This window comes from Apodemus sylvaticus, chromosome 11 (genome assembly GCF_947179515.1).
Source record: "Apodemus sylvaticus chromosome 11, mApoSyl1.1, whole genome shotgun sequence".
Taxonomy (NCBI): Eukaryota; Metazoa; Chordata; class Mammalia; order Rodentia; family Muridae; genus Apodemus; species Apodemus sylvaticus.
In genome coordinates, this window is record NC_067482.1 from 69,025,273 (window position 1) to 69,097,361 (window position 72,089).

The 72,089-nt window shown below is 41.4% G+C and overlaps 1 protein-coding gene across 9 annotated transcripts; it reads left to right on the top strand.

Annotated features, from left to right (window-relative positions):
* The first annotated feature begins 3,882 nt into the window (after nt 1–3,882).
* Bod1l1 (biorientation of chromosomes in cell division 1 like 1) lies at nt 3,883–59,917 on the top strand. Of its 9 annotated transcripts, none has more exons than XM_052199664.1 (28): nt 3,883–4,241; nt 10,028–10,152; nt 14,346–14,536; nt 15,026–15,640; nt 16,264–16,413; nt 19,182–19,348; nt 21,212–21,323; nt 21,835–21,973; nt 24,272–24,344; nt 26,021–31,193; nt 31,749–31,985; nt 33,899–33,966; nt 34,899–34,983; nt 37,828–37,871; nt 39,114–39,174; nt 40,669–40,760; nt 41,856–41,919; nt 43,339–43,418; nt 47,358–47,436; nt 47,756–47,832; nt 48,608–48,683; nt 48,768–48,802; nt 50,070–50,142; nt 52,578–52,627; nt 52,764–52,845; nt 53,361–53,526; nt 55,714–55,854; nt 58,694–59,917. In XM_052199664.1, the coding sequence occupies exons 1-28, from the start codon at nt 4,005–4,007 to the stop codon at nt 58,809–58,811; spliced, it is 8,610 nt and encodes a 2,869-aa protein (XP_052055624.1). In that variant the 5' UTR covers nt 3,883–4,004; the 3' UTR covers nt 58,812–59,917. The 9 variants fall into 9 exon arrangements, with proteins under 9 accessions (XP_052055624.1, XP_052055625.1, XP_052055617.1 ...); XM_052199665.1 differs by having other exon boundaries at nt 31,782–31,985; XM_052199657.1 differs by having other exon boundaries at nt 26,021–31,985.
* The last annotated feature ends 12,172 nt before the right edge of the window (nt 59,918–72,089 follow it).

The window sequence follows — 72,089 nt, forward strand, 5'->3', positions numbered from 1 at the left end:
TTATTCATAATAGCCAGAAACTGGAAACAACCGAAATGTCCCTCAACTGAAGAATGGATAGAGAAAATGTGGTAAATCTACACATTATTCAACTATTAAAAGCAAAACAAATGGATAGAACTTGAGAATATCATTCTCAGTGAGGTAACCCAGTTCCAAAAGGACATACATGGTAAGTACTCATTTAAAAGTAGATATTATCCATAAAACACAGGTACCATGTTACACTCCACAGACCCAAAGAAGCTAAATAAGAAGGAAGGTCCAAGCAAGGACGCTTGACTGTCACTTAGAAGGGGAAATAAAATAGTCATTAGAGGCAGATGGAATGAGGGAACTGGATGGAGAGGGAGGTGGGGAACATGGGATTCAGGATCAGGTGTGGGAAAGGACAGGAGAGATGACTAGATGGCCACGAAAATAAAAATGGTCAGATCTGCAGCTGACAGGAGTGAGGAGGTGGGGAGCATCTCCAGGACAAGACACTGCTGTGACCAGGAAGAATCAATGGAGGTGAACTTTGCTATGATTCACTACACTGGGGATATGGAACCTGAACAGGCCACTTCCTGTATCCAGACAAGAACCCCAATGGATAGTGATAGAGACAACAGCCCACCCACAAAACCTTCAACCCAAAATTTATTCTGTCTGCAAGTGATGCAGGCACATGAGAGGGAACAGAAACTGAGGGAACGGCCAATCAATAACCAGTCCAACTTGAGACCCATCTGATGGCCAAGCACCAATCCCTGACACTATTAGTGATTCTCTGATATACTTGCAGACAAGAGTACGTTGTCCTGTGAGAGGCTCCACTCAGCAGCTAACTTAGACAAATAGAGATACCCAGAGCCAAACAGTAGATAGAGCTTGGGGATTCTTATGGAAGAACAGGGGGAGAGATTGCAGGCCTGAAGGACGTAACTGCACAGGAAGACCAACAGAGTCAACTAACTTGGACCCTTAGGGATCTTAGAGTCTGAAACACCAACCAAAGAACATACACAGGCTGGGCCTAGGCCTCCCCTCTCACATGCAGCAGAAGTTCAGCTTGACCTTCCTTCATGTGGGTCCTGAACAACTGGAATGGGGGCTATCCCAAGAGCTGTTGCCTGTACCTGGGATATGTTCTACTAGCCAGGCTGCCTTGCCCAGCATAAGTGGAAGAAGTGTCTGGCCTCAGAGAGACTTAAAGCGCCAAGGTGGGAGTATGGGGAGGGGGGCGGGCACCTGCTCAGAGGAGAAGGGGAAGGGGGAAGGGGAAGAACTGTGGGATAGGGTGACTGGGAGAAGGGCAGTGAGGGGGATGCAAAGTGAGTAAGTAAAAAAAAAAAAATAAGTTTTATATATATATATGTGTGTGTATATATATATATATATATGTATATATATATAATTATTTCTAAAGAAACAGTCTAGAGCACACAAAGGAAACAGGGTCATTGGCAAGAAACACTCCTTAAACAGCTTTCTAAAAATACAAATTGTAATGTGCTCCCCCTTCCCTTTTCTTCAGGTAACTGCAATATTCAGCCCTAGAATCTGTCCTCAAACAAAAAGAAAAGTGCCTTTGCAACAGATTCTTTTCAATGTGTCCAGGATGTTTTTCAAGGCTATAACATTGCTCAAGATACAGAGTGTTTAGTGTGTGTGGTATAACTGGAACTCCTATACACAAGCATGCTACTTCTAAGATTTCAATAAATCAACCCTCACACACATCATCATCTGGGAATATCATCTGGGAACTATTTAATTTATAATCAGTTTATACCTTCATATATTTTGGAAATGATTTAGGACCTTTTGTATATTATATGTAGCTAATATTATTTTAAAATTCTTTTCTAAAGGTTTTTCATTTAATTTATGTATATTTATTTTAAGTATATCAGTATGCTGTCTTCATGCACACCAAAAGAGGGGATCAGATCCCATTACAGATTTTTGTGAGCCACCATGTAGTTTCTGGGAATTAAACTCAGGACCTCTGGAAGAGTAGCCAGTTCTCTTAGCCTGGAGCCATCTGCCCAGCCCCTTAAACAAATTCTTTTTAGCAACAAATACCGTTTATTAATTTTAAAAATTTAGTTGTTGTGCCTAATTAAATTTGTGACGTTTTTCAGTTTTGTGGATAATTCTTAGCTATTTTAGAAAAGTTTAATTAGATAAATACTCATATACCAAATAAACACTGTCTTTTTATATTTATATTATATACACGCTGACAACATGCTCATATTATATTTATTTCCTGTTAGTACACTAAGGAAAAAAAAGTTATAAACTGATCTTGTTGTGAAAACTTACTTCGAAAATTAATTACAAAAAAAGAATTATACTAGGCAGGTGTGGTGGTACATGCCTTTAATCCCCAGCACTCTGGAGACAGAGCCAGGTGAATCTAAATAGTGAATTCAAAGCCATGAAAATCTACATGGCTACACCTTGTCTCAAAACAAAACAAAACAAACAAAACAAAAACTGGAAGGAAGGAAGGAAGGAAGGAAGGAAGGAAGGAAGGAAGGAAGGAAGGAAGGAAAGAAGGAAGGAATTAAATTATACTTTAGACCACTTTAAACTTGACTGATTTTTAATGTTTTCTTTTTTCTTGTTGTTTGTTTATCTCTTTTTAATTTTTCGTTTCGTATTGTTTTGTTTTTGTGACAGTCTGAGTAGCTCTGGCTGTCCAGGAACTCTGTAGACCTGTGGACCCGAGGGGCCTTGAACTCAAGAGATTTGCCTGCCTCTGTTTGGGAATTAAAAACAGCATCACCCAGCTTTAAGAATGGATTTTAAAGACAACGCCGTCCCAGGTCAGGTGATTTCCCCCGCTGTGCAACTCTGTATGATTTATGTGATTTTCTGATGTGCAAATTGCAATTAGTAGAGTGTCAGAGTGTTACTATTGCTATGATGAGACACCATGGCCAAAAGCAACTGGGGTGCGGGGTGCTGGTACTTATACTTCCCTCATCACTGTTCATCATCATCAGAGGAAGTCAGGACAGGAACTCAAACAGGGCAGGAACCAGGAGGCAGGAGCTAAGGAGGAGCTTGCTCCCTCTGGCTAACTCAGCATACTTTCTTATAGAACCCAAAACCACCACCCTCCTATATCAATTAATTAATTAATTAATCCTGCATTAATTAAGAAAATGTCCCACAGGCTTGCCTATAGCCAGATCCCAGGGAGGCATTTTTTTTTAACTAAGGTGCTCTCCTCATAGATGACTCTAGCTTGTGTCAAGTTGACATAAAACTAGCTCGAACACACAGGGACTCAGTCTTAGGTGTCATCCAAGGACTAAACGCCTTAAAGCGTGTACGTGCCATGCCTGAGACACAACCCTATACAGATTTCACTCACCATTACCGTAATGTGCAGCAAAACCCTCAGAGCTAAAACCCCACCTTAAGAGGCAGTAATGGGAGGTTGGTAGGATGGAGCAAGAGAGACACACCAGAAGAATGGGATGGGTGGGTGGAACGGAAAAGCGAAAACCCTGAAGTACCATTCTGGAAAGAAAACAGATCGAACCCTAGACTTCGGAGAGTTCGCCAGCAGTTCCACGGCTGCTTCGCAGTGCGGCGGGCTTGGCAGCCGCAACAGTAAAACTAGACCAGTGCCTCATTCCTGTCTGCTCTGGGCTGAAACTACAGGTGGAGAGCTCACGGGAACACGCTCCAACCCAACCCTTAACGGTTCCGCTTCCCAGCCGCCACCGCAACTGTTCCCGCCCATCTCAGCCTCGTGAGGGCGCTCACGCCTCAAGGCGGCTGGAATTGGCCCTTCGCGGCCCCTGTAGCCAGACTTTGGTTGCCGCTGTCACCGCCTTTTCCTCCTTTCCCTCAGTTCCCTTTCACTTCCGGGGTTGCTCTAAATCCGCTGGTTCCGTAACAACATCCCGTTGGCTTCCGTCAGGCGGCGGGACCTGTGTAGCCGCCTTCGCCGGAGCGCTTGCCCGCCTGGGCTCGCGCGCTTCCCGGTCCGAGCCGCCATGGCCACCAACCCGCAGCCGCAGCCCCCGCCGCCCGCGCCTCCGCCGCCGCCACCGCAGCCACAGCCTCCGCCGCCGCCGCCGGGCCCTGGGACTGGCCCCGGAGCGAGCGGGCCGGGAGGCGCGGGTGCGGGCTCCGGGGACCCGCAGCTCGTTGCCATGATCGTAAACCACCTCAAAAGCCAGGGGCTCTTCGACCAGTTCCGCAGGGACTGCCTGGCGGATGTGGACACCAAGGTACGGGGCTGGAGCGGCGGGCGGCGCGGGAAGTGGGGTCCCGCGTGCTCGGAGAGGCGGCTTCCCCGAGCCGGACCCTCGGGACTGTCTTGCATTCAGGGCTCCGGTTGCAGCCGCTTCGTTTGGTTTGTTTGTTTGTTTGTTGCTGCAGCGGTGTGCCATGCACTCTGCAAGGCTTGCAGTGTTCATTCATTCCTCTGCCCTTGTTTTCCTTTCTCAGGCTAGTGTTTCTTGAATACCTACGCTGTGCCATGCACAGCAGTTATACCGCTGTGGTAAGCAAGACCAAGTCGTTGTTCTTAGGGAGACTGGTTTGGAAGCACTGGTTCGCAAAGAGACTCCGTTTAGTGTTCATTCTTATTTTCCGTGGTCTATTTACTTTTTTCGCCTAAGTTGTTTTTTGCCTACCAAAAGTTTCTTCGGCTTGTAAACGCCACAAATTTAGCGTTTGCAGATATCGTAAAATGGTAAAGGAATGGTTTGCAATAAGTTTTGCTGGATGTTGAGGGGCAGGTGGGCTTGCAAAGGCAAGAGAAAAACAGTGGGTTGGCAGACGGACTGTCGTTTGATCTTTTGCAATGGCTGCCTGGTTTAGTAGTTAGGTCAACTCAGTTTGCTAAGATGAGAAGACGCAGAGAAAGAGATATGAAGGTATAGTCCATAGTGCCAGCCGTGGAAATCTATGGAGAAGAAATGACAGCAACTTAGGCGACTGAGGACGGTGAGGCAAGGGTCAGCAGAAAGGTTCCCTAACCAAAAAGAAGGAGAGGGAGGCAGGCACCCGGCACCGACGTGGAAGGGTGCTTTAGCAGGTCGAGCTAAGGATGCAGAACCAAGCAGCCAGAGAGGTTGGTGAAAAGCGAGGAGAATGTGTCTGGAAGCGGGCGAAGGGAGAGGTGTTGGTTCCTCTTGTGGGGTTTTCATTTGGTTTCATTTGGGGGTTTGCGTATGTGTTTATTTTTGCTTTAATGTGCGTTGGTCCTTTGAATTGGAGTTGTGATGGTGGAAGGATTTTTTTTCAGACTGGCAGGTCTGAATGAAGAGTCTAGTATCTTTAAAAGGGGGTGGTGGTGGTTGCAGCATCTGCATATCCTTGGGCTTTAAGGTCACCTGCACACAGCTCTGCCATCTCTATAATAATTCCTCCGAAGAACCTGAGGATATCGTCTACAAGGACTCTGGTGCTGGGCCCATTCCCTTAGCCTTTCCATAATGTTGTAGATTTTATTCACAGGGTCTTCAATTAATTGGGTGGGTATAGGAAATATAATCTTACTTTGCGTAGGGACTATCATAGCCATATTATAAAATCATTGCTGTTGCCTTTTGAAAAATATTCTAATAGGAAAATATTAGGCATGGTCAGGTAAATATTTCCCCATATAAAGCTAGTTGCTTGCAAGCAAAAAGTGGATATTACACACTTTGATGTTCTTAGAAATCTGTGTATTTGTGTTGTCACTCTGTGTATTGTGTATAATACATTTAATGTTTTAATATTTTGATGACAGGTACAGTTTTTACAGTTCAACCTTTCATTTGTCCCATCTCCATTAAATATTATTGTTGCCTATGGTATCCCTGCACAAACTTCCAAAAGTAGATTTTTTAAAAATGTTTTTTGGGGGAAAAGAAAAGTTGGTATGACAGATGTGCACATTAAAGTGCTGTTTTCAGTAGTTGACAGTGACTGGCTAGAAGCAGTTTCATGTGGTTCAACCTTGTGCTGTGTATAGAAGGGGACCACAAAATGTCCTTCTGTAGATAAGAAAGCTTGAAACTAGATAAGAGTGGAACAGAGAAGACACTCTCTTCCCAGAGAGCAGCACAGGGAGGCATACTTGCTGAATCTTCCCCATAATCATTCCTTCTTTCTTCCCTCCCTACCACTGTCCCTACCCCCCCACACACACACATTCCTCTCCTTTAGATAACAGCTGTGTTCGTTTTAACTTAAAATATTTATAATTAAGTCACATTTCTATTTTTTCTAATATGTTAAAGCCAAAAGAATATGACTTAGGAATATCGCATCTATAACAACACAATGAGTAGACCAAAATGGAGGCAATATTCCCTATTCATATAAAGGACTGTCACTTTAATGGAACTCTTGAGTCTCATCTGCCACTGGTAGGAAGTATGGTATTCTTCACAATTGAACGTGAAAGCCTGCCCTGCTTTCTACCTGGCAGTCAGTGGATTATATCAGTCACATATATGTGTAACAGTCCCAGGTGCTGTCTAAGAAGAGTCTTCCATCCAGTGTATCTACATCAGGGTGAGATGTACCAGTGCCTACTTCCATTCCTGGAGCTATAAAATATAACTTTCCTGGTAGGCCTGCAGTCATCAGTGGTCCTGAAGCAAGATTAATACTATGGCAGACAGATTGACTATCATTCTTGAAAGAGCTGTAGCCTTGGATAGCTCCAAAATCCGGCTACTCCACTAAAGCTGCTCCTTCTAGACAACTAGTCATCAGGAGTCTGACTCAAGCTGTGTGACTTGAAAGCCATTCTGTTCCCTTTTTATTGATTAGCAACTAGAGCATGAATAGGGACGATCAGGAGGCCCAGCATTCTGTCCTATACAAGAATCTGATGGACCAAGAAAATTCAATCTCTCAATGACTGGTAAATGGTAGTTTTGGATACTTTCTCAATTATGAATGGCTTCTGATCAATTGGTTCATAGATCAAATAAGTATTCACTGTTCAAATCTGATGTACCAGACATATTTTAGAAAGCTGGAAGTACAACAGTAAACCAGAGTCTGCTTCACAGTTTATCCTAACAGAGGGAAAAAAAGTAAGTAGTGTATAATCAGCTCTGTAGAAAAGAATAGAGCAAGAAAAGCAGGAGAAGGCTGACTGCTTTGTTCTGGGTAAGGTTTCAAGTAAAATAATATTTGAACTATCCTTGAAAGAATTTAAAAAAAAAAAAAAAAGGATGCCTTCCAATCCTGGAGCAGAAGAAGTGCCAAAGACCTGAGGCAGACCTGTGGAGAGGGGAAAGTGTGACACACACACACACACACACTCATGCACACACGCATACGCACACGCATACGCACACGCATACGCACGCACACACATATTCTAGTACATTGTGAATGAACTGTTTAGGGTTTTTCCTGTAGTGAGAAGTTAATGCGTTTTAAGGAAAAGTTAATGGTCTGACTTGTATTTTAAATGAGATGATAATTCTTGATCTACTTTGGACTACAAATATTTTGTAACCCTAATTTTTAGAAGATTTACTGTACTCTATTGAAAGATGGATGTGAGTTAGGCATGGGCAGGCAGGAATGTCAGGATGTGAGAAGCCTTGGGGCCTGGGTGGAAAAGATAGAAATGGGTCTGAATGTCCTCTGATGTGTCTGCTAGGACCTGCAGACTTTGCTGACCAGAAGAACTTGTTGAATTTAAATTTAAGTCAGGATCTTGCTATATAGCACAAGCTGTCCTTGAACTTACCATGTAGCCCGAGTGGACTTTTGACATTGCTGTCCTCCTGCCACAGCCTTGCAAATGCTGATTACAGGCATGGACCATCATGCCCTGCTAGTGAAAAACCACATAAACAAGAAGCATTTTCTTTGGAGGGAATTGAAATTTGAATTTATTTTGAGGGGACTAAAAAGCTAAGTGTATTTAAGTCTAATAAATGCTTGTTAAAAGAAGAAATATGTATTATAAATGTTAGAAAGAAAAAAATTTTCACGTCGATTTAGAATTGGAAGAGGGGCAGGAATAATTGGATGATTTTCCTAGGGAAGAGAAAGAAGCAGAAGTTGAAAATTGGTAGTGATGGAAGAACAACTCATAACCTTCAGTTCTGTGCGAGGTAGTTACCCAGTTATCAAAGGACAGTGTGTTAATCACTGACCTGCCAAGCCGTGTGGACAAGAGCATGCAAACATACAGTGCCCTGCAAGAATGGCCGAGTGGTGGTGTATAGAAGATGGCGGGAGCGGGAAAGGATGGTGTGTAGTAAGCTCACTTTGGTGCCAGAATGGTCTGGTTAGAATGAGAGCTCTAAGGTGAGAACTTTGTTAGGTGGGCAGCTAGAGGGAATGGTTACATGAAAATTGGTTACTGGGATAGCCGCTTTTACAGGAGGGAGGGCAAGGACAGCTTCTGCTCTACGGCAAGATCCTGACTTAAATTTAAATTCAACAAGTTCTTCTGGTCAGCAGAGAGAAGTGGCACAGGGTGATACTGCTCTATTTTCCTTAAAATCCTTCCAGGTCGCCAGGCAGTGGTGGCACACGCCTTTGATCCCAGCACTTAGGAGGCAGAGGCAGGTGGATTTCTGAGTTCAAGGACAGCCAGGGCTACACAGAAATCCTGTCTTGAAAAAACCACCACCAAAAAAAAAAATCCTTCCAGGTCACTTACCCTCTTTGAAGGGGGAAAAAGACAGATAAGCAGAGATAACCCTGAATGAGTAGATGAGGGAAGTGATTAGGTAAGGACCCTTTTTGTTTTGTTTTGTTTATTGTGTTTTGGTTTTGAGACCTGATTTCTCTGTGTTGCCCTGACTGTCCTAGAACGCAGAGATCCACCTGCCTCTGCCTCCTTAGTGCTGAGGATTAATGGTACATCACTGCAGCCCAGCTAAATAATCCAATTTTTTTTGTTTGTTTGCTTGCTTTTGTTTTGTTTTTCAAGATAGTATAGCTCTAGTTGTCCTGTGATTCATTCTGTAGAGCAGGCTGGCCTTGAACTCTGATCCACCTGCCTCCCAAGTGCTGGGACTAAAGTTTGTGCCCTTACCACCATTTCTTAAATAGAGAAGATTTTATCTCTGTTTCATCTTCTTCTGCTTCTTGTTGTTGTTGTTGTTGTTTGGTGGGATGGGTGGCAATAACTGGGGAGGTAGGCTTTCTAAGCCTTAAATGTGGACCTTTTAGGCTGGTTACTTGTAGGGTCTGCCCTGAGCTGTGTGCAGTATTCAGTAGCATTCCTGTCCTCTTTCCTCAATAATAATCTAAAGTACATTAGACATTGCCAAATTCCCCCTTGAGGGAAGAGAGATTAAAGTCACTCCTACTTGAGAACTACTTTTACCTCAGATTTAGTATATAGTTCAGTGGTTTGTCCCCGAGTAATTTTTTGAGTCTGTAACTTTTACCTCTTATCTTACCACTACAGACCTTCATTATTTTAGTTATTGCATACTTTTCCAGGTGAGTTTTGTGTCTACTTACACACAGCTGTTGAACCACTATGTTCATGTGTAATGAATTCTCATTCTCAAACCTCCTCGTGCAAGCACCAAGGTCCCATCTGTTTCTATTGTCTTTGGACTCTCTTCTCTGACAACATTAGACTGCCAATATATGGGTTTTCTGAATACTTCTGGCATTATATTTTTTCCTAGTCCAATAATTCTTTTTTTGTTGGCTCTGTCTACAAAGGTTATTCTCATTTCTAGTTACTTCCTGCAACACTGAAACTAATTTTCCCTGTAGGTCATATGCCACATTCTTTTTCCAGACTACTTTCCTCCCTCTCTTTGTTTCCAGGCCTCCAACATTAACGATTGTGTGTTTTGTTTCTAGTTTGTCTACAAAAAGGATTGTCTTCTTTACCTTAACTCTGTTTACAAACAACTTGTCCTAGACAAAACAGGCAGCATTTGTGAGTTATAACTATGAAACTTTCCATCAACTATGAGAAACCTTAGGACTATTAAATATGTTAAAATTATTGAACTGAAGTTCAATATTGTATGAATTAAAGGTTTCTAGCATTTACTGGTTTTGTTTTTCTTTCTAGCCTGCCTATCAGAATCTGAGGCAGAGAGTTGACAACTTCGTTGCAAACCACTTGGCAACTCATACATGGAGTCCCCATCTTAACAAGAACCAACTGAGAAACAATATCCGACAGCAAGTTCTGAAGTAAGTATGAGTTAGGGGCACAGGCTAGGTTTAAAATGCTGTTGTTTACTTTGTCTGAAAGCAAACAGAAATACATTCTCATGGCAGCAGTTTTGGAAGTTTAATGTGACTTAGTCCAGTAAATTTTGGAGTATGACCTCATCATTTCATATTTCTTTTATAAATTTTTATTCTTTTCCTATAGACTTAGAGTGGTATTTAAGTACTTGAGAAAAGAAATAGTGCGACTTAAAGAAAAACTATCTGAGGAATCTCTTTGTAAATATTGATGGATATAAATGCTATAATGTCCTATCCAATTACATTAATGACGATTTTCTTGTCTAACAAGTAGAACGCACATGACACAGCTCTGAAATTTAAAAAAGAAAATCCCTTGGTTGTAGGTGTTGCCTTCTAATATATAGTATGTAGCTAAATGAAAGTATTTTGATGTGTTCAGTCATTTTTGCATCAGCATAAGACACAAAGAATAAAAGCTGAAATATTTAGAAAGTCTGAAGTATTTACTTTAAAAAGAGTATGAACTTGATTTAAAGTCGTCTTCTTGTTTTTGAATATAAATATTTGCTAAGACAAAAAAGTCTTTCTATCCCAGTTGTTTAAAGAGTGCCTATTCTTCCTGCTTTGACAAATATTTATACTCAAGAACATTTATACAGTGTGGCTTTAAACAGGTGAGCATCTAATTCAAGCCTATGTAATGTGACAGTGCCAAGCCACAGGAAGCCCCAGAAATAAAAATGTGCTAAAAAGTTCATTTAGCACCAGGTAATGCTAGAATCCCAGAGCTTAGACTGTGTCTCCCTGTCCATAAGAAAAGGAAATAACACTGGGTTTCTTGTCTGTGTTTTAAAAGCTGTTTGAGAGCCTATGAAAGAGCCTAGGTGAAATCAAAAGATGCCATCGGAAAGCTGCTTAACAGTACCTCTTGGTAAAAAGTCAAAGCTGTTTCCTGAAAAGAAGATACTAGAAGGAGTCTATTGAGTGACAGGCCAAGAAGGCTCCTTATTTCCACAAAGGCCTTCAGTAGAACAGCAAGCAAAGTAGCACAGGAATGGGAGCTGGGGTGTGGCTTCCGTTTATAGGCAATGCTGCTGATAATCCAGGGCTCTCTTCAATACTTCCTTGCTACCAACCTTCTATAGATGATTGCACTGCTTCATTACCATCCTGTTTAGAAGGCTGTTGCATCCTTCTCAGGAGAAGGGTATCTTTTTCTTTACAGTGCTGATCCAGTCCACAGGATCCAACAAATCTTGTACTATTTTATTATCCAATGTTGAGAGTCTCAAAAAGAACAGTTTTCTGGAGTTTTGTTTATTCTTTAGTATACAAAATCTCTAAGACAAGGAAACTGTCATTTTATTTTAGTTGAGGGAAATGTAAAAAAAATCTATCACTTACAACCCTAGTACAGTAAAAGACATCTTGACTATAGTTTCATACCTGATAAAAGGTAAGGAAGCCAAAGACTGTGGCAGCAGTGAGTGAATGAACACTGAGAGACTAGAGACTGGGAAGGGGAACAGCCACTCTTCTGAGTCCTCTGTGCATTGTCCCCTTCTTACCTTGTGGGTATGGAGGTCAAAGAAAATCTCCTTCAGTGGAATCCAGGTATTCACCTCAGGTCCACTGAGACATCTTGCTTACCCATTTGCAAAGCTTTATGTTAGAAATAGTAGCATATTGAAGTTTTTCCTTAGAGAAGGATTTTGTTGCAGTTGTTTGTTTGTTTGTTTTGAGACAGGGTATCTATTTTTTTTTGTTTTATTTTTGTTTTATTGATACAGGGTGTCTCACTACATAGCTCTGGCAGTTCTAAAAGCCACTCTGTAGACCAGGCTAGAAACTCACAGATCCACCTGCCTTTGCCGTATGAGTGAGTAGGTATGCACTACTCTGCCCAGCTAGTTGTATGCAGACTAGGACTGTATGCACCCGCCCTATAAATAATTGTAATCTGAAGCAGGTTTTCAAGCCCACCTAAGAAAGTACTCAGCTGACTTAAGCCATTGCAGTTGCCATTTCTATAGAACAAATGGCCTGCTATCAGCAACTTAAAGTGGGTGAACTTTAGTAGATTATCTTTTTATTCAAGAGGAAGGAAATTTTTATTCTGTTTATTTATTCAAGCTGCGAAATCTGAAAATGCTGGATAGCTTTCAGTAATGATTTGGACAAATTTTTAAAAGAGAAAGAAGTAGCTTAGTTTTGCTTATGCATTTAGTTTTTCCCCCTAGTATTAGGGATGAAATTCAGGTGGTCATACATGCAAAAAATAAGCACTCTATCACTGAGGTACTTTTTAAAAAATAATAAGGTCTCAGTATGTAGTCATGGCTCTCATATTCTCTATGTAGCCTAAGATGGCCTTGAACTAGAATGCTGGAATTACAGGCATCTACCACTTTGCCTGGATTCAGCCCTTTTTAATTTTTATTTTGAGAAAAAGTCTCCAAATTTGTGCAGGATGGCCTTGAACTCTACCCTGAAATTTCCCTGTTGCTCAGGACAGTCATTGAGATTATCCTGCCTCAGCCTCCTAAGTGGGTGGTGTTAGACGTGCACTAACCAGGCCTGCAGGTAAGCAACTCTAACAGTGAATGTATCTGTGGTCAGCATTTGACTTTATCTATGGACCTCAGGCTGCAACTTTTCTCTCTGACAGTGAGTCTACAGAGCAGTGGACCAGTAGTTGTGGACCCTATTTTTACATAAGATCTTCCTCCATGGGAAGGAAGACTACATTTAAGAGTATTTTTGTTTACCGGACAAAAAGCCAAAATATTGGCAAACAGAACACAACTGAAGCAGTATTTTTGGGTTCACTGGGTTTTCGTCTTTAATTTTATGCCTTTGTACATATGCCTTACAGCAAACTTTTTAATGATTCTTTCTGCTACATTGCAACTCATCTTTAAAGGGGACAAAAAAGAATTTTAAGATACAGCAGTGTTTTCAGGATTTGCATTCTGTTCTTTAACTTTGTAACTTGAAAAAGCAGGTAACCTACTTTGTTGCATGTCAGCTCATTTTTCTTTGTGTCCCACATAAATAGAACTTTGTTATCACAGGGCTTCAGAGTGCCTTGGGAATTGAAAATCCAGTCCACCCTCACTGCAGACAGTTACACTCAGACATAGCATTTGACAGTGTAAAGATCAACACCACCTCACCCATTCTCTCCAGCAAGATGGGGGCCAAGAAGCAGGAGGCGACTAGTGTCTTGGTCTCCCAACACTGTCCTGAGCACTGTGACGATTCCTGGTGCATTCTAGGAAGAAATCTGCTCTTAAATCTGTTTTACTCAGATGTCATTTTACACAAGTGCTACTTAAAACATGTTCTTGTCCCTCTTCTGTGTGCCCGCTGATGTTTCTTAGATTGTGGACCCTTTTCTCCCCCCATCCCCTCTTCTATACACATTAAGACTCAGCTCCATGTCTTCTCTTGTGGAGTGTTCCCAACTTACTGTGAACATAGCCAAAACTCTCTTCCTCTTCTCTTTCCTCACAGCACATGTGTATGTTCACTTCTAGCCTCTTGTGTCTTAATGGTGTCTGTATCTTTAACCAGCACAGGGTCCAGGTCTTGTTTGCAGTTGCCTGGTTGCCAGCATGGTGCATTTTATGTAGAAGACATTCATAACCTACCTCTTTAAAAGACTAAATCATCCTACTTTATAGCAGGAAGGTAATAAAAAGAAAGCCAGACATCTTGAGTTTTATTTTTGTTTTCCTTGTTTATCAATTTGATGAAATTATACTTTGTGTATGTTCTTCACCTTAACTAGAAACTCCAAGACTTACAAAAAGTTTATATTTTCTATTTTCTAAGAAGAAAACATTTCAGAATCAAGAGATTTACTAGACCTGGAACTCCTCTCTCGTGAGGTCCTCTTATGTTCCAGGGATGGAGGTTGAGAGAGGCACCACCTCCCTCGTGCTCTGTAGTACTGCAGCTACTACACAGGCCTTTTTGTGTTTTAGCCTTTCTACCAGCAATGCATTGGGGACAGTTTACAAATGTCTTTGTAGTAGAGCATACCTAAAACCACCACTGTATTAACTTTCCCAAATAGAGTATTGAAGGTTGAACACATATATAATAGATTCTATTTTCTTTAAAATAATTTGTGCAAATTATATAAAAGTATTTCTTTACCTTTCTATAAATTGATTGTATTTCAGATCGGGAATGCTGGAGTCTGGTATTGACCGAATTATTTCTCAGGTCGTGGATCCAAAGATCAACCACACATTCAGGCCTCAAGTCGAAAAAGCTGTGCATGAGTTTCTGGCCACATTGAATCACAAAGAAGAAGCAGCTGGCAGCACAGCTCCTGATGATGAGAAGCCAGAGTCTTCTGTCATTACCCAAGGTGCTTTGCTTTTACTCTTGTCAGTTCCCAGACTCTTCCTGTTCTGATTGCCTGGATAGAGATGTTTGGTTTTTAATATATAGCTCCATCTGGCTACTCTAGTGAAATTATATATATTTTCAGTATTGCTCAAGTTCCCCAACTAGCATGACATTTGTATTTTGAAATTAATTTCAAAAAACATTATAATAATGATGAGTTTGTGTGTGTGCACACTTGCTATAAGAGAGAATATAACTGAAATAGTAAAGACATTCTTCTCACAACTGGGATGTTCTCAGATGTGTTGGCACCCTTCCTGTAAGACACTATGTACTTAGGAGATAGAAATGTTTGAGTATGTGTTCTAGTATTGTACCTGAAAAGCCTAAGGGAACATGCATTTCTGCTCAGCTTATAACGGTAGTGTGTAGTGTCAATGAAGCAGTGGGCTGTTCTATTTCATACATTTATTCCCATCTTCCAATTTATTCTTATCTTTCCTTGAAGGTGCTCCTGCTCCTGGGCCCACTGCTAATGTAGCCAGTGATGCCATGTCAATCTTGGAAACCATAACATCTCTTAACCAAGAAGCCAGTGCTGCCAGAGCTTCAACAGAAATGTCAAATGCCAAGGCCAGTGAAAGAATCTCCAGAAAACTCTCATCTCAGCCAAGCACTGACCTTAGCACAGACAAGGAGAGAGGCTCGGAGGATGCGGCTGAAAGAGAAAAGGCTACCCCTGATTCTGGAGGAGACGGCCTAGATGCTGCTCCCAAGTCAGAAGAACCTAGTGATCTCCCTTGTCCAGTGGAAGAAACCAAAAATCATATGAAAGAGAGTAATAGCTTACTATTGCTGAATAAGGATGCTCAGCAGGAAAACAGTGACCCAAAAATTAAATCAGCGGACAAAGGAGAAAAGAAACCTGATGGTAATGAGAAAGGAGAAAGAAAGAGAGAAAAGAAGGACAAGACTGAAAAAAAAATTGATCACTCTAAAAGAAGTGAAGATACACAGAAAGCGAAAGATGAGAGACAAGCAAGGGACAGAGAAGTGGAGAGCACCAAGCTTCCTTCTGAGAAGAGCCACAGCAGAGCCAGGGCTGCCGAGGGCACGAAGGAAGGTAGGTGCACAGGGCCGCGTGGCATCGAGAGCACTGTCCTGTAAGGACAGGAAGAGGCAGCAGCACATTTGGCTTTTGATTGTAATGATTTATTTTGGTGTTTTCATGCGAAAACTTGCAAAACAATAAAAGTAATAAGCTGTGCATGGTAGCACCCAGCAGTAATCTCAGCCCTGGATATGCCTATTGCAGGGTCCAGGCTAGCCTGAGCCAAATGATTCTGCCCTGTTTGGGCTGGTTGGAAGACAGGAAATAAATAGTTATAATTTCTTTACTATACTGAGATGTCTGTTCACAAAGAAAATTTACAGCAAAGCTGTAAACTTTGTAATTTGTATTATCATTTTTCATACTATTCAAAGTAATTTTAAATTGTATATGCTAATCTTCAAAATACTAGGTAGTAATAATAGATACTTAAAATCTACATTTATAGATAGCCTTACACTGAAAATTAACTGATTGTTGCAAGTGACTGTTTTACCTATGTATTTTATTGATATAGCTGCTTTTCTGATAGCTAAATTTCCTGTTTAAACCAGGAAATTTTTAATATTGAGGGCTTAGGCTTTAAATTCATTCTTGTGATCAGTTGTTTATTTTGTTTCATTTTTTTCTTAAAGATTGTGCTTTGGTAGATTCTGATGTGGATGGTCTCACTGATATCACAGTTAGCTCTGTCCACACCAGTGACCTTTCATCTTTTGAAGAAGACACAGAGGAGGAAGTTGTCATGTCTGAGAGCATGGAAGAAGGAGAGATTACATCAGAGGGTAAGGGTAATACATTTTTCCTCAATGTCTCTGACTTTTTCTTTAAAAAAAAAAAAAAGATTTTCGTTTATTTTATATATATGAGTACACTGTACCTGTCTTCAGACACACCAGAAGAGGGTGTCAGGTCCCATTACAGATGGTTGTGATCCCACCATGTGGTTGCTGGGAATTGAACTCAGGACCCCTGGAAGAACAGTCAGAGCTCTTAACCGCTGAGCTATCTCTCCAGGCCTCTCTGTGACATTTTTGTTAAACATTATTTGTGTTCTGTTCTAATGGCTGTTTCCTTACTGTGTGGCATACCTAGAGCCTGCTACCTTGTGATTGCAAGATTGGCTTCTGATTGAGCTGCAGGGTTGTCTGTCTAATTATCCTTGTCCATATTGCCAGCCTTCAACAAGCCTACTTTTCCATGACTAATCCCATCATTTGATGTTATTGACAATTGAGAGGAGACAGTGCACATAAAGATGATTTTGTTTCTGTGTGAATGATACTTGGTGGAATGCAAGCTAGGAGGCTGCCCTCACTTTACCAGTTAGAGATTTGAGGCTCATAAAGAGCACCCTTGGAAAAACGGATTTCCTGAAAGGTGTAACAGAGTACACCAAAAGCGGGTATACTATACTAGTCAGGTATGTTGGCTTGTGCTTAGAATCCCAGTACTTGGGAGACTAAGGCAAGAGAATAACTGTTAACTGGGTCAATATAGGGAGTTCTAGGCTATCCTGCTAGTGAAGTACCCTGCCTCAAATAACAATAAATACTGGTCTACTCAATATAGTTGATCCATCTAAGGAGCACAGTCAAATCAGAGAAGGGGTGGTGTACTCAAGCTCAAGTTTAGAAACATTCCAAATAGGAGCCCTCTGTATGTCCTCTCTGGAATTGTGGGCAACTTGACATCCATTTCTATAATCAGGATAGACTATGATAACCCAGAGAAGTTCACTAGAACTTTGGGCTGAAATTCTTATTTGGGTTAGAGGATATAGTTATAATGAACTGCCTGCCCCTGTACCTCTAGCTCTAAGAGGTCTTGCTGTAGGACCGAATCCCATTCCTCCATCTTAACAATAGTAGACTTTGACTTGACCATAAGAGAACCAGGAAAGCATAAACACATCAGTCAAGTACCAGTATTATAAGAGCCCAGAGATGACCTCTCAGAAGCATAGGGCAAATGTCAGACCTCTCTGGGCAAAGCTGAAATTGTTATTATACAGTTTGTTTGTCATCCAACCCTTCCAAAGTGCCTACTAGATTCTAGAGTTTGCTAATGTCTTTCTGTGTCTTAAATTCTGCAGCCCTACAAAGGAGGCACAACAAAGGGAGCAAAGGCTTGAAGAATATCCAATCCAAAGTCACATAGCCGCTGAGTTCCAGGGCAGAATTCAAAGCCCAGTCAACATGTAGCCATGGCATGATGCTGCTCTTTGCCCTCGCATATTCTTGCCAGTAGGCAGCATCCTTTACATGTTCTTGCTAGCTTTGGATAGGATGTCTAGGAAGAAACTCAGAGTGGAAAGGAGAGCCTTTTAACTCCACAGATACTTTTCTTAGCCTTTCATGTCTTTAAATGTTATGTGTATGTCCAGGAGAAGCAAAGTCACACATTCCGAATGGGAGCAGCAGTGCACACTAGCTATGATGGCAGTCCTGACTGTCCAGCCCACATGGGAGGCTAGTCCCCATCCTGTGATTCCTGGTTTTTTTCTATTCCTCTGATGCTTTCTGGTCTGCCGGGGTGCTTTCTTGGTTGGGCTAGATTTTATGTGTACATGCTCTAAATATAAGAAGTTCATTAACAATAAATTTTAAGAAATGAAAACATTCCTTTTTTTCTGCCTTTCTACTGTGACAAATGCAATGATTGCCTTCCTAATGTAGAGGTGTTAATGTAAAGTGTGTGTGATTGATTCCATCTTTTTCCCTAAACACATAAGTAGGCTTTAAGATCTCAGGTGTGAGCTGGGTGTGGTGGTGTACACCTTTAATCCTAACACTTGGGAGACAGAGGCAAGTGGATATCTGTAAGTTGGAGACCAGCCTTGTCCACATAGTGAGGTCCAGGATAGCCAGAGAAAATAGTGAGACTCCCAGAAAACTTAAAAAAATAAGGAAGATTTCAAGTGTGCTTTAAAGTATAATTTCAAGTGGATTTTTTTCAACTTAATAATAATAAAAGCATTCATGTCAAGTCCAAGAATTATTTGTCAAAATATATTATTTAAAATAACTGATGGGAGGAATAGTAGGTTAAGATGGTTTCAGCAGCTTCAACTAAGGGGACTTCTCAGTTAATAAGCCAAACAGTAAACAGTGAAAGGAGACCTAGGCCTAGCCTGGCAGAAACCATCTATCGTCCTCTAAGTGTGTGCTCTCATCAGGTCATACTCAGGTAAAGGCCTAGCAGAAGTACAGCCATTGTATGCTTGCCTTCCGTGTTGAGCCTATAAAACCCACCCAGCTCCAGGGGCAGAGTGGAGCCTCTGCCTCTTCAGTTCTGAGCCTGTCCTGCTTCTGTCCTGCTCTGTGCTACTGTCCTCTATGCTTCTGTTTTCTTTAATAACACACACATCAAACTTGGTCTGCTTGTCTCTCTGTTGAGGTGAACTATAGTTTTTTAAATGTCAGTTTCTTTCTCATACAGACAACCCCTTTGGACCTTTAAATACATTTGAAGTATATTAGTATCTTTTGCTGCATATATGACATGTTGTTGCTTGTTGACAGAAGCACTTTTTATATTGGCTTCTTTTCAGATGAAGAGAAAAACAAGCAGAATAAAACAAAAGCTCAACCCACTGATTCTAGTGATGGAAAAGCGAGAAGTGTACGGCAGGCTTATGTTCACAAACCTTATCTTTACTCAAAGTACTACAGTGATTCTGACGACGAACTCACAGTGGAGCAACGGCGGCAGTCCATCGTAAGTCAGTTGATCCCTTGTTGGTTTAGCAGCTTCAAAACTTTCCTAATGCCACAAACCTTTAAATACTCCTCATGCTGTAGTGACCTGCTCACCATAAAATTATTTTCTTGCTACTTCATAACTGTAATTTTGCTACTGTTCTGAATTATAATATCTGATATGTAGGATATCTGATATGCGACCTCTGAAAATGTTGGTCATCCTCAAAGAGGTCACAACCCACAGGTTGAGAACAACTGTGAGTTAGCCTGCTACAACAGATTGACAAAATTTGCGTGGCAGTCTGTGCAAGGTCCTGGTATGCACACAGCAGACATGGTCTGGCCCTCAGGAAACTTGCCCTGGAACTACATAGAATAGACACAAAGGTATATCATTGTTACTAACAGAAGTGAAAACGTAACTGTCCACTTCATATTGTGATGCTTACATCCATGTGACTCATTTCATGCAGAGTTACAGAATGGAACTAGTATAATATCAAGGGAAATGTAGTTCACCAATTATCTAGGTTTGAAAATGCTTCCTATTATCAAGTACCAATCAATTATTGAATGCTTTTTTATTTTATTTATTTATTTATTTTTTTATTTTGTTTTGTTTTGTTTTTGAGACAGGGTTTCTCTGTGTAGCCCTGGCTGTCCTGGAACTCACTCTGTAGACCAGACTGGCCTTGAACTCAGAAATCCACCTTCCTCTGCCTCCCAAGTGCTGGAATCAAAGGCTGAATGCTTTTTTAAATAAAATTCATTCATTTTTAAATGGCTTACAATTTAAAGAACATGAAAATATAAAAAGTTTCTTATGTTAGGGAGTTTATAGAAATAACTATTGAACAAAACACTATAAAATGTGACTTCTAGCTAGCTTTCTTTCCAGGCTTATTTCTTAGAGAGGCTATTGGATAGGAGCTATTCACCTGCTTGGGCTTTTTAATTGGATTTTTGAAAGTTTGGCTTGGAGCCCTGAGCAAGAAAGGGATGGTTAGAATAATAAAATGATTGTGAATTCTCTCTGATTGAGATTCTGCCAGCAGAAAGTCCCAAGGCCACAGTTTAGTCCCAGGAATATAGCCACCAAGTCAGCTTGGCTGTAGAATTTACCTGTCACTTGAAGTTCTGAGGACTTACCATTTATGCTTGATATTTATGTTTCTATAACTTTTTTCTTCCTTTTGTTTAATTGTAACTACTTTGTTACATCACCTTTTCTCAGATCATGCCTTTTTTTTCTTCAAACCAATAGCATCCTAAAATAATAATTAAAAATTTTCCTATCTGTGCCTTCTATCATCTGTGCCTTTCCTATCTGGTCGCTTCTAAAACAGAGTAGTCATACCCATACCAAGACACACAGTTAATATCTGCTTCCTTTTTTTTTTTAAGATTTATGTGTATGTTTTGCCTGTGTGTATATGTATGCCTAGTGCCTGCGGATGTTAGAAGGTGTTGGATCCCTGGAAGTGGAGTTAGCGATGGTTTATTAGCTAGCATGTGGTTGCTGGGAACAGCCTGAGTTATCTGTGAGAAGAGCACATGCTCTTAACCGCTGAGCCATCTTTGTAACCTGATATATGTGCATTTTACATATTCTGTTGATGTGTATAAACATCAGAAGAATAAACTAAAACTTTGTTGGTGGGTACAACTTTGAGTACTAGGGGTTTACAACCCAAGGCCTTACTCAATATTTGCTCAGATCTATACCTCGGAGATGTACTCTCGGTACAACCCAAGGCCTTACTCAATATTTGCTCAGATCTATACCTCGGAGATGTACTCTCGGTTATTTTCTCACATTCATTCTTCCAGAGTGTCTTTGCTTCTACCCAATAATCTACGGGCAATTTTATGGTTTTAGGCTAAAGAAAAAGAAGAGAGACTTTTAAGAAGACAAATCAATAGAGAGAAACTTGAAGAAAAACGAAAACAGAAAGCAGAAAAAACAAAGTCTTGTAAAGTGAAGAGCCAAGGTACAGCAGATACTACTTTTATTTGAGAGTATCTTATACACTCCATCATTTTCTAGTTAGTCTCATATTGTTTGTGGCATATGCACATAAAAAAGTGATATGTTCCTAAGTGTGGAAGAATTTATTCTGCAGTAATGGTGGAATGGATTTCAGATAGAAGTGGCTGAGCATTTTTGGTGATGATAGTGCAGCTAGCCTATACCTCACATCATCTTTGCGTTTTTCCCTTTACTTTTGTGATTTTTCTCTTGTGCTGGGGATTGAAATCAAGACTACAAACTTGCTGAGCACAGGCTCTGCCCCAGACTGTTCTCCAGCCCTGAGACTGACATTTATCCAGCACATATTGCAGTAAATACAACAAAATTGATGTTTGTTTTTCCTAGCAGAAACTGAGACTCATTCTAAGCTATTTTGTGTTTTATACTATTTATAAAACTATAATGAAAAGTAAATATAGCACTGTTACAAAACTGTCTTCTGAAATAAAGCTTCTTTATTTACTTTCTAGGCAAAAGTACTGTGGACCTAGAAGATTCATCAACCAAGACTTTGGAACCCAAAGCCCCAAGAATTAAAGAAGTCCTTAAAGAACGGAAAGTTTTAGAGAAGAAAGTCGCCTTAAGCAAAAGAAGAAGAAAAGATTCAAGGTGCATTTTTACCTGCTATGTTCTGATTGTCACATTCGTGGTGCATTTTCAGAAGAACAGCTTTGAAAGTGGGCATAGGCTGTCTTAAAAAGTAGTTGGGCCTGGTAGGTATCCAGCACTGGGGAGGCAGAGGCAATGGGATCTCTGTGAATTTGAGGTCATCCTGATCTACACAGAGAATTCTGGGACGGCCAGGGCTATAGACAGAGACTATCTCTCCATTTTTTTTCTCTTTAAAACGGTCATTTTCACTTAATTAATCTCTGCAGTTTGATGGGTTGTGTGTTTCTGTGTTAACCATTATCAACAAAGAGACATCTCTGTTGAGGTCTGAGAACTGTACTAATCTATAAGGTGTAGAAATAGCTCTGGATCTCTGGCCTTGAACTCACTCTGATCCTTCTGCCTCGGCCTCTCCAGTACTGGAATTATTGTATGCCATCATACTTGGCTTTTTTAGAGAGAGGAATTTGTAAGGCAGTTTGATTTGATATCTCTTCAGCAAAATAAAGGTAGTATGTTCACCCTGGGTTCCATGAGCTCTTTAATCATGCACTTTAGATATCATTAGTATTTAATATTAGTATGTTATATGTATACTAGTCAGATTTACCGTACCAGGCTTGTGTTTCTTCTTGTGGATCAGGCCTTAAATCTAACCAGAACAAGATTAGTTACACCTTCATGCCACTATTGCACATTTCAGCATGTCTTACCATGCTGGTGGCTATTGGAGCTCATAGGGTCCTCAGCTCTGTAGGACTGTTGATGACTCCCTCCATCTCCAGGAGCCTGTTTAATACCTTCTGGCACTTTGAAATTTACCTAGCAAGGAAGAAGCTGTCAAAATATTATCAGCTTGATTTCTCCATGTCCTGTGACTAAGGACTATGGCATTTTCAGTAATAGGATCTTACTATCAAGTTATGGTTGCAACAAGATCAGTGGTAATAGGTAGTATTGTTTTGGGAATTTCTGAGACCCCTTCCCAACCAACAACTTGAGGAGAAGCATCTCACACCTAGCACTGGGTCTTTATTTGGCAACCTAGGGCTTCTAGGGGAAGCATTATCCTCTGTGTGTCCAGGGGTAGAATCAGGTCACCTGTCTTGGTGGGAAGCAGCTTTACCTACTGGGCCATCATGCTGATCTTGACATTCTTAATAGAAAAGCAGGAACTGATGCACCCATGGGAAGGACAGAAATAAAGAAAACAATGATCTGTCAGAACAAAAAGGAAAAGGAGTCATAGCGAGTCTCACGTTGACTGTAGATGTTATTGTATGTTTATGAAGGCCTTGCCTTAGAATTTGTTGTTTTTATCATCTTTCACTGTCTTAATAGCTATAGCATTTTAAAGTAAAATTTTAATAATTTTGTGAAAATCTGACAGAAGCTGTAGATTCCCAGAAAGTGTACATGCATAAACATTTTTCAGAGTTGAGTTTCTGGACTCCTGGAAGTACTTGTAGAAGTGTCTTGTCTAGGCCTGTGGGAACCACTTAGTAACAGAGGTTGCATCTGTTCACCAGGCTTTTCAGCACCTATTCAACACTGTATTTTCATTGCTTCAATTGCTTATTATTTACAAAGGCAAAGAGACTCTTGAAAGTAGCTATGATGTAATGCGTACTGTAATCCACAATTGTACTGTTCCATTAAATTACAATTCTTTTCTTAAACTTACTTATTTTTATTTTATGTGTATTTGTCTACATGCATTTATGTGTTATCACATATGTGCAGGAGCCTGTGGAGGCTAGGAGATGGTGTTGGATACTCCTGAATTGAAGTTAGAAAGAGTTGTGAGCTGTCATGTGGGTGCTGGGACTTGAACCCAGGTCTTCTAGAAGAGCAGCAGATGTTTTTAGTGATTGAGCCCTCTCTCCAGGCCATAATTATAATTATGTAAATTAGTCACAAGCTTGAAGATAAGTTTATTTACAGAACTTAGAGAGTGGAGTCAGTTCTCAGGTATGTTGTACCCTATTCATATAGCTCTGTCAAAAAAGCCTCCCTGCTTTTCCAAAAGATGGTGAAGAATTCAGTTGTCTGCATAGTGGGTACAGTGTTCGCAAAGTAGTACATTAGGAATTGTCCTTGTAGCATGTTTTCCTTTAGCACCAGGAATGTGCATGCCACACTTGAACTGTGCTCTCTGATGACTAAACATGAGGTCACATTAAAGTGTAGCCAGCCTGCACAAATGAAGAGGGTATTAAAGAAAAGAGTTTCAACTCTCTAGTGAGATTCTTAGATTCAGATTGGAAGTTCATATTTGATTTACTCCCCTCTCAGGAATGGTGATGAAAATTCTAAAAAGAAACTTCAGGCTGAGGAAGAATCCAAAGAAGCCCTCAAAACAAGTGAGGTATGTCTTAGTGAAACCCTTGTTAGAGCCCTTTTGTTAGGTGTGGGTCATTCAATATTCCTGTGCAGCAAACCAGTACAATATGATCTTTACAATATTATATCCTAAAAACCATCCCGTCAGGATTTCCCATTCTTCTAGCCTCTTCCCTTTCAGCCTGAATTCCCTGTTGTTGCAGGTTGATGCAAATGATTTAGAGCTCTGCCTTTACCCTCTTCACCCTGCTTCTTATATACAGCAATAACAAGATTGTCAGTAAGAAGAGAGAGAACTAAAATTGCCCAGAGTAGGTCCCCTGTTTTATCTCTTTGGTTTCCACGCGTATGGAGTGTTTTAGAAGGGAAGTATTCTAACAAAACAAAAAAGAAAGAGAGAGAGAGAGAGAGACTGAGACTTTGCTCGCTTTGTGTTCCCTCTTTTTTTTTTTTTTAAAGATTATTTATTATATGTAAGTACACTGTAGCTGTCTTTAGACACTTCAGAAAAGGGAGTCAGATCTCGTTACAGATGCTTGTGAGCCGCCATGTGGTTGCTGGGATTTGAACTCTGGACCTTCAGAAGAGCAGTCAGTGCTCTTAGCCGCTGAGCCATCTCTCCAGCCCTTTGTGTTCCCTCTTAATGTGCATAATTATTTAACAATTGATTAGTCTACTGAATGGGTACATTCTCAATCACTTAAACACTAGCTTGTATTTGACACTAAGGTTGTGTCCAGAATGTGCACATTTTAAGTTGTGAAAATACATGCAATGAATGTATTTCTCCCTGTGTTGGGTTATTTTCTTGGGACAGATTTAGCTTTAACTGAATTAAAGTCTTCATTTGTATGAATATATTCATAATCCTCTAACTGAATTAAAGTCTTTATTTGTATGAATATATTCATAATCCTAACTTATCATTTTGTTTCAGAGATAGAGATGCTAATAGCTTAGTAATTGTTAATAGCCAGTAAATTTCTTTACTCAGAAACTAGAGTCATATTTAGACATAGTCCTGATATGTTACTGTATATATTTAAATATTTAACTTTCCTTTGTGATAGGTTTTTTGTGTAAATTATCTCATGAAGTCTTACACATGTTAATGTACTAAATGCCAAAACTGGGGTGGAGAGGAAAGTTCAAGTACTGTGCATAATCTTCCAGCATCTTCCCAGAACAGATGAACATACATGTGTGTATATGCTTATGTCACATGTATATACATACAGTGTTACTCAGTTATTATATACATTTGGAATTTTATAAATAGAATATTGCAAATAGTCTAAATCCACATGACTTCTGTAAGTGATTTGGGTTTCTAAATTTTAAAATGCAATAAGCCTTTTCTTATCCACCAGCATGTATATTTTTATACTGAAAAGAACACTAGGCTGTACCCTAGTTAGCTTGCATTTATTAAGGGCTATTGGGTATTAGTAAGCTATAGTCATTTATAGTATTGAAGACTTCCTAAAGGCTTGAACCTATTAGATGAACTGGGAAGAATGTGACATACAGAGTGTGATCACCTAGACACTTCTATTGTACTTCTTGGTGCCTGATATCAGCCTATAGGCTACCGTATCCATGGAGCAGAAGTGCCTCAGATGTTCCAGAGCTCATATAGTAACTATACCCAAAAGTTTGTATCTAAAATATGTTTCCTAAGTACCCTTTGTTTTCCAACAGCACTGTGAAAAAGAAAAGGCCTCCTCCAAGGACCTCAAGCACACTCATGGCAAAGGTGAACCAAGTAGACCTGCCAGGAGGCTTTCAGAGTCTATGCATTCAGTGGATGAAAACAAGACTGAATCAAAAGTAGAAAGAGAATATAAGCGACGGACATCCACTCCTGTTGTATTGGAAGGAACTCAGGAAGAAACAGATACCAGAGATGGAAAAAAGCAACCAGAACGCTCAGAAATTAATGTAGAAGAAACCCAGAAGCAGAAAAGCACACTTAAAAATGAAAAGTATCAAAAGAAAGATGATCCTGAAACACACGGGAAAGGCCTTCCTAAGAAAGAGGTCAAGTCTGCCAAAGAGAGACCCGAGAAAGAAAAAGCTCAATCAGAAGAAAAATCGTCGTCAAAACACAAACACAAAGGCGACAGTGTGCATAAAATGGGTGATGAGACTGAAGTTCACTCTTCTGAGAAGAATGAAACAGAGGAGAGTGTTCGGAAGCAAAGTCAACAACCAAAACTTTCTTCAGATGATAAAACTGAACGTAAAAGTAAACACAGGAATGAAAGGAAATTGTCGGTATTGGGTAGAGATGGGAAGCCAGTTTCTGAATACACTATAAAAACAGATGACCATGCTCGGAAAGATAACAAAAAGGAGAAGCACCTGTCATCTGAGAAATCCAAGGCCGAGCACAAGTCCAGAAGGTCAAGTGACTCCAAACTTCAGAAAGATGTTCTAAGCTCCAAGCAACACAGTGTAACCTTGCAGAAAAGAAGCGAGAGCTGTTCTGAAGACAAGTGTGAAACAGACTCCACTAATGCCGATGGCAGCTTAAAGCCAGAAGAGCTTCTTCATAAGGAGAGGCGACGAACGAAGAGCTTGTTAGAAGAGAAGCTTGGGTTAAAGTCTAAATCAAAAGGTCAAGGCAAACAAATAAAAGTTGCTGAAACAGAATCACAGGAAGGTGTCACAAAACAGGTGACAACTCCAAAGCCTGATAGAGAGAAGAGCACAGAAGACAATGACACTGAAAAGCAGCGCAAGTCCAAACTTGAAGAGAGAACTTCTGAAGAAACTGTCATTGAACCTGCAATAGAGAATGCTGTACCTTCAGCACATAGCGCGCAGAAGGACTCTGGGCACAGAGCTAAGTCAGCACCAATTAAAGAGAAGCATAAGACAGATAAAGACTCAACATCTAAACTTGAGAGGAAGGTCTCAGATGGGCACAGAAGCAGAAGCTTTAAACACAGTAATAAAGATGTGAAAAAGAAAGAGGAACATAAGCTCGATGACAAGAATGGTAGAGAAGTTGACAGCAGTCATGAAAAGGGCAGAGGGAATGGATCAGTCACAGAAAAAAAACTTAGTAGAAGGCTGTGTGAAAACCGAAGAGGAAGCATGTCCCAGGAAATGGCCAGGGAAGATAAGCTAGCAGCAAACATGTCAGGCATTGCTAGTAGTTCCTCTCTGCAGAGACCCAGAAAAAGCACAGAAACTACATCGATCCCTGAACAAGAGCCGATGGAAATTGATTCTGAGGCAGCTGGCGAAAATGTGTCTGAACTTTCTAAAACCGAGGATATCGGTAGTAATAGTTCTCAGCAAGACACTGACTGTGAAAATGTTACAAAGCATAAAACCACTGCTGGAGTTTTAAAGGATGAGTTAAGAACTTCCATGGTAGATTCAAAACCAGCAGCAGCTGGGACATGTAAATCGGGGCGTGGACTAGCAGTAACAAGCAATTCTGAAAAGCATGCTGACCATAAAAGCACCTTGACCAAGAAAGTGCATAGCCAAAGTAATACATCAAAAGCAGCTCCTAGGGAGAGAGAGCCAGTTCAGCGAGGAGCCCATGAAGTAGCTGTAGACTCTGAAGGGAGCCGGAAAGTACTCTCTAGGGCCCTCTCAGAAAACGAGAAGGGACAGAAGAATTTGAAAGCCATGTCCAAAACCACTGAAGAATGTGGCACTCACAGAAATGCTTCTCTTGAATATTCTACAGACTCAGACCTCTTGTCATCTTCAGGCTCTATGACTGTTGTTCCTCAGAAAGAATCTCACGATTCAAATACAATTCCTATAATTGACAGAGAAGCCATTTCAGAAGGTGGTGGAGCCAGTACCTCCCTTGTAAATCATTCTGATATCCCTAGCCAAAATTTGACTGTTAAGTCAGAAGTCCATAAGACAAATGGCAGCAAGGAAGGTAATGATGGCTTCACAGTGGATATGCCAACCAAAGCAGATGGCAGCAGCAGAAGACACCTTCCTGAAGAGAGTCAGGCCACGTTGCTGTACAGTAAAGAAGGCAAAACAAGCATACCTCTTGCTGGCAAGTCAGCGGTTGTGATTGGGGAAAGTAAGAACATTAGCAAACAAAGGAGCCTGATGGGCACGGCCAAGAAAGAGAGTGATCTGAAAGTAGATCCCGACATGAAGCAAGACAGTGCTGCAGGCGAGCATGGCATAGACCTGAGGACGAGAAGGGGGGCTGAGACAATCAGACGTAAGCATAATAACGATCCAGATGAAAGGGAAAGAGTACCGTCTGATGCTGAAAGGAAGACTGAAAACAGTGAAGTCGACACCAGTGCTAGGCGTGAGTCTGCCCCTGTTCCACAGCAGAGGCATGGGAAAATGGAGAGGGGGTCAGCTGGGTCTGGGAGACGAGACAAAGCTGTTACTGCTACTAGTACGGAAGGGACAGACAGAGGTGGCACGCTACACACAGTCAAGACTGGAGATGCCACCACCACTTCATCAGAAGTGGGAGAGAAGGGGATGGCCTTACCTTGCACCAGTATCGAGGCTGATGAAGGCTTCATGATGAGTGCATGCCCTAAAAACCATCCCCTCCAGGTTGGGGCAGAAGCCAGTGAATGCACTGTTTTTGCTGCAGCTGAAGAGGGTAAGGGTGTTGTCACAGAAGGATTTGCTGAAAGTGAGATTTTGCTTACAAGCTCTAAGGAAGGAGAAAGTGGAGAATGTGCTGTGGCTGAGTCAAAAGGCAGAGTAGCAGGTCCCTTGGCTGCTCATACAGTTCAAGCTGAAGCCAATGTGAACAGTATTGCAACAGAGGAAAAGGATGATGCAGTAACCAGTGCAGGCTCTGAGGAAAAATGCGGTGGTTCTTCATGTGCAGTCGAGGGCACGGCTGCTTTTATTGGTGAAGTCGAAAGTGATGGAGCTGTTACGAGTGCTGGAACAGAAATAAGAGCAGGATCTGTGAGCAGTGAAGGTGTTGATGGGTCCCAAGGAAATAGGATACAAGTTGGTCCTAAAAAAGAAACAGAAGGTACTGTGACGTGTACTGAAGCCAAAAGAAGAAATGATAACTTCATTTGCTTGGGAACTGGAATAGGAACCCAAGAGCAACGTGTAGTTACAGGTGCAGATGTGGTTCAAGTAAATGATGATAAACTCCAAGAGGCAAATGCCAATCAAGAAGATGGCTCAGGAACTGATGGGACAGAAGGTGAGAGTGCCGTCACCAGCACAGGCATTACTGAAGAAGATGGGGAAGCATCAGCAAATTGCACAGGCTCAGAAGACAACAGGGAAGGATGTGCCATAAGTTCTGAAACAGAAGAAAATGCAGAGAGTGTCATGGACAGCACAGAAGCCAAAGACATTACTAATGCACCTTTGGTGGCTGCTGGTCCTTGTGATGATGAAGGCATTGTGACCAGCACAGGTGCAAAAGAAGAGGATGATGAGGATGAGGGTGTTGTGACTAGTACTGGAAGAGGAAATGAAACTGGACATGCTTCAGCTTGCACAGGGACAGAAGAAAGTGAAGGAATGTTGGTTTGTGAGAGTGGAGAGGGGGGTGGTCCGATTGGCCCTGTGATGGACCATGTGGATGCTGAGGCTGGGGCAGCAACTGTAAATACAAATGACAGTAATGTTGATAGTAGGAGTGGTGCAGAGAAGGAAATCAAAGACACTGACATCTGTTCCAGTGCCAAAGGGATTGTGGAAAGCAGCGTAACCAGTGCCTTTGCAGGAAACAGTGACAGGCCACCAGTCCTAAGTGGGAGTGAGGGTCCTATGGCTAGTGCAGCTTCTCACCACAGTGATAGTCAGCTTGCCAGGAAAGAAACAGTAGAAGATACAACTATTTCCACTGGCTTGGTGAGGGACAGTGATGATGTTCCTGTATCTGGTGCAGTTCCAGAATGTGAAGTTGGCCACTTGTCACCCAGGGAAAATGAAGAGTGTGATGGCCTTATGGCTTCTACAGCCAGTTGTGATGTTTCCAACAAGGACATCTTAGCTGGAAATAAAAGTCAGGGAAATGGCTTGATGATTTCTACCAGTACAAATGATTGCACCCCTCAGATAAGTGCAGTCATAGATGTGAGAGGAGGGCAATCGTATATTCTGAGTACTGAAGAAAATAGGGAGGGCACTAGAGTACACAGGGAAGGATTCGAGGCTCCTATGCCCAGTGCAGTTTCAGGTGAGAAGAGCCAGCTCACTGCTAGCAGAAGTGAAGAAAAGGACGAGTGTGCCATGATTTCCACAAGCATAGGGGAAGAATTCGAAGTTCCTATCTCTAGTGCTATTACCGTCACATGTGGTCAAAGGCAGCAGCTGGTTGCAGCAATTGACGAAAGCACTACAGGTCCAGCCTTGGTAAGCACTGAGGATTTTGATGTACCTATGCCCAGTGCTCCTACTGAAGCCGAAAGTCCTCTTGCCTCAACCAGCAAGGAAGAGAAGGATGAATGTGCTCTCATTTCAACCAGCATAGCAGAAGAATGTGAAGCCTCTGTCTCTGGTGTAAGTGGAAATGCACCATCTGTTACAGATGGGAATGCAGTCATCTCAACAAGTTCAGTGGAAGACTGTGAAGGCTCTGTGTCCAGTGCTGTTCCTCAGGAGTCCATCTGTCCCTCAGTTGTACCAGTAGAAGAGACAGGTGACACTGCCATGATTTCTACAAGCACCTCTGAAGGATGCGAAGCAGTTATGGTTGGTACTGTCCCTACAGACGATGACCGGGCCACCACTGTGAGAGGGGAAGATTTGAGTGATGCCGCCATTATCTCCACCAGCACAGCAGAGTGTGTGCTGACATGCACTAGCCTAAGTAGGCATGAAGAAAATCACCAAGCCACACACAACCCAGAGGGAAATGGTGGACATTTAGCTACAAAGCAAAGTAAGTGTGAACTACCCATGCCCAGCCTCGTGGCTGAGAGTAATTGTAAATGCCCTGGGCCATTCACCACGGGCAAAGGAGTAGGTCCTTTAGTGGCGGTAAGCTCCAGGGGAGGGCATGACAGGCTGCCAGTCTGTGAGCCCTCAGCAGATCAAGGCCAGCCAGGCACTGCTTTGTGCATAGGAGAGGAAGAAAGTCATGGCGTGGACTGCCGTGGTCAAGACCTCAATGCAATAGAAAGGAATACATTGCTGAGCTCTGTTCAGAGGGAGAGCAAAAGTGCAGAGGCAGAGGCAGCAGGGGACAGTGGCACAGCCGGTGGTATAGTGAGAAAGGACTCAGAGAAGAATGCAAACTCACTGTCTGAGACAAACTGTCTGAGAGGACCAGAACAGAAGTCTGCTGAGGACTCCTCTGGCAGTATTCACTGTCTGGCAGCAGTAAATACTGGTGCTAAAACTGACAACATGCTGCCCATCACAGATGCTGCATTGGGGTATCCTGACCACCAGGAACCTGAGAATAACTTGAAAACTACCACCAAATGTATTACAGGCCAAGAGGTAAAAATGCCTTCTTTCCACGCAGCAGTCCTGCCAACTGTCTGCCAGGTAGCTCCATCTGCTTCAGAACAGGAGAGGGGCATGCCTACAAAAACTGACCACAGTGACACATGGACGAGTGAAGGGTCAGCTGAGAAAATGGGACATGTTGCTGGTGCAAGGCAGTCATTCCACAGGGAAGGAAACCTTGAAGTCATTCTTCCTCCTGAGGATAATGGGTGTAACATAGGTGAGAGTCCATTTATAATTGTCTACTCTAACAGAGGTGACGTTATAACAAATCCTGTGTCTTAAACATTAAAACTAGACCATTGCTCATAAGTCAGTATAGAAGAGGCAGGAGGCTAAGGGGAGGCACCTAAACATGCTGATTTTCATGACTGGCAAGTTTCTAAGCTTTGTCCATCCTGTCTGTACTTTGGTTGGTTGGGGATTGAACCCCTGACCTCTCACATACTCTGCAACTGAGCTACATAACATTTCCAACTCCTAATTTTATTAACTGAGTTGGCAGTTCAAGTAAGATGCATTAATTTCCAGTTTAGAATATTTGGAAGGGGGGCCATGCTCCTTCTTCAAACTTAGTATTCTTGTGGGAATCAGTAATCTCTTTCAAAGGTATAGTGCAGTGATTATACTACCCAGTTTCAGGTGCTGTGTACAGTTACTGCTATGCTAGGCTCTAGGAGCACAGATAATCAATGTGGGAAAGACAGCTATGAATTCTACCACAGTGACTCAAGTGTTTAGGATGAGGTGGAGAACAACATATTCTACAAACTCAGTTTCTGAGTTAGAATTGAAAGAGCCAATAGACTTTGATTCATCGATTTTAGCTTTATAAACTATGGCATCCTTAACATTTAAAGAGGAACTAACTTACAACACTAAGCCTAGCTTCAGAAAGCTGCAGCTAGTAGATTAAGCAGCATTAACAAATGCCAAAGGCGTCTTCTCCAAGGAAGAACACACCAATTGGTTGTCTAGCACCAAATAGCCATGAAAATACACATAAGTAACGTTATACATACTAAGCAGGTTGTGTGCTTGGAAGTGCGTGTGTGCATTATGTGTACATACATGTGCACATGACAGCGATTAATGAAAAGAAAGGACATAAGTTTGAAAGAGCAAGGAGGGGGTCTATGGCATTTTGGAGGGAGGAAGGGGAAGGGGAAATGATTCAATCTCAAGAATAAAAGGGGTTGGAGAGACGGCTCAGCTAAAGAGAACTGACTGCTCTTTTAGAGGACCCAGGTTTGATTCCCAGTACCCACAGGCAGGTCACCACTAACTCTAGTTCCAAAGGATCTGACACCCTCACAGAAATGTATATGCAGACAAAACAATGTACATAAGTATAAATAAATATTTTTTAAATCAGAAAATTAGGACTAAAACTATTTTAAGTATTAAAATAAATAACTTACCTTTCCCATTACATTTAACCTCGAATGAATTGAATACTCCAATGGTTGTGTAAATCAGTTACACTACATTCTTTTATTAATCTGTCCCCTGGAAGAGCAAATAGAGGCATTTTAACAAGAAAAAATTTGCAGGCTCTTGGGGAAATAAAGGCTCTTGCTTTTCTTTATCAGCTTCTGTGTGAGACAAGTAAGGGAAGTAAGCCAGAGCTACAAAGGATGTGATAAACTTGCCACCTGAGAAGACCTCATTGTCTCTGCATCTGCCTGACAGGTTTTAATTCTGTGTTCAGTTTCACTGTGTCAGGAAGCAAAGTGAGTCTACCATACGTCACCTTCTTGGTCGGGTCAGGTATTTATAAATCTCAAAGTTTCAGAATGTTGTTTAGATATTTTTAGAGACAAATTTAATGGAGCTGACTATAGAACGATGCTAGGAAGAAAGATAAATCCACTAATATATTTTATCTTCCTTTCTGGGCAGCTTACCTTTTTAAGCAAAGAAGGAATTCCATTCTCCACAGATGAGCCAGTGGCCGCTGTCTTTTCCAGCCCCTTCCCCACAGTGCACTTCGTTTTGCTGCTTTTTTGCTTACAGTAAAATGTCAGCAAGTGTAGTGGTGGCTCTGACTACCAGATAGCATGCATTTCCTTTTTCTGTGACCTGTATTTTTGCATTCAATTTTTAAAATTATGTTAATTCTTTGAGTTACAGTAGGCAATGAAGAGTCACCAGTGAAGGATATAGGAGGATTGGAACTGTCAGCCAGCTTAACAACTGAGGTAAGGCCCGAGACATGGTGGTGTTGGCACCGTATGGGATGAAAAACCAAGAACTTCAGTAACCTTAGTAAAAAAAAAGTACTGTCAATTCCATCTCCTTGGGTCAGACATGGAGCCACCTTCAGTCTCTCTGTCACCCATGTTTAATTTGCTGTCCAAAAAAAACATGAGTCCATGACTTTCTGTTCCCATAGCTATCCGTGCCTCAGTGACTTGAGTGGTTTCCCATTAGATCTGGACTTCTGCTACTGCCCTTCTGGTGGTTTATGTTGCCATGTCCAGTGTCTTTAAAAATGGAAATTGGGTCTTGCCATAGCTCTGCTTACCCTTTTCATGGTTTCATGTTTTGAATAAAACTGTTAATTTTGATAGATCTGTCCCATACACAATTAGACTCTTGTTTCCTGTTCTAGATTGATACCTCTGTCCTGCCAACAGTGTGAGGAGCTGGCAGTGAATGGAGATTACTAACAGTGGAGAGGGAGCTTACCCCAAAAGAGCACTGGACAGGCAGCAAGGAGAGTTTGCAAAGGGACATTGGTGCAGAATTCTAAAAGTAGAGTTGAAGTTTATTGGAATAGAAAGAAGAGAAAACCTAGGCAGAGAGAAAGGATGGAAGATACTGTGGTACTTCAGGCTCCCGACTGTAACGCTTCATTCTGGCTAAGGAGTAAGCTTAATCAGGAAGGACCTCATGGATTGTGCTAAGCTAGAGTTTCAGCCTTTTGCCGTAAGAGAAGCATTGATGGGTGAAATGTGAGATTGAACTGATTTTCCCTGTTTTGTTTTTAAATGTTGACATGCACATTTTTCAGTTCATGGGAAGTAGATTTTTAAATTCCTTCCAGATGCTGAGGGAGGAGGTGTCTAATTTACCAGAGTTGTCAGCTAGGCTCACCTCTTTATTTTTGTGGTGCTTTGGATTTTCATAGATATCTGTGAGTTCAGAGGAAGATACAACTCATGGAGTTGTGGCGGCACCCGCGAACCTGTGTGTTGGAAGGCCGAGTGGGGCAGGTAGGCTGCTTCTAGCAGTCATTCATACTGTCTGCTGTCCATTCACACTGTCTGCTGTCCATTCTGTCTCTGCACTGGTCTTTATCTTTCATTGCAGCTTAAAGTTGGTCGGCAGTTTAGAGTCAAACACTGGCAGACTACGAAATTGACTCTCACTTTTTAAAATAATTCAGAGAAAATTAATTTTTCTGTTTTGTTGTTGTTGTTAAAGATTTATTTAAAATTTTGTTTATTTGGATAGGTAGGTGTGCACATGAGTATTTGCAGGTGATCTGGGAAGCCGGAGCTGTCAGATCTCCTGCAGCTGGAGTTAAAGGCAGTTAGTTGTAAGTCACTTTATATGTGCACTGGGAGCTGAACTTTGATCTTCTGCAAGAGCAGCACACCCTCATAACTGCTGAATTCGCCCTTGAGCCCTGTATTCTTTCATTTTTAACATACCCCCTTTCACATCCGGTTTTATATAGGCTTATTGTTTAAATCTGGCATCTCCAAATAATCATGGAAAAAGGAAAACTGTTTGGGTGCAAGTGCTTCATTCCCTGCGTGTTTCTCCATGCCCTTGCTGCACTCCCAGGGCTGCTGCAGCCTGTTTGCAGTACCCAGCCATGTGCCCTACACCCTAGTGTGATGGCTTTTGCATGATGGCTTTTCCCCTAGTCACAGTATAGAACCACTCTTAGCTTGTGTCACTTCTTTCAATTTCCGACATTCTTTATTGTCAACCATAAAACTTTTAAGAGTAAGCCTCAGAATTAGGATTAGAGCAATAGCTTTCAAATGTTTTAGTCTCGAGACCACTATATACTCTGGACAATTATGAAGGACATCAGGGCAAAATATTGTCAGTTTAAATGTAGACTGTCCCCATAGGCTCATAAACTTGAACATTAGTCTTTAGATAGTAGTGCTGTTTCGAAAGGTTATGCTTCATCACAAATGAGAAAGTAACTAAAACACACATTAACACTACTAAGATATTATCTGCCTTATGAGTTTGTGATTGAGTTAGGGAATTTTCAATTGGCCCTTCATCTGCTATGTTCACAGTAACTAAAAGGAGTACTGAACTTCAACAGTGGCTGAACGTGTAAATCAGTTCAGCAGTAAGTATGGCACTTGCCTAGCATGTGTGAAGCCCTTGGTTTTAATCACTAATACCGCTACTAACAAAAAAATCTCCAGACAAAATTCACTATAAATCTAAGGTGTACCTTATTCTTCTACTATGATTTTCAAAAAGAAAGGAAGAAAAAAGAAAAGAGTAAGAAAGGCATCTGAGTAGGTGGAAGCAGAGAGGAGGAGCTCCCTCTGCTCCACTAGTCTGAGATCCCTTAAGATAAGGAAATAAAAACAAGGAAAATTATAACAATAGAAAAGTATTTTCTTCTCGACCGTACATTAAGAAGAAAAGAACTGCTCTGTCAGGGTGTAGCTCAGTGGTCAATTTTGCCATATCATATAGAGGGTTCAATCCTCAGTACCATGATGAGGGAAGTTACTAGAAACTTCTCACTTTGAGGGTTTTTACTCTCTCATCTCTTCCTTCCTGTTTTCCCCCTTTTCTCTTGTTAAATATCTTACAAGTCAAGTGGCACAGCCAGGGTCATTTGTATGGCAAACAACATAAAACCCTACAGATACTACCTTAAAGAAAGTGTATAGCTTCCAGAGCTGAGACAAGGCAGGACATGACCAAGGAGCATCTGATACAGGCATAGCCAGTAAAGCCTGAATCCCAGCTCTTCCACTCGTCCTCTTATAGATCTGCTTTCTCAAGCAGAGCCTTGAGGAAAATGTCCTTGTACTAGTTCAGACCAGAATCCTAAGGAATATATTACGCCAAGTGCTCTGTTTCTGGTATTGAATAGTGTTGCATACCAGAGTCTGGGTTCCTGCAGAAGATGCTAGGATGGTAGCAATAAATATCTACTATGGTTAGCTCTTTAAATTATTTCTCCAACAAAACATTAGGCTAGGTGCTATGAGAACCAACTTACATGCCATGAGTAAGGTGCAGTAAAAGTGGATCATTCAGATTCAAGGAATACTACATATAATCCATATCATGGCTGCTCTCTGAGAAGTTGGGGGAAGGGGCATAACTAAGGACTCTTCTGGACAAAAACATCTCAAATGGCCTTAGGAGCCTTCTACACAGAAATTCACAGTCCTCAAGACTACAACAAGATGTCATTCATGCCGAAGTTAATCCAGAATATTAATCTATTGGTTAAACGGGTATGGGTCTTTAAATACTGTATAAGTTCACTGTCAAGAAGGAGATGTTTGTGCATTCTCAGTCTATGTGGTTCCCATATCTACTTTTAGACTGTTTTACTGTGTTTAGGCACAATTCAATAAGAGATCTATTTACATAGAAGGAGGCTGTTTAAAAGAAAAATGTATATTCTGTCATTGTTGAGGAGAAACAGTAGGCTTTGTACTTCAAGTTCCAAAGAATATAAACAGACCATTGCTGTTTGAGGGGAAAGGATCTAACCTTTCATCTGTTGGCATTATTTTTAAATGAGCCAGTGTTAACTGCAGTTTAGCAGATAACATTTTAGATCTTCCACCTTTTCCTTAGTTACAGATCATTGAAATGGTTAAATTACTGCAGTGACTTAATGGGCTACAGACACTATTGTAAAAATCCAAGCTATTTTTCTGGTAATACGCAGAACACAGGTTGTAAAAAATGATTGGTCAGAATTTTACGATTCACAAAAATAGAGGTCACTTGAGATTGTCTTGTTCAACTCCCCTGCTCTGGAAAGCTTTAAATATGCTGTTCTACATTTCAAACAGTGTTGTTTCCTTCTGTCTCATGTTTTTGAACAGCTGAACCACAGATGGAGGCTTTATTGATGAGTGAATCACTAAATGTAAGTAGCAATAATAGTTTGGTTTTTGATGGTGGTTTGTGTTTTTCATTTAAGGATGAGTAGAAAAGAGATAACTGCTGTGTAAGGAGTTGTGTGGACAGGAGGCCATGTGGAAACATGCTCTCCACTGAGCTGAGCAGCCTTTATTTGATCTTTTCCAAGGTCACCTACATTCCTGATAAGCCACTCTGAGCTTCCTGGTTCTTATTATAATAGGATTGCAAATTCAATTATAATATCTTAAATTTTCTTGTCACTGTGGACAAAATAATTTGAGAGCTAAGACTATGTTAGTAGACTTATCTGAATAGACTGAACTGTGATTGGAATAAACACTTTTCCCCAGGAGTACCTGCTTTGAATCCCTGCAGATATGTTTGTGTTGCCTCGGTATATCTGTAGGGAACCTAATACCAGGGTAAACAGTTTTATAAAATTCTCACAATCTCCATTAGCCATGCTTCCCAGTGTCCTGGAAGAAATGGGAGAGCTCTCTGACTCCCAGGCACTGTGGGGTCAGAGTCCTGAGCTCAGTCTATTGAACCAACCAGTTCTGTACCTAGATGCTCACAGACTGTGCAGAAAAGAAAGAGAAGCTCCTGGAGTGGCGCTCTAATTTGCCCTCTTAAGTTGAAACTTACAGGACCAGACCATGTGTGCCCCCACCCCTCACTCCAAGTCCCCAGTAGAGTGCAACCTCCACTGGGCATAAGGGATGTGAAATGTTGTAGGACATAAGACTTGGTATAGTTTAAAGTATGATTGCCAAATACGTAATCTTATGATAAAAATACTTAAGAGTTTTGTTGATTGGGATTTTCTAACTTTTTGAAACAGTCTTGCTATATAACCTGTTGCTTCATATGTAGACCAGCTGGCCTCCATCTTAGAGCAATCCTTCTGCCTCAGCCTCCACAGTGCTAGGGTTGCAGGTGTGTGCTACACCAAGCTCAAGAGTTTTTATAGCTAAAGAGGAGAACTTGCAAGAGTTCTTTGAGTGAAAGAGAATATTGGAACATGAACTTTTTTTCTTATTTTGCTTTTTCCAAAATCATTTTAAAAGCAAGGAGAATAAACATTGAAGCATGATAACTTAGTAGGATAGAATTTTTTCACAAAGCAGGCCTTTGTACCCTTGACCTTCTGGGTAAACTGAAGAGAACATGCCCCCGAGTCCTGACAGCTTTGTTGTAAACAGCCAGGTACACACATGGTTTTTTTACCTGCCTTTTGTATATTTAGGTTGAAAATTCAGAGTCAAGAATCAATGAAGAAATTCACTCTGAATCTCGAAACCAGGAAGGTAAGTTGTAACTATAGTGTTGACTATAATTACTGTTTCTTGAGAGTCTTCTATGTACTATACTCTACTCCTCTTACATCACAAATGTTCTTATGTAGTTTATGTAATCCAATCAAGTGAACATTAAGCACTGCCTTTGTAGTTTCAGGAAGAGCTGAGAGAGACTGAGGAATTTGGCTATACAGCTAAGTGTTATTTGACCTTAACTACTAGAACTTTGACAGCAGCCTCACAGTGGGTTCAGTACAATGTTGGCACAAACTACAGACTTATTGGATTTGTATGGTAGAGATATATGAACTTCTCACAGGCTAAGTATGATAATAGATCAGCACATCACATTCAAGAGTCAGCCCTTGATATACATCACCTCTGAAGGTCACTAGCTCTAAAAAGAGAATTCCATTCTCAACCAGCATGTGGAGTTTTGTTGGTTTCTGCTAATTTTGTTGGTAATGTAATCCAAGATCACATTATCATCATACACTTAATTTTCATATATGGACATCATATTTTAGACAATAACAAAACAGTGACATTGATTGATAGATTGTGTGCCTATCACCTCATTTATCATACCTTAAAATGTAGCATATTTGTCTTACTCATTTGTTAAAATGTTACAAATGTAGTGAGTCCCCATAATAGGGCTACCTTGACACAATCTCTTTCTCTTTTATCCCATCCAAGGGGAACTACTATTCTGCATTAACTAGGTATGGTTTTAGTTTCATAAAGATACTTAGATATGTTACTTTGTTTAGGTTAATGGTAACCACATTTTACAAACCATTTCCACAATATTTGCCTATTTTGCAGTATGTTTTGAGGTTCTGTTCTCTTTATTTTATGTAAGTCCTTAATTATTTACTTAATTGTAACGGCAGTTAGTAATACATTATACTATACGGCACAGTTGGGTTTTTTTTATTATTTTTTGCTTCTGTTATGTGTGAATATTGCAGCCTTCTTGCAGCTTTTTCCAATTGTAGAGTACTATTTTGCATGTCCCTGATCCCCAAAAACATGAGCAGTGTACTATGTCTCCAGATTTGCTTGGTTACAAGCACATTGTCAGCATCCTGAATGCTAGCTTATCTCCAGGCAGCCCAGTTGTCACTTGCCACTTGCCTTGTGCCTGACCTCATTAGGCTGTGGTGCTTGCTGATCTGATGGCTGTGGTGCAGTTTGTCATGGGGATTCTTTGGACACCTAACACTGTTTGACTACAAAGCTGAAGGAAGAAGGCCTTGAACTCTGCTGTGTAAAACTGAGTTTTGTAGCACCGATCTTAATTCACATAACAGTGACAGACAGTGGGACTTCCCTATCAGCACTGTTCGGAGAATCCATCAACACTGATCTGAGCTGTTGCTCACAGTGCCTATGCCTAGCTGCTGTAAAGGGATGACTAGACAGTTTCCCCTGACTACATGTACAAACATCCGGAGGCTGGAGGTCAGGGATTTCATATGTTTTCTAATATGGTTTTAGTTGTTGTATTTACCATTTCAGACATATGCTGTGGTGGGAAAGACAGCGCAGGAGCTCTGAGCGGTTGCAGTGTTGAAGCAGACCCTCAAGAGGTATGTTCCTAGTTCACCTATGTGCTCATGTATTGTATGTAGGGTTTTCACCTAACATGAAGAAAGGTGGTAGAAAGGCTTTCTTTCCTTTTGTGGTTTTGGATTTTGACTGGCTCTCTGAAAGCTTCCTGTATGATTTGGTTATATTTGCTCTCCTCCCAGTCGTCCATCTTCCCGTATGTTCCTACCCGTCCAACTCTGTTGTTGCTGTTGTTTTTTAAGCTCTTTAAAACCAATTCGTGCTGCTCAAACACTATTTTTTTTAATATTTTTATTTTCTATATTCTTTGTTTACATTCCAAATGATTTCCCCTTTCCCAGATCCCCCCTCCCCATATGTCCCATAAACCTTCTTCTCTCCACCCATTTTCCAATCACCTCCCTCCTTTTTCTCTGCCCTTATATTCCCCTCCAATGCTAGATCAATCCTTTCCAGGATCAGGACCCTCTCCATACTTCTTCATGGGAGTCATTTGTGCCTTCAGTATTCAGAACTTCTGGGCTAATTAATATCCACTTATCAGCGATTGCTTTCCATGTGTATTCTTTTGTGATTGGGTTACCTCACTTAGGATGATATTTTCCAGATCAAACCATTTGCCTAAAACATTTTGTGAATTCATTGTTTCTAATTGCTGAGTAGTATTCAATTGTGTAAATATACCACATTTTCTGTATCCATTCCTCCTTTGAAGGACATCTGGATTCTTTCCAGCTTCTGGCTATTATAAATAAGGCTGCTATGAACATAATGGAGCATGTGCCTTTATTGCATGCCGGGGAATCCTTTGGGTATATGCCCAGGAGAGGTATAGTAGAATCCTCCGGAAGTGTCATGTCCAGTTTTCTGAGGAACCACCAGACTGATTTCCAAAGTGGTTGTGCCATCTTACAGCCCCACCAGCAGTGGAGGACTTCAAACACTATTTCTTTATATAAGTTAGGTGGATGTTAGAGTCCTGTGTATCATTTGTGCCTGCTTACCATTGTAACACTTAGGTACTGTATCTCTGTTAAGTGGTCAAATGCACCCTTTTTAAATGACTGGATCCAGCCAGACCCTGCTGCCTGTAACATGGTCATTCTTAATTCCAGGTTGAAGAGGAAGAAATATGTAAAAGAAACAGAAAGCAGGATTACTCCTCAGAAGAAGAACTAGGTATTCCTATGTGCTTCTGTTTTAGATGTCAGAAAAGTTATTCTTACTTAATAACGTGGGGCAAGGAAATAATTCATAAAGATAGTAACTTTTTATTACTTCATAACGTTTGAGGCTAATTGGAGACACCAATAGGATCTTTTCAGACTTGGATGCAGATATGAAACTATTTCCTACAGAAAACCCAACTTGTGGACATCTCACAAATCTCTGTAATGGGACCAATGACCCGGCCAGACAACAGTGTATGCTGGGATTCTCTTATGGGCAGATAATGGGCAGAGATAGTGAGGCACACATGATAATACCGCTGCCTCATCCTGTTGATAACATGGCCTATCACAGCCATAGGATAGAACTTTCTACAAGAGTGGAAGTCTTTCATTGTTACTGGCTACTAGCTGCTAGAAGTCGTTGAGCATTTGGATATGGTCAGTGTGAATGAAAGGCTGAATTGTTTTCGTTAATATTTTTTTGGTATATTAGATAATATGGGCCATAGTAACAAATCTATAAATACACAATGACACAGCACCATGAAGTTTTCTGTCTTAATGCTGAGCCTGATACCATGGACCTGGAATCTCACCTTTTCAAGAGACTGAGCAGCAGGACATAAAGACTAGGCCTAGCTGGGCTACAGCGTAATACTGAAACACATGTTGCTAGTGGCTGCCATATCAGAAATTTCCTGACACATAGTAGAAATTTATTAAATACAAGTAAATGAACATATAGAAAGAATACATTTTCTCCTATTTAATTAGATGCATGTGGTTATCGTGTGGTAGTAAATTGAATTCATATTTTATATTCAGATATAATTTATGGTACTCTATTTAATATAGGCCCAGTTTATCTTCATAGTATCTAGTGAGTAGAGGGTAAAGCTCTGAGAGGTTTACTTCATTTCCTCTAGCAAAACTGCTCACACAGCCCAGGTCTCAGGCTCTGTGCCTCTTGGATGGAACTTATTCAAGAAAGCAAAGTTGCATTGTCTCTGGGACTCCAAGCACCCGGCCCTTCTCTAGACTCAGGGTGTCCTGTGAGCTTCTTGGTTGTTGTTTTGTTTTGCTTTTTGTCTTTGAGGCAAGGTTTGAAAAGTAGCTGAGAGTCTCCCTGAACTCTCAATACTCCTGCATCCATTCCTGAGTTCTGGGGAAAACTGTCCTAGGTTCTCAGAGTTAAGTTATCATTCCCTGATAACATTTGGAAGTTTTGGTGGTTTGGTTTGGTTTGGTTTATGTTCCCTTTCTTCAGCAAGCCAACAAATCCCATAACATTTTGAAAATATTTAGAATAACTTTTGACTTTAGTGTATCATAGACCAAAAAAAAAGTCTGCTCTCCTAAAATAAAACTGTATTTCAGTTTCAGTTACTTTTTGTTCTTTTGTGATTCTGTCCACACTGATTTACAGATGATAGCCCAGATGTCCTGGATTCCAGAATAGAAACAACACAGAGACAGTATTCTGAGACTGAGCCACAAGACACAAAGGTATTTTTCTGCTAATTGGTTTTAAGTTTGGAGGTAGCCGAGTTGCATCATTTTGAAAATTTATCATTTTTATTCTGCTACATTATGCTTCTGACAATAATCAGCTTATTATAAAAGATGGAATATGAAAGTTATATATAATGCTTGCTTATTATTTTGCTCAATTGTCTTACTTATTTCTCAAGGTTTTCAGGTGTTTTCTTCTGGCTTGCAGTTTATCGTAGAAGTACGTGCACTAGTGGCGATGCGTATTAACTGTTGATGTGCTGCCTCTGATTACGTTCTGCCCCAAGTCTGACAGGCCCAGATCAGCACTTCCCCACTGCTCCAGGGAAGCAGCCTGTGGCTGCTTGCCTTACCTCTGTTCTCCTTCCTGCTGTCCCAGATTTGCACACTTCCTATGTGTGCTTCTTGAGTGGTCTCTGAGCCTTTTCTGAGACTGGCTGTTCTTTATGGCCTCTGTCTCTCTTATCCATGTTATTTTTCTCTCCCTAGTTCTATGCAAATATAAAAGCTGGCTAAAGCAGTTCTCCTTGTGTCCACAAGGACTGGTGAACTAAATAAAAAGAAAAGACTTAACAGCCAAAGAAAGAAAAGTGGCATAGTACCATGAATTTCAGTTGAGCTTTGCCTGGCAAAGAAATAGGCTTTTAACTCATTCCTCATTGCCCTGTTCACAACTAGGATCATAAGACAATAAACACTCTAAATGAAGGAGAAGCAATTTAAAGAAACTTTATTTCCCCTCAATTTAATGTAAGCTTTTAAATAATTTATTTAAATCTAATACCTCAGAGATAGAGTATTTCGTTAGTGTACATAGAATCTTGAGCTCCATCTTCAGTCCTTTAACATAAAAAAGCATCCATAGGTAATATTTTCTATATTTTCAGTGTTTTCCTACACAGAAGCTATGTTCAGAAGCTACTTAACATATTTTACAGTAATAGTGATCAGTAAATTAGGTGGGGGTGGGGGATTTTACCATTCCTAAGACAGTTCATGAAGTAAGGATTTATCACTTTTAGAAGCAATAAAGTCATTATCAAATTGGTATGGCAAAACTAAAAAAAAAAAGATAAAAATTGGATTTGAAAAAACCCCAGGCACCAGAAAAGTGGAAAACAGAGAATAAAAATGAGTTCACACTAGTCCTGAGGAGCTGGTAGAGTTCTTGAGAGACCTAGTGCTTGTTCTCAGACAGTCATCCCCTAACATTCCGTCCCAGCCATGAAGACTGGGCAGCATCCTCCCACATCCCTGGGTGTGAGTAAACACCAGCTGAGTCTAGGTTGGAAGTCACTCTCTATATATCCTGAGTATTAATGAGGACATAGTCAAAAGCTTTGCTCTACAGACAGCTGTGCTCTCAGGTGGGCAGACCTTCCACATTCTAAACCCATGCCCTCCAAGACCAAACGCATAAAAAGCTACTAGAATATTTAAAAAGTGACAACAGCGTTTTAATTCTCTTTTTTTTTTTTAAATTATTCTATGTCTTGGTACTGGTCATATAGTCGTTTCAAGGTCCCCAGGGAAAGCTGGGTATTCCAGAGGTAAAGGGACTTGGGAATGACCCATGGGTTTCAGCATCATGTGATTAGATTTGTCATTAAGTGAACTTGCAGGCTCTCTTAGCCTATTCTTAAATGCAGTGACCTTCCACTCTGGATACCCTAGGACTCCTTTAAGCGGAACATTCATCGTGTAATCACACACAGATAAAGACTGCCTGAGCTCACTGCTATTGCTGGAGATAACACAAGCTTCTTGCCATCCTCGTTACCAGGCAGGAAGAATCTGCCTCAAAGTAGGCCAAAACCACAAATATGTGGAAAGACTGAGATGTGGTGTGATGCACATGTGTTTTGCTTTGTTTGATACTTAATTAAGTTCCTGAAAAATGGACCAGTAAGATGTAGAGGGAAGGAGGGAGGGAGGGAGGGAGGGAGGGAGGGAGGGAGGGAGGGAGGGAGGGAGGGGGAGAGAGAGAGAGAGAGAGAGAGAGAGAGAGAGAGAGAGAGAGAGAAATAAGCTTATTTATTTCCCTAAAGGGGAGAGAGAGAGAATACGTTTATTTATTTCCCTAAATATTATTGTTTCTTTATGGTAGAAAACACTCAACATTGTATTTTCCAGTTTTTAATACAATGTATTGCTGGTATTTGTAGTCATGCTACTGTGTAGTAGAACCAGAACTGGATTTCCTATTACTTAGCAATCATTGACCAATCAAAAGATACTTTCAAAAGTGCATTGGAAATATATACATATATATTCCAATCTCTTTCCTACTCACCCAGAAACAAATTTGTTTTAACCTATTAAGTTCAATTTGTACTGCCCATATATTCTTGGATGGGTGGCCTTAGACCTACCAGGGGCGACAATTTAAAGAAAACTGTCTCTCCCTCACTCTGAAGCTATCAGTTGCCAATGGTTCCTCAGCTAGAGCTGGGACTTCATACCTACTTTCTCTCCATGCTGGGATTTAATTGGGCCTCAGCTTGCAATATAGGGTTTGTGTCTACTGTCACCATCACTGTGAGTTTCTGTGTGCAGCTTCCCTGCTTTGTCCAAAGGACAGTTTTTATTGTATTCATCCTCCACTTGTGGCTCTCACAGTATTTTGCCCCTGTGATGATCTCTGAGCCTTAGGGAAGAGGGCTATAGTATAGATAGCGAATTTAGGGCTAAGCATACATCAGTGTTTTATTTTCTGTACCTTGGCCAGTTGTGGGCCTCTGTGTTAATCCCTGTGTTAAATAAAAGCTACTCTAATTAGGGTTAAGAGATGCATTTATGAGTATAGCATTAAGTCACTAGGAGTCATTGAATACTGTGTTTATTTAGCAGAAATTGCATGAAACCTGGAAGAACTAGGTTTGCTCTAGTCACAAGTTCTTGGTCCAGAAAATATTTGAAGTGTGAGTTTCTTTTTGCTGAGTGGGACTTTACTCAGAAAGTGGTTACACCTGTGGGCATGTCTGGCTAGCCTAGTTGTTACTGCAGCTTTCAGGGTTCACTTGCTGTCTTATGCTCAAAACTTTTGTCAACTACTGGTGCATAATCTAACTGCTAGAGATTACTACTCTAAATTAGTTCAACTAAATCCCCAGATGTTCTTTTTGACATATTCCCTCTTTCTCCTTCCCTGTACCCTTCTCCTCTACCACTCCGTAAAGAAATGCTATTTATAGTAGTTCTTCCTTTGGAGTTTGTCTTAAGTTCACAAAGGACATTTTGTAGGAAGAAAAATAAAATCAAACCTAACCTTGCTATTTTGTATCTAAATCTGCTTTTCTGCCTTCAGTTTTTGTTATCTTCTTTTAACAGTTCCAGTAACTTCAATAATGGTTGTATTTAAAAAAAAAAAAAAAAAAAAAAAAAAAAAAAAAAAAAAAACATTGATTAAACTATTCTAAGTGTCAAATAGGAACTTGTTATTGAAACTTTTGATCATTGACCAATCAAAAGATACTTTCAAAAGTGCATTGGAAATATATACATATATATTCCAATCTCTTTCCTACTCACCCAGAAACAAATTTGTTTTAACCTATTAAGTTCAATTTGTACTGCCCATATATTCTTGGATGGGTGGCCTTAGACCTACCAGGGGCGACAATTTAAAGAAAACTGTCTCTCCCTCACTCTGAAGCTATCAGTTGCCAATGGTTCCTCAGCTAGAGCTGGGACTTCATACCTACTTTCTCTCCATGCTGGGATTTAATTGGGCCTCAGCTTGCAATATAGGGTTTGTGTCTACTGTCACCATCACTGTGAGTTTCTGTGTGCAGCTTCCCTGCTTTGTCCAAAGGACAGTTTTTATTGTATTCATCCTCCACTTGTGGCTCTCACAGTATTTTGCCCCTGTGATGAATGGATGCAGGGTTACATTTGAAAATGAAGCCTCTGGTCTTGTCAACTTCCCTACAGGAAGAGAACTCTGGCGATCTGGAGGAACGCTCCTCAGTCACTTCAAAGACAAACAGCAGCACTGGCCTGGAAGACAGAGGTGAGTGAAAGCCCTCCGTGAGCTGAGTCATGTGCGGGCCCCAGGCCTCCACCAAGCCTCCCTCGTCTGCTGGAGAGTCCTGGTGCCATTTGCTCCCTCCGTCCAGCACAGAGGCTCGTGCTTACCAAGTCAGGGGTTGTTTAAGTCGCATCCTCTTCTCAGGGTGTGTTCTTAGTTAACTGGAGTTGGGTTTATTGGTTTAATTATGGACATATGCAAATGAAGCACGCATGTGTGTCTGGAATGGTGCTGCTCCTCTGAAGCATGGTGAAAGCTTACCTGGTCGCCAGCCTGGCACTGAGCCCTGCCTTCTCCACAGATGAGCTCAGCAGCAGTGAGGGTACAGGTGACAAGGCTGAGCCGAGTGAAGATGATGGCAGCGTCAAGTCACAGGAGGTGAGAACCGCGTTTCATATTTATTCTCTCAAAATAACTTCCAAGTGTGTCATGTGTCTCTGCGTGAGTTTTTCATAAGTACATTTTTAGCTGTTCTTAATGCACCAGGACACTGTTTTAAACACTGTGCTTTATTAATATCGTTCTGATTAATTTTGTTCACTTGGTGAAACCTAATTATGTCATCATTCGATAGGGTCAGTCCAACATTTTGCCAGGGGCAGTGTCAGGTTCCTGGCCTTGCAGTGTAGCGCTGCAGAAGGAAATGGGAGCAGCTTCAGGAGACTGAGCGAGCGCAGTGAGGCAGAGTCGGGCTTCCCAGGAGGTAGCAGCTTCCCCATGCCAGCCATGTCTGCGTCCAGCCCATTCAAGGAGACAGTTAACTCAGACCTCTAAATCCCAAAGCAGCCATTGCTAGTTTACCAACTCTTTAATGGTTTCTTGTGAGAAAGTCACTAGGTTTTTTTTTGTTTGTTTGTTTGTTTGTAGGAGATAACATTTGACCACAAGTAGCTTAAACCAAATCCCAGACATAATTCTTGTCTGGGACAACACACACTAAACGTATGTTATTCCTGTGGGACTCTGGATTCATAGGACTGTCAGTACTCACTAGGCAAGGGGACTATATACAGTGAGAAGAAACACAACTCTATAACCTAATTGTGCCTAAGCTGGGCTTCATTCCTATTATTAAGGGAACGCTGAATTGATTCAAGGGAGGGTAAATTATTCTTTTATTGATGGGGATTTTTTTCTTTCATTTCCCTCTTAGGATGATCAGCCAATAATTATTAAAAGGAAAAGAGGAAGACCTCGCAAATACCCTACAGAAACAGCCTTTAAATCAAGTAGGTGTTAGGCATATCTTCAAGTTATCCGCAAGAACTTTCTAAACTGACCTTCTAAGTAAATTTTTACTTTTATTTTTTTAGAAGAAGACTCCAGAACAGAGACTGACATTAACACTGTAAGTAATTGTAAAAGATGGGAAAAGAACTATTCAAATATTTGCTCCTGGCCTATGAACAGCTCATGTTGTAACCTACTTTGTATTATTTTACAAAGTAGTTGGGCTAGCCATTCAGATAATGCCTGGATTAGTAGTATTTTCCTATGGACAGAGTTCCGATAACTGTTTGTAAATCGATTCCATCCACACCTAGGAGTGCACGTGTCTAAAATTAAAGAGCCTCGGTTAAGATAGAGAAGAAGTTAACTGTTGTACGTGGTTTGAGTGGAAACTTTTCAAGGGAAGCTTCTGATGGCCTTTGCTGCCTTACGATTTTCTCTTGAATTGTGTTTGTACTCAATATGCACTAGTTTTAGTGCAGGGGAACCATCATTGTTATTTGTGTAGGTGTGGGTATAGTATGTGCACATGTTCATGTAGGAGCGCACAGTGAATGCATGTGTGTGTGTGTACATGCACACATGAAGGCCAGAGGCCAATATCAGGTGTCTGCCTTATAACTCTCCACCTTAGTTTTTGAAGCAGGGTCTCTCAGTTAACCTGAGATGTAAATAGGTTGGCTGACCAATGGAATCTACCCATCTCTCCTGCCAACTCTCAGTCACAAATGTGATGTTCTGCACCCAGATTTTTACATGGCTGCTAGGATCTCAACATAGGCCTGTGGAACAGGCATGTTATTAATTCAGCTGTTTTCCAGTTAGTGCTACTTTATCTCTTTGACTGTTCTTATCTTTGACTCTGGAGTAAATATCTAGTGAAATCATTATATGAGGATTTAATTCCCTGTACTTAAATGGCAATGAGCAGTGGCTTAGAAAACATCACTTTGGATGTAAACATTAGCTTTGCCACATACTCCCAGACCTGTGACTCATGGCCAGTCATATATAATCCTCCAAGACAACTTCCTTGACTATGAAGTAGTATAGTACTGTAGCACCAGAGTGCTTCTCTCTCAGTACTGTAAGGCTGCAGAAGTGGAGACCCACATGTGAAATGACTAACTGACCTCAGGGAAAGCTGGCAGCTTAGATCATAGTTCACCACTGTGGCATTCAGTCTCCAGAGATGCACCAAGATGGGGAAGACTCATGTCAGAGATTGGTCAGAAGCATGGGCAGCTACACTTGCTAGCTCTGTTTGACTAGCCACAGGAAATACATCCCCATTATTCTGATTATGTAATAAAGGCCTTAAAATTTAGTTGTCTTACTATATAATAATGACAAACTGTTCTTATTTTTTGCTCATTTAAACTTAGGTAGAGCAATCTTCACCTAGTGACAAACTGAAAGTCGTCAGCCAAGCAGGTATGTTCCAAGTCAGCCAAGCAGGTATGTTCCAAGCATCCCTCTGCCTGTGCTCTAAGGAGGGGCTGTTGTTTCAGTTCATGTGCAAGAACTTCAAAGAGTGGCTTTTCTAACTAAATAAGACCTTTTTTCTACTTAAGAAGGGAACCTAGCCTAGCTGTTAGGGGAGATTTAACAATTTTGTTGTTTCTCAATGAAATGAGTTAACTTTTGGTTTAAAAAGAAAGTTATATATACTTACTGTTTTTTCTTTAGTCTGCATTTGAGTCTGGGACACTGTCATTGCAGGACAAGGCAGTAGAAAGGAAAATAGTGAAGGCTGGAGATAAATGTAGCACAGTATCCAAGCTGTGGTTTGCTGCGTTTGTGCTGAGATAAGACAGAGCAAGGAGTTCTTTGGAGCTCTGTTACCATGAAGGTAGAGGCTCATTGCAACAACATAATGAGCTCAGAGGAGTAACGTAAGAGAAGCCCTGTGTGCCTTACAGACTGAGATCTGTAAAGATAGAATTATTTCAAGTATCTTGTCCATTCCAAAGAGAGAGAAAAAAATTCCAAAATGTTAATAATGGTTGCCCCTGGATAGGAGGCTAATAGAAGTATTACTTATTATTTAGTCTATCTTTGCCAGATTTTTAACAGTTTGTACATTTTAATCTCATAGCTTAAATGAAAGAAAGCACTATCAGTGGGTTTAAAGGATTGACAATATACAAAAAAGATGACTATGACAGCTGTTCGTGTAAATAGGTAACACAGCTTGGGAAATCATACAGTCTGGTCATCAAGACACAGCAAGCACAGAAGCCTATGTACTGGGTTTGCATGCCTTATTATAGAAGCTTTGCATTTTGCTTCATTTTTTTCTTGTCTCTTAGTAAGTTAAGGTTGTTTTGTTGGTTTGGTTTGGGATTTTTGTTTGCTTTGGGGCATAGGCTTTTATTTTTGTTTGCTAAGGGAAGAAGAAGGATTCTGCTTTCAGTATGGGTTTTTTTGGGGTTTTGGTTTTTTTCAAGATAGGGTTTCCCTGTGTAGCCCTGGCTGTCCTAGAAGTCACTCTGTAGACCAGGCTGGCCTCGAACTCAGAGGCCTGCCTCTGCCTCCCAAGTACTGGGATTAAAGGCATGCACCACTACCACCTGGCTTCAATATAGTTTTTAACCTGAATTTGTTATAGAATTTTAAATCCATACAGTAAGAAATCTTTATACATTGAACTCACTTTAAAGATTCTGATCTATGTGATCATGTGGTGGCTTTGCTTTTTTGTTATTTTCTGACTCTGGGAAATGATGACCAGCTTAGGTCAGACTTTGATATTATTGAATTTATAATATCCTTTTCCTGTTCACTAGTGTAGTGAAACTTCAGAAAAAAGACAGTACTGCTGTCTTCATCTCTGATGAGGAGTGCTTTGAATCCCCCTCCCCCAAAAAAGTGCTTTTGAGTTGAGTACTTGCCCATAATTTTATATTCAAATAATATACTACCTAACCTTTATTTTCCTTATAATAACATGTTCTCATAAATTTATAAAATCTACATCAGACAAATGTTTAAAGAGTAAAGAATAGTCTACCAATAGGCTTATAATGTATTTGTTTTTGTTGTTTCTATGGAGTGTATGTATTTGAAGTAAAAAGTCCAAATACTACTCTGCTTATTAATTATATGACTGAACAAAGTATATATAAACTTAGTTACTCAAGCCTGATTATTTTCAAACTGTAAACTGAAGTTGAAATATTTATAGAGCAATACTGAAACTTAATAGAATCATCTCTAATCAAAAACCTGAAATGCTTCAGAATCTAAAACCTTTCCAATATTGACATGATAAACTAGAAAGTTCTATAACACCTGTGATGGTTTGCACTCAGGATACAGACGCACTAAAAATATTGTATAGTATTTCTTTCTGGTAATGCGAATGAGGTATATATGAAATATATGTGTATTTTATGTCTGCTCTTTTAATATGTATATAAGAGAGTAGGGCAGGGTACTATACTTGTCTACATGCATATCTGTACTACATGTGGAGACCAGAGCAAAAGCTTGGGCGTTGTCCTCAGGTATGCTATCTGCCTCCTTCAAGACAGGGTCTCCTATTAGCTTAGAATCACCCATTGGGCTAGAAAGGCTGGCCATGAGCCATGGAATCCCACACCTCCCCTCACCAGTCTTCTAGGCTTCTGAACTCTCAGAGGATCCTTTTGCCTTCAAGGCAGGCATTTTACTGACTGAGCTACCTCCCAGAATCCAAGTTCTATGTCAACATGTCACCTAGCTAAGATCTTTTATTATGATGTTTCTGATATTCCCAAATCTGGGGAAAAAAATCCTAAATAATGAATTGTATAACAGTGTATTAACCTTGGAATGATAACAGATAACAGGATAGACCTACTGTTGAAATTTAATTTTTGTGGGTTTTGTTTTGTTTTGTTTTTTTAAAGATGAGTTCAATAAAGAAACAGCCAACCTACAAGAAAAAAGTACAAGCAATGTAAGTGCTAGTTTTGCTTTGCTTTTGTTTTTGTTTTTGTTTTTGTTTTTTATCATCCAAACTTATCTTCTATAAATAAAGTTACTAATGCTCAGCCTTTCAATCACCTTTTCAACTTTACTGCTGTTGTTCCTAGGATGATAGCGAAGAAAAAACAGCGAGTATGTGTCAGAGAGGAAGAAAGTCCAAACGGTCTCTGACTTCATCTGATGATGCTGGTATGAATCTTCCCCCACCCCCTCTCTTTAGAAAACAGCAGGCCAATTCAAAACAAAAACAGTACAAAACAAACAGAGGAGAAAACCAAATAAGCCAAGAAACACATACATCTGTACATTGTTAATTACAGTCGTATTTCAAAATCACACTTTTTAGCCAATCTTTTTTGGATGAAGAAAAATCCAGCTGGGTGCAACTAGAATTAATGTTGCATAAATGTGTGTGAAATGACTCTAATCCCTGCCAGAAATGGCACATCCCAGATGCTTTTCTGAGCACATGTGAATTTTTTACAAATGCTGGCTGTGAACTGCATAAGTAAACTATCCCAAATGTGTTTGAGATTAAGGTAAACAGTTGTGAACTACAAGTACTGAAACCAAAAGGAAGTGGAAAACCACTTCTTCTGCTTCCAAGTTGCTAATATGCTAAGTTCTGCTCTGTGGCTGTCCTTTGGAAGTGTCTTTGGGAACTGTATATGTATAGTCCAGGTGTGACCCTTCTGTCTGAACAGAGTCCTCTGAGCCAGAAAGAAAGCGCCAGAAATCAGTTTCTGAGACATCTGAGGACAAACAAGAGCAGGAGTCTGATGAAGAAGAGGAAGAAGAGGAGGAGGAGGAAGAGGAGGAGGAGCCCTTGGGAGCCACCACCAGATCAGCCAGCAGATCAGAGGCGCAGAGGTAATGGGCACAAGCAGGAGCCTTTAGAGGCCTTCGGCAGCTGCTCTGTCTGGAAGCAGCTCTTGGTGCCATGGGACTCTCTCAAAGCTGTTTTCTTTGCATGTTCTTGTCTTGACTGTCTCTACTCAGAATGTTTTCCCCTCAGTTGCTGGGGTTACTTTAGAGTCTTTGACTGACTTAAGTGCATGTTCGATGAAATTAGTCAGTTCTCTCCAGACAGTTTTTACGCATCTACTATCTCAGACAGTGTGTGCTGAGGACCATGAAGGAACCCAGAGGCCTATGCTGACCCTGATGAACTGCCTGAACGTATGTTCCCGTAAAGTATGTGCTCTCAAACCCTGATAGGGGTACAAGCCTTCAGGGAAACCAGATAGATGGTCAAATGTGTTTGACTTTTCTGCTTCTTCTGAGTCAATGTATGCAAAATCAAATGAAGTATTTTAGGTTTGGCGACATTCTAAAGGAAGGAAACTGGTTGTATATTTAGCCACCGGAGTCCGCCCCAGACCCTCCATATTGGTTCACCCACTGAGCACTTAGGGATGATGTGTGTGGTGCTGCACAGGTCTCTCGAGAGGTCACCACTGTCTTCCATTTCAGTGTTATTCGTACACTGTTGGTCTGGGCATAATCTTCTATAATTTCATTCTCCAAAATTAATCAAAAAGGTCTGAAATGCTTACTTTGAAAGTATTACCATTAATACCTGTCACCATAATATAATAGTAATATAGTATGTTGTTTGTAAATGATTTAAAATCAGCCCATTTCTAAACCCTCTAAACATAGACATATTACCTCTGGTGACATAGCTTGATTTCTCAAAGAGTCAGATTTTAAATACAAAAGACAAAATCAAGGAGCTTTCATGGCTAAAGTTAAAATGGTGGAATGTCTTGGCTTTCGGAGGACGGAGAGGCGGAGAGGAGGAATGGGTGACCGAGCCACAAGCCCTACTGAAAGAAAGTGAGCACGCCCTGTGGGTGCACCACTAGGACCTTATGGACCTCTGCCACTCTTATGCTAAAAATCCTGGGACTCAACTACAGAAAGTTCATTAGCCTTTCTATCTTCCAGAGAGTATCTAAAAGTCACTAGCAGGCTTGCCTTTCAAAATAATAGCCAAAGTATATTATATACATGTATGGCATCGTTTATGATAAAGGAAATACATTTTTAATATATAGGTTAATGGTCATTTGAGTTACCAGTGTTGTCAAATTCTTTAGGAACATTTGATTTATCCAGACTCTTTTCTGTTTGGTTTAAATTTCTCAGCATTGGTTGGTTGGTCCCAAGGCTCTAGTGTCTTCATGGTTTCCCAGGTCCCCAGGGTCAGATGTGAGCTTTGTGATCCTCTTGTATTGCTAACCTTGGGTGCCTGAGTCACAGCACCTCCTCTGTGTTGGTCATGCTCTTGTGCATATTGTAAGGGCAGATGAACCTCTTCCCTGGCCTTCTCTTCCTGTGCACTAGAGATGCTAACCTCCCTATGACTTCTCCTCGATTGAAGTTCTACTCTTGGGCCTCATAATAATTCCCCTTAACTATTTGAGGGCAGTTTCCAGGGCCTTCTTCTTGTCCTGAGCTTTCTTGACATCTTATTAGTGTTTGTTCTCTAATCTATATCCTCTCTAAGAAACAAATTTTCCACACCAGATGTGGATCAAAAATCCAAAAGGGTTGTTCTGCTGATCTTATAGATACTGATACTCAGTATGCATCCAAACTGGAATTAATTCAGATTAAATTACAAACATAACATATACTGAATAAATCCTTTTTCTTCCTTCTCTCTGGAAGGTCTGCTTTTGTCTTAATCTGATTTCTGTCTTGTATAATTGACTACTTGGAGCATTTAGTGCTGTGAGTCATGCCTTTGGTGACCTTGTCCTCTTCTTCTGTTTTGATGGGCTCTTTGGTATCCTTGTCAGCCAGTATATTTACTATTTTTCAGAGTCATCTTCTTGATTGTGATAAAATATGCACAGAAAAAGCAAAGACAGTTTCCTGGAGGTAGAGTTTAGTCCTGGCTGACACCAAGGTCTTTACTAGCATTGATCAAGAGACCCAGCCCCTTTGATCCTGTGAGTCTCAGAGCTGTCTTGCCCGTCCTTTCTAGTAGCTCCCCAGACTAGAGAATCCCGTGCTACCATTGCCCAGTGTCTCTATAATGTGTTTCAGAAAGAATCATAGCAAGCCATCTACACGTGCAACATCCAAACTTGGCATCCCAGAAACAGTTTCTCCTAGAAATCGCCAAAAGTTAGCAAAAGAGAAGTTATCTACCAGCGAAAAAGTTAGTAAATCTCCCCCATTAGGAAGGTAAGTCCCTGCCTGCCCTTCAAGCTGTTTAATTCCCAAGTAATGCTTTTCCTATTTTCTTAAGGATATGTTTCACCAAATAGCTGTCTTGGGGGATCATGGGTTTCCAGAAATAGGAAAGCTTAAAATTAAAAGTGTCTTCAGTGGCTTTGCCATGGGACTCAGCCACACAGGCTTGTCCTTGACTCTCATGTACAAAGACTGAAGTCAGGAGTGTTTCTTCCCAAGTGATTGCATGTCTGGATGCTTAGTTCAGTCTGTACAACATGGTGAAGCATGTCACAGCTGAGTCACTTCTGTTTGAACTATTGTAGAGGTGACAAAACAAACACTTTCAAACAGCCACCTACAGCTTGCACCTTCCACCTCAGCTGGGTTCCCCTCTGCTTCCCACGGGCTTCCTTCTTTGCCTCTCCTGTGCTAAGGCAGTGGGTGCTCTCTGCCTGCCTGCCTCGGTGAGTCAGGCCCTTCCTCCATGAAGCCCTCTCCTTCAGGGCCTCCTATCTATCTGCTGCAGCCCATTCCCATCTCCTTCCTATTGCACCTGTAGTCAGCACTCAACAGTTAGGAATGGCAGGTGGCAGTGGTGTATAGATGGCCGAATTTTCTTCTCCCCCTCAACTGTTAAGTTTCTTCCTTGAGGTTGGGAACTTGTCTTCCTCTTTGTATATGGTAACATTCATAAGCAAAAGATGATTAAACTAATATAAAGATCATTTATGCATATTCTTACAGTGTTTGATCCTAATAGCACATTGTGGTCTCTTATGTGTCTTAGAAAGGAAGGAAATTCTCTCATTTCATCCTCATTGGATGAGATGAAATATTCATCCTGATTTTCTATGCGAGTGTCAGAGTATCAGGACAGTTTGGATGCACGTTTCTCAGAATTGAATGTGCAGAGGAATTACATAGTGGAGGTGCCAGTCGTGACTTATTAAGAGTTGGACCTGGGACTCTGCACTTCCAGCTGGCTTCTGGGTGTAAGGAAAGCGCTTGGCTTGGTCAGCCTAGCAAGCTCCCACAAGAGGAGAGAAGGAGCCTGACTCAGATTCTGCTTCCTGCTAACAGCTCAGCACAACACGGGCTCCTGCTGCACAGCAGCTCTCCTGTGAGTCAGTGTTCCGAGTGGCCAGGCTCCCATGACACAACTTGGCATGAATTACTAACAAACATCCCTTGGCTGTCCTCAGCTCATTCATAGGTAACCTATAAAAAACAAATCATTTGCAACACCATTCAGCTCAGTGTGTTTCTTTTACTGTCAGAATAAGCATGCCTTTGCAGCAGAAAAGTTGCATTTCTCTTTATCCTGAAGCTTTAGTTTCCAGTTCTTTAATTCATCAATAAAACATTGTATGTTTACCATATGATAAGCAGATATTAGAAGTATAGCCAGATAACATGTTTAATCTTTGCAATTGCCCAGAGAAATGCCTTTTCTAGTGACAGAAGTAGGTGTGTATAAGATTTTCAAACTTTTGATAGCAACCCACAGTTATATGTCTCACAATACAACTGATGCTCACATCCAAACTACTATAACAGACAAAATACTCACTAGTAAAACTTAATAGGTATAGTGACGTGGCATTTTCTGTCATCTGCTATTACCATTGCTTTAGAGTATTGGCTGTAATCTGCATTCTGAAAAGGCATGGCAGATAAGTTCTACTGGCTAGTGCTGTGTTAAAAGTCTAAAGCACTGTGTAGTTCCTAGGGAGGAAGCCATTTGCTCTTCTGGAAGGCTTCTCATAAGAGGGCTTTTGAACAGAAGTTGAAAAAAAAAATTAGTCAGCTGGATTATATAGGATGACTAGAAAAAAAAGAAAGAAATTGGTGTGTGGCTCAGTTGGTAGAGTGCTTACCTGGAAGGTATTAAGTCCTGAGTTGAATCCCTGGCACTGCATACACTGGGCATGATGGTGTATACAATGCAGTATCACTCAGAGGTGGGAGATCAGTTCAGACTTGTCATGTGCTGCATAGGGAGTTCAAGGCTTGCCTAGGCTAGCTACATGATACTTTATCTCAAAAAGGAATAAAAAGAAGAAAATCACTTGTTAAAATGTGGACAGGGACAACATTTTTGAACAAAGCAGTGCTTAGAAAGCATTGCAATTCAGAGTGCTGAAAGGAGAGAGCTGGTTGTGTAAACACATGCTCTGTGGTCTGATTATTTTGTCCTAGAAAAGTGGTTCTCAACCTGTGGGTTGCAGTTCCTGTGAGGGTCATGAATCAGATATGCTGCATGTCCGGGTATTTACATTATGATTCATGACAAAAGCAAAATTACAGTCATGAAGTAGCAATGAAATAATTTTTATAGTCAGGAGTCGCCACAAAATGAGGAACTGTATTAAAGGGTTTCAGCATTGGGAAGGCTGAGAGCCACTGTCCTGGAAGCACAAGAAAGCCAACAAGGGCTTATATGTGTGGGGATGGTGACCTGGCTGAGTCAGCTCCTGTGCTCCTCTAAACCCTTCCTGCTATGCAAGCTGGCTTCTCTGGTACTGCTCTGAACATGAGTTGACTGTCAGATGCTTGGCTGCACTCCTGCTCGTTTGTGCTAGTTGTTTCCAGTGGGGTCTGTGTGTGTGTCCATAGAAAGGAGGTATAGGAAAGATGCTAACAAGGCCAAGGTCAGTACCTCAGGGTGGCAGGACTGGCACAGAGTGCAGGCCTCTATGTGCCTCCTCCAGAGCACTGACTGATCTGGTCAAGCTTCTGGTATTAAAGACTGGGTTTTTCCCTCCAGGGGACTGTTTTAAAGACTCCCAGGTTATTTGAAGCAACTGATTTTAACTCTCCTCATTGCCTTGGCTTTGGCTCAATACAGATCAAAGGCACAGCTCTCCCCTTCTGTCAAGCGCAAGAGAGAAGTCAGCCCTCCTGGAGCTCGAACAAGAGGCCAGCAGAAAGTAGACGAAAACCCTGTGAAAAAGGCAAAGCGGTAATGCTGGCTCCAGCCTTCTGAATAACAACCCAATGGAGAGAAAATGGACAGGTCTTGCCCCATGGGCTTTTTCTTTTTGAAAAACAAGAAAAGGATCTGCATGTGCTATAAGTTCCTAGGTGTGAGCTTGATCATTTTATGTTTAAACAGCTTTATAAACCATTGTTCACGGATGGTATTATGTACATTCGCTTCAGATAAAGGAAGAGAAGTTTACTTTGTACCTGAACTCAGCAAAGTAGTTGTATATTTTAACAGCGGAAATTGGGGTTTCCAATGGACCAGGAATGCAGTCCTTCAAGCCCATCAGACACCAGGCTGCCCGTGGGGATCTGTGTATAGTATATAAACATGTAAAAACAGGCTGTATTTTACTCAATGTATGATGCTAATCAATGAACACTTTATTTATTTTACAGAGAAATCTTATCTGTGAACTTTACTATATATCTGTTTATTTTATTTTATTAATTTTTTTTTTAATAAAAAGAGGGTTTTTAATGCTATGCAGTCATTAGTAGAAGAATTCTGGGACTCCTAGTGCCCTGTCTGCCTATGGCCTGGCAGGAAACAGAAGTTCACGCATGCGTCCAAGTAAAATAGGTTAGCTGAAGAACAGACTCTGCTGCTTCCGTCCACGGCCACGACTATTTTGTCCTTCGATTACCCTTGCCCCTGTGTCTCTACCTGCCAGCCCCATTACCATAAATTACCTGATTCAGGTAAAGTCACATCCATCACTGCAGGCAGCACCCTCTGGGTTCATCCTTTTCCTCTGTGTTTGCGCCAAGCCTCTCCCACCATCTCCATAGTCTGTTCAGTGCAGAGAAGTGCTTGCAAATGAGATTGCTCCAAGCAGGCAGCTTCAGGAGGCCGCGCTGTTTCATACAGTTCTTTTGGGAGAGAGACTGGTGTTATAGCCAGATTCTTTTCTAAACATGACTTAACTCCCATAGTGAACAAACTGTCTTACTTACATTTTTCATAAAATAACGTTTTCTTAAGATTGGATCTGTTTCTTGCAATGATATGATGAGTTGCCAAATGATTGAGATTTTAAATGCTCTGTTCATATTCTTGTTTTATAATTAAAATTTACATTCATTATGTGTAGGATTTTTATTGTTTGGGGTTATGTTTTTTTGTCCTTTTTTTTTCTTTGACTTTTTAAATTTTTTTATTTTATTGTTTTGGCTCTTGTAAGGTGGATATTCTTGTCATTTTGCATTGTTTCTTACTGAAATTTTATATATAAATTATAAAATGTTTCCCTAAAACTGGAGTGACAAGAATTTTTTTCCACATGTCTTAAAAGCCAGTGCGGTTAGAAGTGAGACTGAAAGCCAACCGTCCTGCTTACTAGAGTAGCGATGTTAGGTGGATTGTTCATTAATAGTGCACACCTGAACACGAGCTCACTGTGAAGCCATAGAGAGGGAGCTTGGTCTGTGAGGAAAAGCTGCCTTCTAGTAAATGTGCAGTCGAGCAATAAACCCCCCTCGTCTGTGCTCCGGTGGAGAAGTCAGTCCGCTGCCTCTTAGTTACTTCCAGTGATTCTGAAGCCCAGGTAGAAAAAAGAAATGAACCTTTTACAAGAGTGAAGAAGCAGCTCGAAGTCATGATTTGATACTGACAGTATTAAGCAGTGTGGAGGAGCTCAGAGCATGAGACATCCTGGTAGTCTAGGAATCCCAAGGACTACTCCACTCCGGGGATTAAAGGTGTGTCCGTGGTTGAGACTACTTAATTGCTCTTTTAGGTGGTTGTAGTCCCATCCCCACCATCCATACCTCCAATTCCGAGGGATCTGATGTCTTCTGACCTCCAGCATAAAGAATGTTCATGCTGTACATAAATGCATGTATGCATGTAAGCAAAACACTCGTACACATAAACATAAAAAAAATACCCAACGCAAAATTCCTGTGGCTTTCTCCTACAAACCCACTATAAAACAGAGATCGTCTCCAGCTCTCATTTTTCTGGGCTTAACATTGCCACTACCCTACTTCGTCAGAAGCCTTGTCCACCGGCTGCTCCATCACAGAGCCATAAATCAGTCAAAGGTAGTAGAGTGCCCATGCCTGAAGATGGCAGGGTGTTGTGACCCCGAGGACACCTTGCTTGGTCTGGACTCTTAGCCTACCACTGTTCTCCATCTCTGTTTCTGGCCTTTCTCCAGCTTAGCTCTCATCATCTAGGTTTCCTACATACCAGACCCTAGTAACATTCGCCCTAAGAAGGAATGGCCTACAGGTAGCAACGCTCTCCTAATGAGACCTCCCTCTCAGAGTGACTTGATGCAAACTGGAAACCACACTGGTCTCTGAGCCCTAATCCAGAAGGGTGTTTCCTTTGCCTGTGGAAAGGAGGTGCTGAGCTTTCTGCAGAGGCACCCTGCCCTCAGGACCAGCTGGAGCAGAGCTTCCCCCCAGGCGCCTTTACAAAAGATGGAAACCCCACTCATTTGAGATCCAATGAAAGAATACTAAGAAAGGCCAAAAAACAGTTTGCTGCTGCTGCTGCTGCTGCTGCTGTTGTGTTTATTGTCATCCTTGATGCAACAGCACGTTACTTGTTCTAAAAGTCACTGGCCAATCATCTTTAAACCTACACTACAGACTCAGGATAAGGAGGAGTCACAGCAGGCATCTTTCCACCAAGACCACCATTCTAGGAAGTAGACGTCTGTCTAGGAGTGTGTGTACGCCAGGGACGCATCACCAACCTAAGGCTTCAGTCGTGGCCGTAACAATACAGAGATACATCTACAGGACACAGCAAGGGACAAAGCACTAATTCCTGGCCAGCTTTGTAGTTCAAGTTTTAAATGTTCCAAGCAAAGTTGGATCTAAAGAAAAGAGCATTTTTGAAGTTGAGATGGGTAGACAACTGCCATTTTTATCACCACATCAAATTTTTAGAAACTGGCTGGGAGGACAGAAAATAATGATATAAAATACTGGTTCTAGGAGATGTGCTTCACCAAGTCTTACTAGACATTCCATGTACACACTAACAAATATTAAGACATCGTGAAGCTGAGCATAGTGACATAGTCCCTTTAGGGAAGGGACTTACGAGGGGGGGGGGGGACCGGGAAAGGGAAATCATTTGGGATGTAAAAAAAGAATATAGAAAATAAATAAATAAATAAATAAATAAATAAATAAATAAATAAATAAATTTATTTGACTTATAAAGTAAAAGAAAAAAATCTTAGCACTCAGAGGTAGGCAGATCTATGAATTCTAGGCCAGCCTGATCTATGTAGGGAATTCCAGGACAACCAGGGCTACATAAAGAGACCATCTCAAAATCAAGAAAATATGACAGGAACTGCAAGGCTCAGTGGTCAAGAGAGATTATGGCTTTTGCAGAGGACTAAAATTCAGTTTCTATTGGCTATGTCAGGTAACTCAAAACTACCTGTAACTCAAACTCCAAGAAACTCCCAACACCTTTGATTGTGGGATTGAAAGGCAGTCTGTGTTCTAGTCAAGCTGGGTTTAAACTCCAGAGACCCCACAAATAATTCTGCAAGGGATGGACCTATTGGCCATGCTCCCAGACACTAAGTTCCTGACACTAGAGCCCTCAACTCTCCATAATTCTGTAGCCACCAGTCAACATAGGGCAGTGCCCCAAGCCCTTGGTATTCTGTCTGGACTCCATCCCCACAGTCACCTGGAAACAACCAGATATGCTCCTCCCCATGGTTATCTGGTAATAGCCAGGTAAGCCCAGCCCATTATAAAAGGTGCTGCTTGCCCCCCACTTCTCTTGCTCTCTTGTTCTCTCTCTCTCTCTCTCTCTCTCTCTCTCTCTCTCTCTCTCTCTCTCTCTCTCTCTCTTTCTCTCTCTCTTGGTCTCTTCCCTTCCCCCGTCCCTTCCCACCTCTCTCCATGTGGCCATGGCGGGACTCCACTTCTCTACCCTACCTCTCTCTACTTCTCTACAATAAACTCTGTAAAACCATGGACTGCCTCTTCTCATCTGGACCCGCCATGATGGAGCAATGGAGCAGGACTTCCTCCAAAGAGTCTAATCTTTAGCTTAGGCCTCCCAGCGTTCCCAGCCATGGCTGCCACCAACCCAAGCTGCCTGCCAACCCAAGCCACCCAAGCAAGCTGCCCAAGCCAGCCAGAAGACTCTAATCCCCGTGGGACCTAGCCGATGCTCTCCCCCTGCCCTTTGCCCTTCGACTCCGAGCCAGAGACCCCCGTGGGCCCACATTCCGTTCTCAGCTCTTCTGCAACATCCAGTGGCATCTGCGATGTCCAGGAGTGAGAACCTGTCGTCCTCTGCCTCTGTGAGGCCCAGGGATCAACGAGCTCAGCCCTGCCGGGTTCCCCTGGTATCTCCAAGGGAAGTGGACTGCCCTTCCCCCATGCCCACTCCTGGAGTGGGGTCCTGCGGCTTCTCACAGCCTGAGGCCCATCCAGTGGTTCTGTGGGGATGTGTGCAGTCCAACTCTCCGCAGCGTCCGCCTTGCCCAGTGTCCTGAGCTCTGGGCTAGACACAGGGCTCCACCATTAACCCACATTTGACCTCTATAGGCACTGAACTTAATGTGCTCAGACCCACAGATACACATATTTAAAAATCGTTTTTAAAAAAAATCTCAAGAGGAATCTGGTTAATTCAGCATTCTTCCCCAGCAGGCATGAAACCTAACAATATTCATGGAAAGCAATACTGTGTATCACCTCGGAAACCTTTAAAGTCAAAGGAGCCTTTGTGGAGGATTATCACATTCCGTATTTTAAAATTGAAGAATTAGGATGCATCGTGACTAATAGCTTGCTCGAGGACATGAGGAGCAAGCATGAGTGGGGCTGGCGATAAGATCATCTCTGTTGGGTTTAGGGCTTCTTCCATCTCACTCAGCACGTGCCTACGGTGGACTCTAATATTTGCTTTCATCCTCTTGTAATGAGCTTGATTTTTTTAAAGCAGATGTTATAAAATATCAACAGTTAATAATACTATCAAGTCATGTCTGGATTGTCTTCTTGCAATGAGCTTGACTTCTTTAAAACAGATATTATAAAGTATCAACAGAAAATAGTACCACCAAGTCATGTCTGGATTGTAAAAAAGAGATCATCAAGTCACGAAGAAAGTCACTCCCAACAGTCTTCAAAGCCAGATGTTGTAACCTCACTGTGTCGCACATGCATGCATCTCTGCACTATTCTAACTTTGGTGTATTGTGCATTATATGGCATCACTAATTTATATTGATGAGTATGTAGTTATATGTAGTCCGGGTTAGGTATCCCATTACAGTATGCATGCTGAGCCATTCACCTGCCACTAGTTATCTTAAGGTTTCCATTGCGATGAAACACCACGATCAAACAACAAAGTTGGCAAGCAGAGTTTATTTGGTTTACACTTCCAGGACAGGAACTCAAACACAGCAGGAACCTGAAGACAGGGGCTGATGCAGAGACCATGGAGGGTGCGCCTTCTGGCTTGTTCCTCATAGTTGCTTCGGCCTGCGTTCTCGTACAACCCAGAGCACCAACCCAGAGGTAACACCATCCACAGTAGTCTCAGCCATCTTCCACTGATCACTAATTAAAATGTTTTACAGCAGAGCTAATGGGGACATTTTCTCGATTGAGACTCCCTCCTCTCTGATGACACTAGCTTGTGAAAATTTGACATAAAACTAGCCAGTACATTATTCTTTAGTTTGCTTCTCAGTTAAAGAATGAATGTGTGTGTGTGTGTGTGTGTGTGTGTGTGTGTGTGTGTGTCTGTGTCTGTGTCTGTGTCTGTGTCTGTGTGTGTGAACTTTCTTCAAGGCAGAGCTTCCCAAACTCACTGGGAGTTTGTTTGTAAATGTTAGGTCTCAAGTTGTCCATATATCCAGAGATGAACTAAATAAAGCAGAAGGATATTTAATGATTAGATAAAAGCCAGCATGCCTTTGGAACTTGTAAAATGGTCCTTGACTCTCCGTTGGCATATATGATATATGCATATCAAAGCCCATGCTGGTCTCTAGGCTGCCTGAGTAGCACAAGTCCCCGTTACACATTTTAAACACCACACCAGCATTGTGGTGAGAAGAATATGCTTGGCCCTTGGAAAGAGGTGCTAGTAGGAGATGCCGTCTTGTTGGAGGAAGTGTGTCACTGTTGGGGGTGGGCTTTAAGGTCCGATGCTCAAGCTCCACCCTGTGCAGAAGGGGGCCTCCTCCTAGCTGCCTGAAGGAAGACAGTTCCCTTCTGCCTGCCTTTGCATCAAGATGTAGAATTCTCCTTCTCCAGCACCCTCTCTGCCTGGACGCTGCCATATTTCCCACCATGATGATAGGGGCCTGAACCTCTGAAACTGAAAGCCACCCCGATTAAATGTTTGCCTTTATAATGCCTTGGTCATGGTGTCTCTTCATAGCATTGAAAACCCTATCTAAGACAGGCCCTTCCCTCCCTCCAGCTACTTGTCTTCCTAATAATCCACGTGACTTGTCCACCGCATCCTGTCCCCCCACCCTCTCTCGGTTCTCACTAGTCTCTTGCTGTCTTACTGTCTACACTCTTTCCTCTCACCTGCTTCCCTAACCACGGCCAGGCCGACTCTTTCTCTTTCTGCTCTGGTCCCCTCAAGATGCCACTGGATATTTTCTCTATCTTGCTCACAATAAAAACCTTTGCCCTAATAATGGGACAGCCATGTCAACAGTTTCTTTACTGCACCCTCTCAGATATAATATCTGTAGACACACTAAGGACATCATTAGATGTTATACAGCTTTCCTGATCTGGCTTTCTAATCTTTCAACGCTAGACCCCAGAGCTTATGCCAGCCACCCCCAAACCAGGTTCTGAGCCTCAAGCTAAGAGTTGTCCTTAGATTTTCTAGTCCCAAGGCCTCAGACATTCACTAAGACTTGCTTCCAGCAATCCAAAGTCTTAAGCCTAGAAACCCACTGTACTGGCTGGTTTTGTGTGTCAACTTGACACAGGCTGGAGTTATCACAGAGAAAGGAGTTTCAGTTGGGGAAGTGACACTATGAGATCCAGCTGTGGGGCATTTTCTCAATTAGTGATCAAGTGGGGGAGAGCCCCTTGTGGGTGGTGCCATCCCTGGGCTGGTATTCTTGGGTTCTATAAGAGCAGGCTGAGCAAGCCAGGGGAAGCAAGCCAGTAAGAAACATCCCTCCATGGCCTCTGCATCAGCTCCTGCTCCCTGACCTGTTTGAGTTCCAGTCCTGACTTCCTTTGGTGATCAACAGCTGTGTGGAAGGTGTAAGCTAAGTAAACCCTTTCCTCCCCAACTTGCTTCTTGGTCATGATGTTTGTGCAGGAATAGAAACCCTGACTAAGACACCCCCTTTGTGGGAGCCAATGTCCTGTCCTATATCTATGATTCTGTCTATATTTGTTTCTGTTTATTTGACCAATATAAGACCCTTTACTTCATAACCTTGTGGCTTCATTTATGTTGTTTGGTAGAGTACAGACAACTGAAGCATTTTGCTTCTAATGACTTTACACTTTCTTCTAATCTACTACTTAGGAGATGAACGATTTAGTAACTATATGTGATACTTTGAACACTTGTAGAGAAACAGAAACAGTGATGCTGGCTGGTTGTTCCTACCATCTATCACTGGCTAAATGATAAGAAAAGAAAAATAAATAGTATTTATTAATCCTACATCCACATAAATGACCTGAGACATTTTTAAGATATTTTTTACATTTATGTGCATATGTATTAGGTGCACACATATGTGTGAATACATGTACCCATGAGTGAGGTCAGGAAGATGTCAAGTGTCCTGCACTATCACTCTCTGTCTTAGTTCTCTCAGACAGGATCTTTCACTGAAGTTGTAATGAAGCTGCTGACAAGGAAGTCCCAGGGATGCTTCTGTCTTTCCTTACCACAGGACTAGGGTGACTGGCAATATATAAAGGTATCTTACAAACACTAAAGACCAAAAGTCTTGACATCTCTGGCTTCATGTTGTCTCTGACTTGTTGCTTCCTTAATCGCTGGGTTGGATTGTCTTCACCCCATTCTGCACAGACCAAATATTGGTCCAGAACTGAGAGCACAATATGGATATACTCAAAGGTTCTCTACTCTCATTTTTTTTTTTTTTTTTGCAATCTAAATTGATAACATTGAGACGGGAATAGATATTTTCAGGGTCATCATGACCTTGGTATATGTGAATGCCAACCATGAGTTTTCACATCAGCCTGTTCGAGACTACTAGTGATACTTGATAAGTCTCTACTTAACCAACTTCCTTAAGCACATGCCATTTTCCACCTTTGCTTAAGCATAAAGGGCCTTAAACCCCATGCTAAGGGGACGATGAGCCTGCTCAGGAGATAAAAGCACCTGCTCTTTAGAGGACCTGGGTTCCGTTCACTGTACCCACATGCTGGTTCCTAACCATAACTCCAATTCTAGGGGATTCAGGACTCCCTTCTGACATCTGCAGGCTCCAGCCCTGCACATAGATTTTTATGCATGTGCATGGGAATACTCAATGTACATAAAAATAAATCTTATTTTAAAACTTTGTGTTGGGTTAAATTCGGCCGTTCAGAATGCTCACGCACCATCGCCTCAATTTTGCTGGATTAGCAGATGACTTGTTTCCTGCCTCTGCATCTTGTTCTCTGTTGCCCATCTGAGTAGCAAGGAAACAAATGTAGGCTTGGGGACAAGGGCATTTAGCTGGAAAAGAAAGAGAGCCTGCCAGTTGTGGTGGGAATCGATGGGAAGGCCAGATGAGGCTGTGGGTGTCCACACTCCTATCTTTAATGAGTCTTCCTTGCTGGGAAGTAACCTCTAAGGCAGTCACACCTCTCCCATCGCAGCAGGGGCCTGCCCCCGCTGAGAACTCTGAACTGCTGGGAGGAAACTCCACTGAGGCAGTTACCAAGAAAAACAACTTTGGGAATTTTCAGGTACCACTCGACCTCCTTTGCTTCAAAACCTATAGCGTGATTAAAGCACAAACAAAAAAGTAAAAGAAATAAATAAATAAATAATTTAGAGTTTTCTAAATTCTACAGGCAGAAATTTAGGGAAATGTATGGCAATGAATGTTAATGATGTAGAATAGTAATGGAAAAAATGCAAAGTAGAATGGAATGGGCTCACTCAGGGCAGATTTTGAATTTACTATTCTAACTTGGAGAGTTAGGAAATGTACTGACAGCTTTGTTCATTCTTTCACTCATTCATCTGTTTAACTGACTACAACATGGATCAAAGGGTGGCCCACCATAAGCAAACTGGAGATACCTAGTCTCCTTCACTACAGAGATGATGCAAAAGCCTCGGGATTGTCATGAACGACTGGACTATCATCACATACTAGCTACCTGATGTGGATATATCAGGAAGGTCTGGAACATGTGCCTTTCACCAGTCCGTTGGGAAGTGGATTGGTGGGAGCCCTAGGATTGTTAATGACTGTGGTTCCTATTCTTCATAGTCAACAACTCACAGTGGGTGCCATTGGGATTCAGCTGGAAGATTTAAATGCAGTGAATATAATTTGATGCCTAGATGACTCACCCCTCAAAGGCAAGAGGGCAGTGATTACTGTGATGGGTTAGCAGAGGCAAAGCAGCAATCACAATGGTCTGGCCCATGTAAATGTATAGTGTTACCTGATCAGTCATGGTATTCCAAGATAGTCATCCTACTAAATTCTTCTACTAAATTCTTGGCAGTTCTGTACAAACAGAAAGGTCAAATTTCAGGTTAAATGAACACAACTTCAGCCGTACTCATTAACTCCCAGTGGACACATTTCCAGTTCCAGAATAGACAAACGTCCAGAGAGACAAAATAGCAATGCCTCTATATTGGTTCCCTGAGCTACAGAGAGAGGCCTATTTGGTAGGAAGGGCCAAATGTAAACCATTAGAGCTTCCAAGATTTGAGCACATTATAGGGCTATAACCCATTGACTGAAGGAGAATTTGGGTCTATACCAAGAACTCCAGAACATCACTGGAAAAAAAATACACTGTTAATCTTTCTCCCAGTTCTTCCCTAAAGAAGCCTACAGCCTTTTTTTCAGGATAAAAGTTTCTGTTCATCACAGAAAGGGGAACAGTTAGACCTTTAAGAGATTCCTGGACCAAATTTCTGAGCTGGTACTGATTCCAGAAGACCTATAGGCCAGTGCGTTTCACCAATTAAGAACCAGAAAATACCTGAGGTATCAGCTCACGTCTGCCTCACAGTGTGATCACAGGGGCCCCAAATCAATTTGAAGTTTCAGAATACATAATTGAAACATACATATTTAGCAAATGACAGAACCCTTCACTGGTTTCCTGACCTGGATAATTTACTTTTCTCATTGTTGCAACAGAATGCCTGACAAACTCCAATCCAGGAGAGAAGGGTTGATTCTGGCTCAGTTTGAGGGTACAGTCCATCATGGTGCAGAAGGCAAGCAGGCAGGCGCTTGGAAGGCTGGGCACACTGCATCTTCCTTCAACTCTCCCACTTGCTGTATGAAAGTCAGGTGGGGACTGGAGAGCAACAATGGATTATCCTGAGCTTAATCAAAAGGTAATTTCAATGCAGGTGTGAAGTGGGTCTGCACTAATGCTGCTTGTGTTATAATGTTAACTTTGGTCCCCCAAAATGGCTTACATAAGTGTCTACACGTAAGAGACTGAGGAGCCCTGCTCCTGTTGGCTCTGATTGGTAAATAAAGATACCAACAGCCAGACTGGGCAGGACAGACAGAGGTGGGATTTTTAGGACTCCTGGGCTTAGGAGAGAGAAGATAGAAAATCTAACCACCATGAGAAGGGTATAGGTTGGACCATCCATGTAAGAATTGTGGTAAGTGGCTCTCATGGCCACTTCCTCGATTGGGTTGGGGGTAGCAGAGATGAAATATAGATTTTAAAAAATGTTAAGATGTTAACTCTGGAATCCTGGAGGGGAGTGTGTTTGCTAGCTGCGTTGTGGGAAGGATTAGAAGGGCTGAACCTTTGAGCTAGCCAAGGCTTATCAATTAACTGGCGTGTGTCTGTGTGTGTGTGTGTGTGTGTGTGTGTGTGTGTGTGTGTGTGTGAGAAAGCTGAATAGAAAAATGTGTATTGCCAGAGGCTGCACGGGAAATGTGCCCAAATCATGCAGCCCCAAGCCTCACTATTCTTTGTCTTTTATGCACAAAACCCATACCCACTTTGGTTAACAAGAAGTAAAACAACAGAAGCCCAAAGGCAAGGTTAATATATGTAAGGATTTTCCTGGCTCCTTGAACTATGTACTGTCTTTGATAGATTAGGTCTTTGTTCCCATTTTGACAGGTGTTGGGGCCAATGTATTGGGTTCTCAGATCAGAATGGTATATTGAAATCATGGCATCTGGGGGCTACTATGATCTGGGAACTTGCTCCATTGACAGATATACTGTCACTGCTTCCATACATTAACACATCTCCTGACAACTGTTATGCAGAATTTGACCTACACAAAACAACTTGTTTCCAGTTCTTGGGGGGCCAGAAATACAAAGTCATAATAATGCACCAATTTCCCTTCCCAACGCACTACCTGGTTTGCTCAAAACTTGGTCACCTCTCCCTTCTACAAGCCAGTGCACTGTTCTATTATATCAATTACATTATGGCACTGAGGCCTGGCAGTGAGAAGTGATGATTGTTCTAGATTTATTGGTAAGATTCCGTTATGTCAGAAGCTAGGGAATAAGCAGGGCTTTCTTACTCAATGAAATCCTGTGACGTAGATGTGTGGAGACAATTCCTGTAAGGTAGAGGATAAACTGTTGCACCTGACAAGAAAACCAAGAAGGAAATGCAATGCCTGGCAGGCCTGTTTGGATTTTGGAAATAGTGACATTTTCATCTGCCCTGCCCACGAGTGACCTATGCTGCTGGCTCTGAGTGGGACAAAGAAGGAAGGCTCCAAAATACATCCCTGTGGCTGTGCAGTCTGTGGTGCACTTGGGCCATAAGATCCAGTAGATTTTGGAAGCATCTTGGTAGATAAGAATGCTGCCTGGAGGCTTTGGCAGGCTTCCTTTACAGCACAGAAGCTTGGTGCAATTTTAATTTTAATTTTTTTAAAACCTATTTTTAATGATGGGGGTTTTTTTTGTTTTGTTTTGTTTTTGTTTTTTGTTTTTTGTTTTTTGTTTTTTGTTTTTTGAAACAGGGTTTCTCTGTATAGCCCCACCTGTCCTGGAACTCACTCTGTAGACCAGGCTGGCCTCGAACTCAGAAATCCGCCTGCCTCTGCCTCCTAAATTCTGGGATTAAAGGCGTGCGCCACCACCACCCAGCTTAATGATGGTTCTTAAACATTTTAACTTTCCTTCTAGTCCACCACCCACCAAAGCTTGTAGGAAAGAAAGAATATGGGGGAAGTAGACCTGTTTAGAAATGGTTCTTTGGAGCAGCTCCTGTCTGGGTTGTCAGGAAACTGCCAGTTTAGTTCACGTGTCAGCAGTGGCAGCTTCATCTACTCCTAAACACTTTATGGATATACCAGTGTTCCATTTCCATAGAATCATTATAACAGAGAAAATTAGTAATGGTGGCACTATCTAGCAGAGACTGCCAGGCCTCAGCCTCAGCATAAGTCAGCAGGAGAGACCAGGAGGCACATTAGAAGTTTTCAGTTCTTCTGTGCCTCTCTTGGGGAAGCAAAGATCATCAAAGACTTGAGACCAACAGGCTTTGCACATCTAGCTCTACTGGCAAGTCAAACTCAGCTCCATCATTGCCAAGTCCCTTTTTTATTCCCTCAAAACATCACGTCCTCCATGGGTCTTGCCTCTCAACCATGTCTTGCCTCAACACATGAGTCTGTCTCAGCTGACATCACTCTGCCAATCATCCTAAATTTGGAGAAGCAATAAGAAACTACAACATACCAGTAGAAAAATTTTTTGGTGCATTTCTCTGAATCCCGACAAATGGAGCTCAACTACACAATATAAGACAGACAAATATATAAATGTATCAAAGAGTACTTCGTCACATATCCTTTCATGTTCTTACTTTAATAAAACATCCTTTCACCTGTGTCTACTTCAGCAAAACATTCCTTCATGATTCTGTCTTAGTCTTTCACCTATGTCCATTTCAGGGAAATATTCCTTCATGTGTTTGCCCCAACAAAACACCATCCAACACAACTGACTTTCCAAAGAACCCTTAAATTTCCACTCTATCTTGGGATTTTGGAAGCCCTGCCACCATTATCCACTGCTATCCGCTTTTTTTTTCCTCTTTTC

Bases quoted from the DNA above. Each gene is read 5' to 3' on its own strand.
- Bod1l1 (XM_052199657.1), top strand. From the start codon at position 4,005: ATGGCCACCAACCCGCAGCCGCAGCCCCCGCCGCCCGCGCCTCCGCCG. The intron at 4,242-10,027 runs GTACGGGGCTGG...TTTTCTTTCTAG, and splicing joins TGGCGGATGTGGACACCAAG to CCTGCCTATCAGAATCTGAG. The intron at 14,537-15,025 runs GTGCTTTGCTTT...CTTTCCTTGAAG, and splicing joins GTCTTCTGTCATTACCCAAG to GTGCTCCTGCTCCTGGGCCC.